Consider the following 72,089-nt stretch of genomic DNA (forward strand, 5'->3'; position numbering starts at 1 on the left):
AGATGGAAAGGCAAAAGGTTAATCCGAGATTGCAATCCTACCAAAACCTCTTTTTCCTTGATCTCTCAATGGCCTTCAGACCCATTTAGCTTGGTCATATCAGTTGTTGAAGAAAGAGAGGATTCATGAACATCCTGGGCAAACATCATTGATGGAGACTTTTGACCTGTCACTACCTCTTCTAAAGGAACCGGCAAAGCTTGGATCAAAGAAGTGGGATCAAACCCTTCTAAATCTTCTTCAAGGGCATTGATTGTCTGATTAATAGACTGTTGTTTTGCCCCTGGCTTGAACTTTCCTGCTTCCAGTAGGTCTTGCATAGCATGCCCAAGCGCAATGCATTCATCAGTGGGGTGCCCCTCTTGGGTGTGATAGTTACAGTATTGATCTGGGTCATACCAAGCTGGTGGAGGATCCCTGATCGATCGCAGAGGAACCGTGCCCAAAAGTCCCTGTTGTAATACCCTGAATTTTTGTTTTTTGGGATATTCTTATATATATAAATGCATTATATTAAATTTTCATAGTTATATATATATTTAATACATTCAAATAGGGTTTTCAACAAAAGGGGAGGATGGGTCACGTAGTTGAATAGTTGAATAGGTAGATATATTAATGAATATGGTTCAAAAGCCAAGATTGTCAACTTCTACATCCAAATCTAAATTCACTTCTCTTTATCTACACCTGTAGTTGTCACATGGGTGTGTCCCTTCATTGTTTTCTTCTTCTTTAAAACTTCAACAATATTTTTGTCGAGAAAATCTCGTAACTACGATCCTCTCCGTTGAGAGAACTTCTCCAACCATTGTGCATGATTATCTCTGCCATACTTGTCTATTCTTCGTAAATATACTCTTTATACAGTAAACCCCTATTTTGGAACCAATTCTCTGCATAACCAAAGTGATCCAGGATTCACGCGAGTTCTACACCTCATTTTTCCCGTTTGCGTCAAAAAAATGCTAGAGCCCGGCTGGTCCTCTCTGACAACTCAATGGGTGTAATGCTGGAAGGGGTTAAAAGCTTGCACCAGGGATACATGTATTGGAGATTGTAGTAGCACTAACCTGCCCTAGTTGTGATGTTAGGTGGCTAATAATAATTGGATTGCATTTTCATGTAGGATTCATATGAATGTGGTTGCATATGCATGCATGATGATATGTTTTACTCACGGACTCAGTGGGGCTCACACTCTATTATATATGTTTTTCTATTAGATGATTCTGCAGGTCGATGCCATTGTGGCGGGGAGGCTCATTACGCGAAGGAGAGCCATGGTGGTTTTGATGATATTGGTATGGACCCCAATGGAGGTCGTGCCGTTGATGCGAGTGTTCTCAGTGACTACTGAGGACTAACCCATGAAGGTTACTCTTGATGCCTTTTATCTTGGGGACTCCTTTTTGACTTTGTCAGGAGTTTATCCTCGTTCCTGCTTTTGGTCTTTCTTTTTCTTTTTGGGGCTTGAGTTGTCTCGCCCTGCATATATGTATTTTCCTTTTTATTTCAGCTTATGTATTTAGTATCTGTTGCTGTTCAGTTTGTGGGTGTGAGAGAGGGAATGATTCAGTTTATATATGTATATAACAATCATTTCCTGTACTGCTACGCTTCCTTTCCTTTTAATGTAATTATAGTTTCTGTAGCACTTTGAGTTTACATGTGGTAATACTGTGGATGTGTGTTTATGAATGTATTAACTGCTTCTAGATCCTTGAGATTTAGCAGATTGCCGTTACACAATTCGGGTCACCTACCTAATCCTCCCAGGGGTGGTTTGGGGTGTGACAGAGTGGTATCAGAGCGTGAAGCTCTTTCTACATTCACAGATGGTAGAATAGGAAATAATAAATTACCAATAATAAAACATGCTATAAATTAAAAGCTATAGAAGGGTACCTGTAAATAAAAAGATAGAATGTATATTTACATTAATAGAAAGGTTAATTGTGGCCGGAGCCACTACATAGAGTTTAAACTGGAAGTACTACTTCCAAAATACATAAGTTGACAAAAAAAAAGACTAGTACATAAACCATGATAAGAAAGAAAAAAAAAAGGGAAGTCAGAATTATAACAAAATAAGTCTGATTAAACATAGGAAGCTCGAGTTGGAATGCTACTCTGGTGGATGTAAGTCGCTTGGTTGAGGCTGAGTTTGTCGTGAGTCGACGCCATAGTAAGTATCCCAGAAGTCCAAACGTCGCTCTACGGAACCCACTCTCCCCTCCAGGGACGAGAAGCCTTGATCCATCCTAGTAGACATGTCCGAGAGCTAGGTGTGGAGGCCCTGGAACTGTGACATCATATTAGACCACCTGTAGGACTCTGACACCTATGAACAGGTGGCACCGATTGCCTCATATGAGGGCAAGTCAGTGAACTGTGCTCCAATCCCCTCTAAGTCGCCCTACTCCTCTAGGTCAACTCCCTGCTCCATTTGATCTCCCTCCTCTGGATCGCCTTCAGGTTCTCCTAGCACCTTCATCTTTAGGATTGAGGTCTTACTGATAGGTCTAGACCTTTCCCTATCCATGTACTCTCCATCTAGGGGAACATCAAAATGTCGAAACACCAAGGTTAAGAACTTCCCATACGGTAGGTTCCCATCAGAAGGGTTCTGGGCATGGTACAACATGGCTTGTAGCAGTACATATGGGAGGTTGATCACTGGACCCCCCTTGCCGGGTCCCACTAGGTAGTAGGTGATGTAGGCCCTCAACATAGAAATACTCCCCCTATTCCCACCCTTCAGGTAGATGTTGTATAAAATACATCTACTGATGATCCTCGCACTAGGCTTATAGTCAGCCTCGGACTTAGTAACCCTCTCCGAACCAGTCAAGGCCTTGAAGACCCTCCCCCTGGTCTCCAAGGAAAACATATCTGAGATATCTACCCTGGGCTTGTAGTAACATCTCTTGCCTGTGTCAAGCAGCCCAAGGATCTCTGCCAAGATGGTAGTGGTGAGTCTAATATCCACACCCTTTACTCTGCTCTCCAAACCAAACTCCCGTGGCCCAGATGGCACTAGATTATAGTAGAAATACCTAACCAAGTTTGGGTAACATGGCTCGATGGGCGACAACATGGATGCCCAACCTAGGGTGTTAAACCTAGAATACAAACTATATTGGTGGAAGTCATCGACCTATACCAATCTCCCGTTCACTATGCTTTTGGAATTGAACTTGACCTAGTCTTTGGAGTGCTCATACCTAGAAAACAAGAACTGGTCAAAATCTGGCTCCTCTGAGGAAGAATCCTCTCTCGGTGAGGACGGTGGCACAGAAGAGGACAAAGAAGGCTCAGGATTTGACTGCAGCCTCTTGCGTGCTACGAATTTCCTCGCCTTGCTATGCCTTGTAGACATAGTGCTGTAAAAAGGAAAGATAAAAAGAAGTTAAGGCAATAAAAATCTGCAAAAGCCAAGCCAAGAAAAGAAAATTGTGGATAGCAACCTAAAACAATAGAAAAATCTAAAGAAACTTACCCTAGGTTGCGTAGAATCGCAGGGGATCCGTGAAAATGGGTGGATTTGGTGTGGAAGAAGTCACACTAGGCTTTGGAGCACTGCTCTAGGTGTTTGGAAGGCTGTGGAGAGCAAATGGAGTGAAAAGGACCTCTCTCGGACTATTATAGTCTGGGCCCCAACTCGCTGCACGATTGCACTGGGCGATGTGCCTAACGCCCAGAGATATCGCCCAAAGAATGTTTTTCTATAGGTTTTTGCTGTAAAAGGGTATGGACATAAAGGTTTCACCTAAAAACAGTATAATGGACCTACAAATATTAATTAAACAAATATGTGAATATAAAAATAAATAATATATAATAATAATAAAATTTTAAATTAAATAATTAAATAATAACACGCTTTTGGCTAAACAAGACCAGACATGTGGGCTGTCAAAGTGAAATAAAAACGCATAGGGGTTTTAAGGTTTTCTCTCTTTTATTAGATGATTGAGAATAAATAAAAATGTATATATCTATAAGTAAATAGAGAGTGCCCTTAAAATTAAATATTATGTGCCTATTACCATGTGTGTATGAACCGTGGTAGAGTGATGCTCTGCAAACTCGAACTAGGTATGTAGGTATGTTGTATTATGTATTTATGGGATTTTAGGGAGCGTAGACCCCACCATACCCACAACTTAGTCCAACTAGGAACAGGAACCTATTAGGTTGCTGAGTCAAAATTGAACTCCGTAGATACTAAGATACCTCGAGCCAACCCATTTATTTCTCCTGCTCATGATTACTTAGTTTCCTATCGTGTTGTACTTAATTCTTCTAATTAAGTGACCATAGTGGCCTGATCCTTAGAAATTCTTCATGGCAGGACCCTATTGCATTGTTCGGGTTTGGAGACCCCAGCAACATGCGATACATTAGGCAACTAAGGAGGAGACTGATCAGGATATGTGAGATATAGGCCCGTGTTGAGAACCAGTTAGTAGTTTACTTAGCTCTTGCGGACACTAGTGGACCCGTGGATCGAAGTATTTACCTATCCCTAGTAGACGAGTTTAGAAGTGACATAGCCTATCTTTGCATGCAGACTGTTATCACCAGTTGGCAGTTACTGAGACTTGCCTGCTAGACACAGGTACATAATTAGGAAGATTATTATTTAAAAAAGAAAATTTTAAAATTCAAGATAACATCAAGCATAACATGGCATAAAACACCCTTTGACATAAAACAAAATAAAAAGAGAACAAGAATAGAATAATAAGAAAATAATACATCTTACCGGGATGACAACACAATGATTCACTGGAACTATGGAATAGGTAATGTACATATGATAACTAGGAACTGTTGATTGACAACGATAAGAAGTGATAGATTATTGAACGAGTACTATTTGACTCAGGTGCATCACATTCTTTCGTTTCTACAACCTTTACGAGTAGGATGATTGATCAACCGAGGGGCATCGAGCATGATTTAGTAGTCAGCAAGCCGACGGGTAGTGTCATGAGCTTCAAGGAAGTCTATGACCCCTGTTAGGTAGAAATTTATGGGAAGAACTTGACCGTATGGTCGCATTCATCAAGGTTCGATGGGGAAATAGTCCCATAGAGGAAGCATCGTGGGAACGTGAAGAGGAAATACAGGAAAAGTATCCCCAACTCTTCGAGCTACAAGGTAAGCAAATTTCGAGGATGAAATTTTTGTAAGGTGGGAAGAAATGTCAAACCCACCCCTGACTGGCTGGGGATGTGAATGAAGGACAGGAACCCTTGACATGGCATCTAAACACACTGTGGAGTATCACTCTAGTGATTGAATTTAATGGAGAACCCCCAACGATGTCCTCCTACATAGCTGTCAGAAGATGGATTCCCAACCCCTGCAGTTGTACAGCCCACAGCATAATGTACAACTTGAATTCCAGGTATTCTTTCCCCTCCTCATAAATGTGGGGCCCACACCTAAAAAGGGTGCAAATTACCCTGGGTGAGGTGTAGGTGTAAGGCCTAGACCTTGGGCTAAACCCCTGTGCAAGCCCCACTGAGATACAGCCTTGCTGTATTCTCTGGGTGATGCACTGGGCGATGCACACATCACCCAAAGTGGGAAAAATTGATTTTTTAATTCAGCAGATGTGTGGGGACCACCCATACTGGCCATGAACATCCTCCATAGGTTGATAAGAGCTTTGGGAACCATCACATACCCTTGGACCCCTATGGACCCCACCAAAGTGCCCAGAATGACTGGGATTCAGTCTAAAAATGTATTTTGAAAAGAGACCTAAGCAGCTAAACAGGCCTCAGTAGGGGGCTATCCTATAAATAGAGAACCCCAGCTCAGTTTTAGAGCTTTAGACACTACTGAAATCGTGGGAGAGAAAAGAAGAGAGAAAAGAGAGAAAAGAGAGAAAAGAGAAGGAGGGGAAGAAGAAAGGAAGGGAAAGAAGAAGGAGAGAAGGAAGGGAAGCTGCCTTGCCTCCAAGCTCAGCCCCAACAGCCATCTTAGATCAATTCAGGTATACAACTATACCTACATATGCTTTTGTACTGCTTTTACTATTATTCTCCATAGATCTCAGTGCTTTGATAGCATTTCTGGCCATTGGCAGCCCAGAACAGCTGGGGGCTGCCATAAGCTGCCTCAGATCCAACATGCAAACATGATGCATGAAGATCTAAGCTCCTAAATGATGTTTTTTCTGCTATTTTGTTACTGAGACCGAAATCCATGCCTGTGCCAGACTGCACTGCACTGTCGCACCAAGAACAGGCAATCTAGGCTTGGATCTGTGCCCACAGGGTGCTACCAGCCTAGCCATGGGTTGCTGCAGCCCTAGACCACCCTACTACACATGAGAACAGCCTTGCATGCAGCCCAAATCATGACCTGCAACTGGAACTCAGTTGGGTTACTATTCACTGAGCTGTCTGGGCAGCTCCTGGCAGCCAAGTGGTGGGCCCAAGTTAAGATCCCAGTGGACCGCTGCAAACCACACCCCATGAGGTCCACCATGACCTAACATGCATGTAGGGTCAATCAAGGCACTGCCTATGGTGCAAAACCCAAGAAAATGGGCTTGTTCACGTTCTAAACAGGCTCTGGGTGATGCACTGGGCGATGCACACATCACCTAGAGAATTAAAATGGCTGATACTGCAGATCTGACTTCCAAGTTTTCACCTATGGACTATAAACAGTGTAAGGAGGTGGAAAATAACCAAAATACCCCTCCTCACATCTATCCACAATTATGAACACCTTGGGTACCCAAGTGGGCCCCGTAGGGCTAAGAAACCAAGTCTATGTTGGTCCTATAGCACTGCTGACTTGGGGACTGTGTTGTAAGATTGTTGTGACCTAGAACCATGTACTGCAATAGTGAATTGTCATTCTGACCCTAGACCACATTCTTCAGATGATGCACCGGGACATAGGCCTAAAGCCCAATGCAAGGCCCAGAGAATTCCAAGTGATCTCAGACTAAGCACCGAGTCAGATCAGTGAGTCCAGATCAACACTAGGACATCCAAAAATAGTTTGGAATATTAAATGACATATTTCTGATCTATACTTTAGGGTTTGACCCTGCGCTCGAGGTACACTGCCAGACTACAACCGGAATTGAAACAGCATCTGATCTCATAGAGCCAGACCCAAGTGAGTGAAATGTCATCGTGTATGTACATGTAACATAAGTAATATGTTGAATCTAATTTTCATAACATTAATATTATAATTCGTGTTTAACTTCAAATCTTATAATTATTACAACACTGTGTTACTGTTGATCAATTCTGCTTGAATATTTCATGCTGATTGTGAATGCTAGACTAGATGCCATAGTCGGCTTGGAAATGAGGCCTATGGTAGCCCGTAGAATAGGATACGATTGACACCGCCTGACTCATACGATGTCATATAGACATGGGGTTAGAGTTTCATCACCCGTGCTACTCACCCTTGCCAACAGGGGTTAAGGTGTTGGATGCCTATGGGAGCTACCTTATAATCCTTGACCAATATGCCAAGTTTTATGCCACAATCCAATTATGAGCTATATGCTGGGCTAAAACTAGGAAAAAAAAAAAGAAAATGAAAAGAAAAGAATTGAACTAAATCCCAACGGTTACCTCATAGGATAATCACAGGGGGCTGGTCGGGCTGACCAAGGAAAAGAATGCTGGAGCCGGCTGGTCCTCTCCGACAACTCAATGGGTGTATCGCGGGAAAGGGGTTAAAAGTCCGCACTAAGGATACATGTATTGGGGAATATAGTAGCACTAACCTGCCCTAGTTGTGATGTTAGGTGGCTAATAATAACTGGACTGCATTTTCATGTAGGATTCTTATGAATGTGGTTGCATATGCATGCATGATGATATGTTTTACTCACGGGCTTAGTGGGGCTCACACTCTGCTATATATGTTTTTCTATTAGATGATTCTACAGGTCGATGCCACTGTGGTGGGGAGGCTCATTACACGGAGGAGAGCCATGGTGGTTTTGATGATATTGGTATGGACCCCAATGGAAGTCGTGCCGTTGATGCGAGTGTTCTTGGTGACTACTGAGGACTGACCCGTGAAGGGTGCTCTTGATGCTTTTTATCTTGGGGACTCCTTTTTGACTTTATCAGAAGCTTATCCCCATTCCTGCTTTTAGTCTTTCTCTTTCTTTTTAGGGCTCGAGTTGTCTCGGCGCTACATATATATATTTTCCTTTTTATTTCAGCTTATGTATTTAGTATCTATTGTTGTTCAGTTTGTGGGTGTGAGAGAGGGAATGATTCAACTTATATATGTATATAACAATCATTTCCTATACTGCTACGCTTCCTTTCCTTTTAGTGTAATTATAGTTTATTTGGCACTTTGAGTTTACATGTGGTAATACTGTGGATGTGTGTTTGTGAATGTATTAACTGCTTCTAGATCCGTGGGATTTGGCAGATTGTCGTTACGTAATTTGGGTCACCTATCTAATCCACCCTAGGGGTGGTTTGGGGTGTGATAGGAGGAGTCCTCGGACCGCTACGAGTATTTTGAGAGTATGATGGAGATTCTCGTCATGGGTAGGGGCCTCTCTACCGCCACTATGAGGAATTTCTGGCGGGATAAGGGGATGACGGATTAGTCACCCTCTGTGGAGCACGATCAGATGGCCCAGTGCTTCCTTCTCTACTTGTTGGATAAGGTCGTGTTCAGCGACATGATCGGGTCCGTAGTTTCCGATCTCGCCTTTTGCCGATTGTTCGAGGACTTCGATCTCGCGGCGGGGTATGACTGGGGAGGTTTGACTTACGCCTACCTTCTCTACATGATGGACATCCTAGTCCTGGGTTCCCCGAACCTCATCGGGTGCTCCTATGCCATCTGGGTGAGTTTACTATCCTTTTTTTGTTTATTTTTGAATTACTTATTCCTTTGCCTTATTACTATCTAACTTTATTTATTGGTTTCTTTTGTTCCCTACAGACATGGAGTTATGAGATTTTGCTCTTCTAGATTCCCTCCTTCAAGGTTGGAGAGGACCGGGGCGTTACTTTCCCTAGGGCCGAGCGATGGTCCAAAGGGGTTCTTCTGAAGAGCGGTCATCATAAGGACCTTCCCTCTGTTCGGGGTCTCCTGAATGAGTTACGGCTCGAGGATGTGAGTTCAAATTTCTCTCTTTCCCTCTTAGTCTTAATTTTGCAATTATTTTACTCATTTTTTGTTTGGCAGGTCTCCCTTCGCCCCTATCTTCTGGAGTACCTCCCTGAGTGGGACCTGTTTGCTTGGGCTTCTGCTCTCTGTTCCTGACGGATCCTCTTCGAGGGTCCATGGGGATTTTCCTTCAAATTGAGAGAGCAGGTGTCCTTGCAGTGGTCTGAGGAGAGGCTCATTCCTTGTCTCCCTCCAGCTCGCATGCACGCTCTATCTCTCTTGGAGCTAGAGGAGATCCAGCGTTGGAGGATCAGCCAGCCGGCGACGCAGTTGGTCTCTGCTACCATGGACTATCACGCCTTCCTCTTCAGGGAGACTGTCTTACAGGTAAAGACCTCCACCCAAGTACGGTAAATAAGCGCTTCTTTTATAGTGGTATGATTTCATCATCCATTGTCATTAGTTAACAAAAAAAAAAATTGTTGAAGCATCTTAACTTGATTTTGGTTCTTTTGCAGTACCCTGATCACCCTCTTTTCCCTGGGAGCTTCGGCTGAGGGCAGTCCTCTCACGCCTCCTGGACGGTAGGGGTAGACTCTGAGGCAGGGACTTTTGATGGAGTCCCTCCTTTGAGACTGGCTGACATGGACGATCACATCCCTTCCTATCATCCGTGGTTTGTCAGGCATACTGAGCCAGGTCGGCCCGAGATTGAGTTGGGACTTCCCAACTCTCCAGACTGGGACCTAGGCCTCCCTCTTCCATACGACGGGGTAAGCAAGCCTCATGATCTATTTTAATTTTATTTAAGTTTGAAAATTGAAAATCCTCACCCTCTCTCTCTCTCTTTTTTAGGTGACCGCTGCTCGGTATACTGACATGTGGCGAATGATGGCCAACATGGATGAGGTCATCATCTCCAGGGTGGACATAATGCATTATTGGGTGAGTTTCCCCTTATCTTTTTTTCTTTTTATATTATATATTTTTTATTTATGCTCATTGTTTGTTTTCTTTCTTTTTTAGAGGACCCAGGCTGCATTCCACCAGGGGGAATCCAAGAGGCATTGGCTTGATTCTGAGAGATATCAGACCGAGTTTAGAATGTGCTTGGACTGAGATTGAGGCTCTCCAGTTAGATAGGAATGGTGCCGAGGATAGTGGGGGGTGCGAGCCTCTCAGTGGACGACTACCACTCATGATGAATTTTTTATTGTATATATATATATATATTTTTTTTTTAAATTTCTTGGAGCAAATTATTGTGATTAATTGTACCATTTTGCACACATTTTTTTTTTTTTGATGTACATTCATTTGTATCATATTACAAAAATGATTTCTCTTTTCGTTAGAGGCACAAGATTTCATTGATAACTGATACAATTATATGGAAAATGAAAGGATAATCCAAACATCAACTTGATATCACTTGTTTACAATATTTTTCCACCACATTTTTGATAGTAGAATCACCACTTCTTGAGTCAAAGCCTCTGGAGCTTTAAAATTCTTTAACTTAAATTGTTCAAGTTTTGGAGACACCAAAGAGGGGACGTAAAAACTGGTGTGAGTCAAACCCATGAGTCTCACGTAGTTGCACCCTGGCGTCTCTAATACTTCCATCTTGGTCTTCATCCAATGGCAATCCCACTGGATTTCTTGAGCATTCCTTTTATCCAAGTATTCTTTCCAATCTTGGATCTTATGAAATTCTTGTGTTTCCCTTCTTGCTTGGTAGTGCATAGGCCAGAGGTGGGGACACAGGATTGGTTCTACTAATCTTAACTTTTCTATCAACCACATCTGGAAAACTGCTGGAGACCAATAAAAAAAATCTGTTCCATATTTCTGAGAATGGCACATGATATCAAATCCTTTGAAGGTCTTCACCAATACTATAGGAACGATGTCGCATCCTTTTTCCAGTTGCTTAACAACTTCTGCAATCATCGGAGATATGCCCTTTCCTGGAGTTATCAGGAGGTATTTTCCAATCATACAAAAAGGTATGCTTGCTTTCTGCATTGGATCTGATCTTTTTCTTCAGCTCTGTTGTTGCTAAAGATGCTCACCACCTTTAACGCAGCCACTTTCTCATAATTGAGAATCTGCTTTATCTCTCTTTTGTCCATGACGAAGAAATCTTCTAGACTTTTGAAAAGTTGCTCCTTCTGCATGACCGAGAGGAACAACTTTCCTTGAGGACATGCTAACATGCAAGCCCAAAATTCTTCAATAGTTGGGGCTATCCTGACTTTTTCAGAATGGAAGACATGCAATTGAGGATCCCAACATTTGATACTTCTCAGAGTAGATCATGATGAAGCTTGAAACATCTGATTCTCCTAAGTATTGGCAAATTGAGGTTGTCTAGCAATGTAGGACCATCCACATACATACGGAGGGTCCATTGACATAACTGTTCGTTTAGCCCTTCTTTCTTTGGTCTTCGCATAGTACCTGCATCAAGGATCCTGTTAGTACCCTGGACATTAGTAAGTCTTCAACTAATAGCCAGCCCCTAACAACCCTAGGTTCACTATAAGTCAAAAGAATAGATTTTGAAGGCCTACCATATTTAAAGGGGACGCCGGTTGGCAAGGTTACGGAATAGACTAACACAATGCCCTCTTTTTTTTGTTGTTTTTTTTTTTTTTTGAGACCGCACTCGAACATGCCGAGTTGCCTACGTATCCCTCAAGAGGAATCAGGTCGAACGTAGTTCTAGTTGATCAAATAGTTTATACAAAGTATTTCTTTAGTTGATCCATGTTGACCAATCCCCAAAGATCCTCTCCATCAAGGTCGGTGAGATGTACTGCTTTGCTTGGCAATATTGCTTTCACCCTGTAAGGACCACTCCAATTGGGTCGAAATTTTCCTCTTGGGTCATGTATCGTGGCTCTTTGCTATCTCAGAACCAAATCTCCTTCCTCGATATTCTAAGGGCGTACTCCTTTGTTGAATGCTCTCACGATCCTTTCCTGATATTTCTTGAGGTTATTCATGGCTTTCATTCTCTTTTTATCCAAGAGATTGAGTTCTTCATATCTAGACCTCATCCATTCTCCTTCTGGTAGCTGACTGTCAAACAGTACTCGAAGGGAAGGAACCTGAATTTCCACAGGTAAAATAGCCTCTACCGTATATACTAGAGAATACGGAGTTGCCCCAGTTGAGGCCCAAATTGGTGTCTGGTAAGCCCATAAAGCTAATGGGAGCTTCTCGACCCAGTCATTGTGTGCATCTACCATCTTTTGCAATATGACTTTTACATTTTTGTTAGCTGCTTCCACTGCTCCATTGGTTTGGGGCCTATAGGTAGTGGACTTATGCCTTTTTATGCTAAATTTGGTACAAAGCTCTTCCATCTTCCCTTGGAAATGTAAGCCTTGATCCGAGATCAGTTGTTGAAGTATACCATATCTGCAGATGATATTTTCTTTTATGAACTTTGCTACCTTAGCAGTGGTTAGGACCGCATAAGATTGAGCCTCCACCCACTCTGTAAAATAGTCGATGGCGACTAATACGAACTCATGACCATTAGAAACCTTTGGAGTTATCTTCCCAATCACATTGATTCCCCAAGTAGAAAACGGCCATGGGGCATTTAACGAATGCAACTCTGTAGGAGGAATGTGTATAATATTGGCAAATATTTGACATTGATGGAATCTTTTGACGAAAGTGGCACAGTTAGCTTCCATTGTTGCCTAATAATACCCCATCCTGAGGAACTTCTTGGCGAGCATTTTCACATTCATATGTGGTCCGCAGATCCCTTGGGGAATTTCTTCCATAATAATCTGTGCTTGTTCCTCATCTACGCATAGTAGTTGAATGCCATCATAAGACCTTTTATACAGCAGGCTTCCATGGAGAATGAATTGAGTGGCATGTTCGCATATGCCTTTTCTTTCCTTCTGTGAAGTATCTAGGGTACTTCCTTTCTTTGATATAATCAACTATCAGCGCATATCAGGGCCTTCCATCCTCGGTGAGTAGATTGACTGGCTCTCCGTATGCTGGGCCAGTTCTTTTTTCAACTAGAAAAGGTCGGATCTTGTCCTAAGGATCACATTCTACCATGGAGGGTAGAGTAGCCAAGGCGTCTGCAAACCGATTGCTATCTCTAGGTAAATATTCAAAAGAGATTTCTTTGAAATATTTAACCATTTGCTCCAGATGTACTTGATAAGGCTTTAACTTTTCATCTCTGATCTTCCATTTCCCTTAAGTCTGACAGATCACAACTGAGGAGTCTCCAAAGACTTTGATCTTTTCTACTCCCACAGATAATGCCATTTCTAGACCAATGGCGCAAGCTTCATATTCCACGATGTTATTGGTGCAACAAAACTCCAGGCGGAATGCCATTGGTAAGTAAAAGTCTTCTAGGGTTACGAGTAATACTCCTGCCCCAAATCCTTTTTGATTCGTAGCCCCATCACAACTGTCATTCTTCATTTTGGTCCTCTTCTACAAGACACAAGTCTTCATCTGGGAAGGAATCCTCTGTTGGTCGTGAATCTGACCCTACAGGATACGCCACCAAGTGATCTAGGATTGCTCGCCCCTTTATGGACTTTTGGTTGACATATGTTATGTCGAATTCTGACAATAAAAATAGCCACCTAGCCATCCTTCCAGTTAGCACTGGTTTCTCAAAGAGATATTTGATCGGGTCCATCCTTGAAACAAGTCTGACAGGGTGTGAGATCATGTAATGCCTCAATCTCTTAGTCACCCAGACTAGAGAGGTACATGTCTTCTCTATTGGAGTATAGCGAGTTTCGTACTCCAGCAATTTTCTATTTAAGTAGTAAATTGGATGTTCTTCTCCATCTCTTTGATTAATCTGTGCCATCATTGATCCTATCGACACTACCTCCCCTGATAGATATAGCAACAAGGGCTCACCTAATGCCGGAGGGATGAGTATAGGGGGACGAACCAAATACTCCTTGATTTTCATGAAAGCATCTTGGCAGTTATCATTCCATTCTTTTGGCTCTTTCTTTCTCAGAAGCTTGAAAATAGGTTCACATGTCGTAGTTAAGCGATATATGAATCTGCTGATGTCTTGGATACGGCCTAAGAATCCTTGTACTTCTTTCTCCATCCTTGGTGTCGGCATTTCAATGATGGTTTTTATTTTGTCTGGATCTACCTCTATTCCTCTTTCACTGACAAGGAATCCTAGCAGTTTGCCTGCCCTTGCTCCAAAGTCACCCTTTTGGGGGTTTAACCTCAATTTGTATTCCTTTATTCTTTCAAAGAATTTCCTTAATGTTGTAAAATGACCTTGTCAATCTGTTGATTTGACTATCATGTCATCGACATATACTTCCACTTCTTTGTGTATCATGCCGTGCAGTATAGCCGTAGTTGCTCTTTGATATGTTGCCCCAGCATTCTTTAACCCAAAAGGCATCACCTTGTAATAAAAATGTCACCCATGGGGTGGTGAAGGCTGTCTTTTCTCGATCCTTTAGACACATGCTGATTTGATTATAGCCGAAGAATCCATCTATGAATGACAGCAAAGCATGGCCTGTAGTGTTGTCGACCAGTATGTCGATATGGGGTAATGGAAAATCATCCTCGGGGCTGACCTTGTTTAGGTCACCAAAATTGACACACATTCTGACCTTCTCATCCTTCTTAGGAACTGAAACGATATTGGTCAACCAATGAGGGTATTGAGTGACTTGGAGGAATCCTGCATTCCACTGTTTGATGACCTCTTCCCTGATTTTCTCGCTCCATTCTGGCCGCATCCGTCTTGGCTTCTGCTTGATGGGGTGAGCGTCTGGATACGTAGGTAGCCTGTGTTGCATGATTTCTTGGTCAATGACAGGCATGTTCTTGTAAGACTAGGCAAAGACTTCCTCGAGTTCCTTGAGGAGAGAGGTCATTCGGGATATTTCTTCGTTATTGAGAGAAGAACCAATTTTGATCACTCGAGGGCATTGATCAGTTCCCAGATTTACAAGATGAGTGTCCTTCCGGACAGATTGAGCCTTTCTTTGCTCCAATTGTTCCAACAAGTAGTAATGTTCAAGGACATTGTCGTCCTCAGAAGAATAAGAAGAAGAAGAAGACAAATCATACTCAGAATCAGCAATTTCATTCATGATAAGAGGGGGAGTACAGACCGACTCGACAGACTGGAAATTTCTGACCTCCTTTGGGAAAGTAAATACAAACTCAAATGGGACTATATCAGAGCTGGCTACAACTTTAGACTCAATAATGTGGAAATTTTTTGTCACCCTCTCCCAGTTCGCTATGGATCCTTGAAGAGGTTGTATGAAAAGCTAAGGTGGTGGTCCTCCTTCTTCCTCAATGATTACTGCTATTTCGAACAGTCCACCAACTCCCTGATCCTCTTGGATTCCAGCCTCACTTGCTTAATCCAGTTCCATGGCCACCCAATCTACTTCATCTTTGAAGAATATCTCGAACCCTGGTTGAAGCCTAGCCTTCTCTTGATTGAACCATGGCTCATTGTTTTCACAGTAAGGAAAATTCTCTCCTTCCTTCACAAAGTAACCATTCAAGGTCTTGAAATAAGGAATGCTTTTGGTTGCATGGTTTCTTTGTTTCGAGACATTCTTCTTTGGGCTCTTTCTCAGATTGAAACCTAAACCGTGACGGTTAGTGTTGGCTTGCATCTTTGGGAAAGTTGGAATCCCTTGCTGGTTCTTTCCCAATCCTAACCTTGGAAAATATCTCATCCTCTTCATGATCTTCATGGAGGCCTTACTCCATGCCATTGGGAGTTTTGTTGGACCGGGTTCTTCTCCTTCCGTAGACATGGTGCAAATATTTCCAATTTTGAACCCTCCCAATTGCCACCTCTATGCTAGCTAATGTCTACATCATCTCTGGGTCTTAGAAAATGGTAATCACCTTTTGCTCATGTATAAATTTCAGCTTTTGGTGGAGAGTTGATGCCAAGACTCCTGTCGAGCGTAGCCATGGTCTTCCAAGCAGCATGTTGAAAGACGCTTGAATATCAATGACTTGGAAATCTATGGTAAACCAAGTAGACCCTACCTTGATATCAGTGGTAAGAATTTCAATTACTTCCCTCCTAGAATTGTCATATGCTCTAATGGTTTCACTTAACGACTTCATTTTGTCAAGAGCTAAACCCATACATTTCGCAGCTCTTAATGTCATGACATTGAGGGCTGATCCATTATCAATTAAGACTTAAGGGACTTGGTTTTTATTGCAATCTACCATGAAGTAGAGAGCCCTATTATGGTTCTTCCCTCTTGGTGGTAGGTCTTCTTCTGAGAAAAGCAATGACTGGATGGCATATGTGGCCCCTACTATGTGAGATAACTCTTCTGGCCTCATTTCTATGGACACTTGCACCCTGGTGAGAGCCTTCAAAACTATTTCTCGATGAGTTGGCAAAGCCATCAACAATCCCCAGATTGAGATGTTGGTTTGTGCTTTCTTTAATTGGTTCAGCACCTAATTCTCTGGATCAATATTTGGCCTTGGTTGATTAGGTTGATACTTTTCCACCATTAACCCTTTGTTTTTGAAATTCTTTCCACTTCTAGTCCCCATGACCTCTGGCTTCTTTTCCTTGATGATCAGCTCGACTGGACATAGACTATCTTCCTGTATATCACTATCTGTGATAATGATAGTACCTGTTGAGTAATTCCTCTTCTTTGATTCTTAACTTATAACTTTCCTATCTCCCATGACTGTGATGGATTTCTGGGCTTGGTCCAAGATCTCGGACAGAGATTCTTGCCTTTTGGTGATTTGCTGCATCAGAAGATGATGCTCAGGGCCTGTTGGATCCTCAGGGATCAGTTGATGTATTGCTTGGAAAGTTTTCAAACCTACTTGGTACATTCCTTATGCTTCGGCCAAAGACTTGTATAAGTTACAATTCTTCTCTTCTTCATGAGAATCAGAACTTTTAAGATTGGATTCTGTACTTTCCTCGAAACTTGAAATGACTGGATGGATGTTCCCTGTTGGATCATTGGGTAATCCTTCTTCATTAACATTGCAAAGGATGAAATCATCGTGTGCTCTTACCCACGCATAGTATTCCTTACTTCCATGGTTAGGAGAAGAAGGGGGGTTCCACATAGATCTTGTGCTAAGGCTAAAGTCAATTTCACGGAATTCTCCAAACGACATATTGCTTGGGGAAGGGACCACTGTTCTCTGACAGGTTCCAATTGCTGAAGCTCTTCTTGGTACTTGTCGTTCGAGACTACAATTCTTATGAGCATTTCGTAGATTTTATCAATATTTTTGTCGATTTTGTTTACCTGAAATGGTAAATCCCATGGTGTTAGCCCGTAGATGTTCTCATACTTGTCAAGGTCAGTCGTCGGCCGACAGGGCTCTTCTTCTTCTCCAGAATCCTCTTCTTCAGACTCTTCTTCTTATTTTGGTTCTTCATCATCTGATTCGCTAGGTTCAAATTCTTATTTACTCTCATCTTATTCGGATGAGCCTTCTTCACCCGAGTCCTCTTCATCATTAATTTCCATGGGGTGGATGTTATCAGTTGGGTCAATGTGGGGACCTCCCAAATTGATGTCATTGACCCATGCTTCCCATCCTCCGCTTCTCCTTGGGGGTTCTGGGTAAGACAGAGTATCTGAGAAGAGTACAAGATTTTCAGGGGGAGCTCCGAATAGATCCTATGCCAGGGCATTGGCCAGCCAAGCCATATTCTTTAATTCATGGAGAGTCCGAACAAGTATGTCATTTTCATCTGGCATTACTAGCTGCTCACACCGTGCTGCAAAATTACTGCATACCAAATTTGGGAATAGGGAAGTGGCCTTGTAAAGAATTTCTTGAGTATTAGTGGTGACATCTAGTATGTCTGCTGCTTGATAGAAATGCTCATGCTTCATCAATCAAAATCCTCTCCAAACATAGTCCACTCTTCTCTAGGGGCTCCAGGGGATGATATCTCCTCATCATCTCTGCTTTCATCATCGCTCAATAGAATTGGATAGATAAGGTTGGTTAGATCATCACCATCATCATCTCTGACATTGTTCACCCACCACATCATGGGGAATTCTTCTTCGACACATTTGGGGTATATTTTCTGTTCAAAAAACTCCATCCATTCTTCATGGATCTTCGTGTTACCCGCTTCTTCCTCGCTTTCCATACTATCGTCTATATCTCCTCCTATGTGGATAAGAGAGACTTCTTCCGATAGAGACTGTCCTATGGCCAATGCTGACACAACTTTGAGAAGCTTTGGTGTTACATGCTTGATGTCATTCACATTTTCCTTTTTCAGGAGCTCCTTGTTCTTGAATCTAGTGGCAAATTTTAAATGCTAAGAACCCATATTTCTGTAAGGGTGCCCCTAGATTGAGGCCTTCCAGACCATTCTCTAGAAAATCCAATTTTTGAAGGGTAACTATTGGATATCATTCCCCTGCCACGGTCACACAACTGTCCGCCGGTTCGGATATTCTGTTGCAGTTTGTCCTGGCACAATGGACGCAAACTTGCATCCTCTCAGCTCTTCTTGTCGGGCCTGCTCATTTTTCCCTAGATACCATAGGGTAGGCCGGATCAACGTCATTGGATCCATGATTCGTCCTTCCTCTTTCAACATATTTATTGATCCTGATGAGGAGTCCAGAGAGTAAGTCCCCTTTAGGAGAAGCTATGGCGCTTTCCATGATGGTGTCGGATATTCTACCCTCGTAGCACCTGGTGATCTAGGGAGATAAAAAGGGGAATCTAGACAATTCACTTCTTGAGAGACTTCTTCCTGAACCAAACATTTCTTCTTCCCTTTGTGCCTCTTTGCTGAAATTGCCCTGCAGACACGTGCATCCATCAACTTCTTCTTCCTCCCAATCGGCTTGATCAACAGAGTAGGATCCCCTTGTTTGGAATCCTCTTGTACTGTATTCACCTAGTGAGCTAGCAAAGGATTTGCAGTCACATTTGGTTGTTGCTTAGCTTGAAGTTCGATCTTGCCATCGTCGATCAAGTCCTGAATCGCGTGCTTGAGGAATATGCACCTTTCCGTGTGATACCCCTTCTGGTCATGATAATGACAATAGAGATTGGGTTTGTACCATGTGGGCAGATTATTCAGATCCACCTTTAGGGGGGACAGAGTCAATCATTCCTTCCTTTTTGAGCTTAATGAACAACAGTTTTGGCCCCATTCCTCCAAAATTGAAGACTCTTTTAGGAGGTTCTGGCTCGACCTGGATCACAAGAGGTGTGGTCCCTGTAGTCACCACCTGTACTTCCACCGTTTGGCGGCTTGTTTCTGCTGCATTCGCTCCTTTTACTTTTGAGTTATTCCTTCTAGAATAAGTTCCTGCAGCCTCTCGGGTTACACCTTGTGCTTGTTTCTCCTTGAAGATCTTATCTTCAATCTTCTTCCCGATGGTCATGAGTGCATCAAAGGTCTTGATGTGTTGGTAGTATATCTTTTCATGATACTCACTGTACAAGTTTTCAAGTAAGATCTCCACTTGTTCCTCTTCTGCAGGACCGTTCCACATCTTTACAGCCTTCTCCCTGAATCTCACGATGAAATTCAAAAATTCTTCATTTGACTTTTGTCTCAAAGTCTCCATCTCCCTTCTGGTGATGTCCATCTCAGTATTATACGAATACTGCTTTGTAAAGGCTTTTACCACAGATGCCCATGATTGGGTTTGGGTATGATCCAGTTGAGTCAACCATCTCAATGCAAATCCAGCCAGGGAATACAGAAGGGCATGTCCCATCTGGTTTTCCATAAGTCCCCAAGATCTAGCAATGGTGGCGAAGATCTTGAGGTGAGCTCTAGGGTTGCCCGACCTGTCGAACTTGTCCAGCTTCCATTTGAAATCTTCAAGGGTTTTTCCTTCAGGGAAGAATACTAATTCTTCTTCATCTTTTTCTTTACTCTTGTCTTTGACTGCCACCTCAAGTTCTTCAACCTTTTCTCTCATCTTCTTTTCACTTTCAGTTTCAGGGGGATCCAAAGATCGACTGTCATCTCCTTCTTCCACCAGTATGGTGATCAGAGTTTTGGGGGTTACAGAGGTAGTTCTTCTCACTTCTTGTTCTACGGATCTAGGTGCCCCTGGGTCCCCCTTTGGAAATTTCATGGACTGACTGCACCAATTGTGCCATGAGTTGTCGCATTTTTGTCATATCTGTTTGCAACCTCTCTACTTGGTGCTCCACGTGACTTTCAGTTAGGTAATCGTCCATTGGATCCATGTTGCTCTCAAGTGATATTTCAGCCGATGAATTAGAGGAATGGGAAGAAGATGGAGAGCTTGAGAAGAATGATGTATCGGCCCAGATCAGCCTTCCCTCCCGTTGGATCCAAACGGGTGAGAACGACCTTTTTGGGTATGGAATCGTGCCTCTACAAGAAAGAGAAATCCTAGTTTAGATACTAAGAGTGTACTTTATTTAGATAAAAAGTCAAATGTCAAACAAGCTAGGATAAATTTTTATTCTTTTCTTTTTATATATTTTTTACCTTATTATTTTTTGTATTTTATTCTGGCTCAAGTAATCGAAGTTGTTATCGGAATTTCCGATATTGTAAAAGTTCTTTCAAACCATACTTTGAATGCCATCGTCACCCAAACATTTCTTAAGAGGAACAACCAACGAAGAAGCCTAGTTTTTGGTTCCTGATGATTGTATCTTGAATCAATACGAGATGCCCCATTTTCGAGGGACATATAGGACTCCATTAGATGGGAGTGACTCCCATCTTTCTTCGAGGGACTATCGCGGAACTATGGAGTTCCCTACTTTGGGTGGCATCTCATACTTGAAGCCAGATTGATCATCAGGTGACCTTAAACTCAGGCTTTCTCCAAGCTAACAAGGGTTAGTTTGTGTCGTATCCTAATCATATATGGTATATTTTCCTACATGATGCATGCAATGGGTAGGCTAATAGGACAGAAATGGGTCACCCTTGACAGAACCGATATACCTGTCACTTATGCAAGTCATTGGTACATGGTTCTTTTAATATACCTGGAGAGTAAGTCACACAGTCCCAGAGTAACCGTGTTAGTGCCTTTTTTGAGTAGCTAAAGCACCCCATAGCACACTAGTGATTACCCTCGCTGGTGATCCTAAACTCGTATAGTAAATATCAAGGGTTGTGGTTTTGCTGCGAATTATCGATGACTACTCATGGGGTTCAATGGCTAACCACGGGGTAAATGTATTCCCATGTCGTGTATGTGTGCATGAAAGTGGTGCAGGAAGCGACTATCATCCGATCTCAGATTACTTAGTATGACGTACCTCACCTCCCAGAGGGTAAAGGTACGACAGAGAGTACCCTCGTCGTTTGATTTCACTTCGAGTACTTTGCATGATGTAGTTAGTATAAAGAAGAGTTAGCCACACAGGTTTTTACACAAAATTGAAGAGAATATTCTTGCATTTATTGGTAGCATCTATTTTAGAAAGCTCAACCTCAAGTGGGTGTTCACCCACTAAATCCCCAATGGATTCGCCACTGTAAGTACCACGGTCCCCGGTAACGTGGTTTCCTCAGCCTTATTGGCGACAAATTATTGGTCTATTGTTGTGGGGGTATCATTTTGACACATCATCATGGGGTTGGGGTCATGCTTCATAAAAATATCAGAAAAAATGAGGAGTCGCCACCTAGGGTTAGGTCCTAGGACCCAATGGGTGTAGCCCTATCCATTAAGAGTGAAAAAGGGCTACAAGATTCCACATGGCCTGGTCAGAGATTCGGGTAAGGGGTCAGATTACAAGCATGGGAAGGTGTTAGGCACCCATCTTGCTTTGCAAAAATCGATCTTTCCGTTATAGATGCTGGAATGACGAATATTCTCTCTCTATGACAATGGGGCTATATAATGTACATTATATTCATATTTACACTATGTACATCAAAACGAGAAAACATGAGAGACTACATTGTAACAATGAAAATGTAGTAATTATACCTCTATAGGAGTATTCCTCGGATCTTGGTGATCCCCTTGCTCAGGGGGAGACGGACGAATGGATCAACACCGACTCTTTTGAACAGAGTAACGACTCTTTGGATGTGTCTTTCATTATCTGTAAGTGTGGACAGAATAACTACTATAAAAGGAACTTTTGTTATCTGTATATAGACGGAATAATGACTTGGCGGGGACGGGATCACTCTTTTCTTAAGTGGGAAACTGATGGATCTACCCTTACCTCGGAATCGTGCTTAGACAGACACTCACAAGAGGGGGAATGGGGACAAAAGGGGTTGGAAACAGGCTAAGAGGGTCTCCCTACCCTTAACATTCATGAAAATGAGAGGAGGGGGACCCTCCTATTTATAGGGGGTGTCCCACCCTCACGGTGCCGGATAAGTCCTCCACATCATCGTGGATGATGTCAGCAGGCTGACGTTGTAGCCCCCCACGGAGGTGTGGTTTTTTGCCACGCTGTCGGGGGAGGCCTCCACGGGGCCGTGGGGGACTGACCACGGCGCCGTGGATAGTGTGGGCCATTCCTCCTACTTTTTAAGCCTCAAATGGGCTTTCTTGGTGTTCTTGGGTGTGTCTAGGCCTGTGGGCCTTGTTTTCTTAGGCTTTTCAAGGGGGAATGGTGCTATGTCCATCGTCCGTGTCCCGTTGTCATCATTGCCAGGGGTGGTGGCAAAATTTCAGTGTCTACATAATTATATATTTTTTTCTTTGGTGAAGAGAATGATAAATATTAGTGGACATAGAAAATATGGTATTACTAGATCCTCATTTATTGGAACAAGCAGGGGAAAAATTTAAAAGAGCATATATAGACACACTTTTTTTGCAACAAATATGATGACACTAGTGAAAAAGGTGTGTGCAGCAAGTACAACTCAGTTCTAGTTGATAGAATTTTCAGTGATGAATCTTTTGATGTCTTCCATCAACTTCTTTGATGCTTCACAATCGGGATTGACATAATGGAAACCATGATCCACTCCCTCGAATTCGACATACTCTATTTTCTTTCCCCACTCTTTCAATCTTCTTGCGTAATCTTCAATCCTGTCCTTTAGTATATCACAGTTACCAGATACTGCCAGGATAGGGTCAAGAGCCACAGTTTCAAGGCTTGGGCTAGCAGGTCCAAACGGGTTCACCAATGGATGATCTCTCGTCTCTCCAACTGGTATTGTCAGCCTCCACATCCTGTCCAATATCATCTCTTGTTACATGTATAGTTCCAACAATTTGGATCCTCTGCTGCCGCCTGCCCATCTGGCCAGCATGCAGTCTCACACAGGCAAGGTATGGACCCCACATGGACCCCACGGTAGCAGGTAGAGCGGTCATTTCGCCCCTACCTGTGTGAGGCTGCACACTAGCCTCACGAGCATACGACAACAGGGTCCCATTCCAAACCAAGGTTTTATCACGTCAAAACAGCAGGAGTACATATGATGCATCTACTATACATGTTGATATATAACCTCACTTTCTAAGAAATATATTGTGGTGTTTTATTCAAAATGTTTGTCTCAATGGTCACTGATTATTATGATCTTTGCTTAAAGGGTATTTAGAAAATACTAAAACTTAGAAGGGTATTTATTAACCAAAAGGAAAGTGAATTATTCTATTTCCTTGGCTACCAACAGGGTAGCAGGAACATTCTTACTACAAGTGTAGCAGCAAAATTTTTACCTATTGGATGTTCTAGTTGGCACCTTCTAGCATAACAATTATTTTGCTACGTTTATTATATTTAGTAATGAGTGCCTAATTATAAGTCACATGGAAGAATAATTTGGTAAATTAGAATTATTTGATTAACATTTTGTCGATATCATATTTTGTTATCTTAGAGATCCTCACGACAGTGATGGAAGGAGTTTCTTGAAATCTCATTTGATATCTTCCTCACAAATGTATTGGTTTTTTTTTTACCAAATTTCTGCTATGGTTGGATCTCTTGTATTTTTCAAAATTTGTTCCGGGCTTCGCTAGTAGGACTGTTTTATTATTAAAAACCTCGTGCTAGCAGATAGGCTGAAAAGACCGCTGGTTTGGCCATTTAGTTATGCAAAAACCCTTCAAGTGGATCCCACACTTGGGGAACTTTTTCCAAGTTATTCCCGTATGAATCGGCGCCTGATTCCTATACCATTGGATAATACTCACAATGACATTTCCGATGTTGATGCCTGGACTTGTAAAAGTTGGACCACCGGATCAAGAGTTATGGTTGTTCGAAGTTTTACGGCCAAAGATTCAATTTTAACTAACTTGAGAGGTCCACATGGAACCTTTTGACGGAGTTGCAGGGAGGTACCTGCAACCCTCCACATGGTGTAACTGCAGGACCGCAACGTGACCTTGAAAGGTACGGCAGACGTCCATTTGCGAGCCCATACAAAAAGAGTTTTATGAAATCTAGAGAAACAGTTTTCTGTGTGGGAGTGTGGCCTACGTCAGCACTCCCATGTATCTATTTCTTTTCTTTAAAAGATGGGGCTAGAGGTGTGTTTTCAAATGGGGAGGAGAGAGGGAGACTCATGGGAGTGTTGGCATAGGCCAAACTCCCAGACAGAGAACTTTCTCCCTAAAATCTAATACTAATGTTATAATATATTAATATCGAGGATAAATTACACATCATTTCTTGGTTTTTAAACGAAATTCAAATCACCTCCTGGTTTTTAAGGATACTCATCCGTCCTCCTCTGGAGTAATGGTGTTAATCTGTTGTTAGTTATTGGTGTGAAATGACTATTTTACTCGTCTACTAACATTAAAATTAAATTCACTATACTACCCTTCCTTCATCTTCAACCTAAAATACCCCACCCCTTCCCTCCATCTTTGCTGGAATTTCGAAAGAAAGAATGGTATAATGTAATCCAACTCAAAAAGGAGGAGCATAATTGTAATTAACTAAAGCTTAGGTATTTAGAAAGAAGAAGTCTTCTTCTTCCTCACAACGGAAGCAAGGACCAGTGGTAACTCCAGCTTAGAAACAACGATCGAGCTCTCCTTCCTTGAGCCCAAATCCAAGGACACTACAAAAATTAAGTTCATTATCAACCAACTCCTCAATCTCAACCCACGAAAGTTCCAAACCTGATCAATTGTTCTGCTAATAGTTTGTTGGAACCAGAAGACGTGGCGGACAAGAAATCAATCCAAGTTGCAGGTTTTCGATCTAACAACAGAGGATGACTTAGAAGATGAAAAGTTAGGTTTTGCCCTGAGGTCATGAATTAAAATCCTCAATGATCGGAGATGGAGAGTTCGAACATATTCTTCTCAACCCTTCAGTGATGTATGTAACAGGGAAATGAGGGAAACCAGAGTTCAACAAAAGAGAAAATACGAGACAGTGAAGGAAGAATATAAGAAGGAGATAAATAATAAAAGAAGTAAGAGAACTAAGAGAACTACCCGAAAAGAAAAGAGGGCAGGATCGATGGGTGAGTGTAAACGATAAGAATCTGGCTCTTCCTCCAATGGCCAAGCTACCAGAGTCCAACTCCATTTCTACTCTTCCTCCACCAGCCAAGCTACTAGAGTCCAACTCTACTTCAACATGTGATAACAGGATCAGCAACACTCATGTGATAACAGCTCATGTATCTATCGACAACTCAACACACTAATCGTCAATGGACTAATCCACACCAGTGGTTGAGTTATTCTCAAACTCCTCTAAGCAAACGGATTACAATCGGAAGCACCAGCAACTCTCTTGTAATTATCCATGTAATCCTAAACCAACTACCTCTCAACATCCATATAATGGGAGGATTAGTGGAGGTTAATACACAGTGAAATTAATCAGTTGAGTGGACGTAGGTTTCAAGTAAACCGAACCACGTTAAAATTCTAGTGTCATCTTCTTCCTTCTCTTTCTCTTTCATTCTTGTTTTCTTGAAACTTTAGACTCAAACATGGTATCAGTCGACCAGGGCTCTTTGGGATCAGCCAGTAATCTGCCCAGTCTTGGCTCCTCATCCTCATCCTCATCCCATTCTCTATTTCCATCGCTCAACCATGCCATCACCATTAAACTCAGTGACACTAATTACCTACTGTGGCGTTCCCAATTCGTTCCCATACTCCGTGGTTATGATCTTTACGACATAGTTACTGGAACTGCATCATGTCCTCCTGAGTTTCTGACTCCCACAGCCGATGCATCACCCACGGACACTCCGTTGATCAATCCTGCCTACCAGACATGGCAGCGCCAGGATCAACTCATGATGAGTTGGTTAATTTCTTCTCTCACTGAGCCAGTTCATGCCCAAATAGTTGGCTGCGCAACATCTCATGAAGTTTGGAGCACTCTAGAGCGCTCTTACAACAGCCTCTCCAATGCCTGTATCTTGCAACTTCGTTTCCATCTTCAAACTATTAAACGTGGGTCTTCTTCTATTCAGGAGTATCTCTTGAGAATAAAATCTATCACAGATCTTCTCGCTGCCACTGGGAAACCAGTAAATGATGAAGATCTTTGTCTGCACACACTCGGTGGATTGGGCTCTGAGTATTCAGCATTTGTAACCTCGGTTACTACTTGAACCGATGTCACAAAATATCCAAACCTGCGTGGAATGCTTCTCACGCATGAAATAAGACTGCTTAATGAACAGCCTCTATCTTCTATCTGATGCGAATATCACTGCGCATACTGCCACCACCACTACCGATGTTCGTGGTGGGCGCTCAAATCGGGGTAATTCTGGTTCGCACAATGGCCGTTCTTACTATCGTGGCGGCCGAAATGGACGTGGTACTTACTGACTTGGTTCTCAATGCTACTCATCACAGGGAGTGAACCATAAAACTGCTCAGCCGCACTCTCCTGCTCCGATTGTCTGCCACGTGTGCAATCGAATTGGTCACAAGGCTTTTGAATGTCGTAATCGCTTTAACCATGCATACCAGCAAACTTCGGACAAGGCACCGCTAGCAGCTAACTTGGTTGATTATTCGTGTTCTGCCGCAAATAATAATGTTTGGTTCCCTGATTCTGGCGCAACGAACCACATTATTGTAGATATGGATAATTTGAATAGATCCACTGACTATGCAGGAACAGATCAGGTTCAAGTAGGAAATGGTTCAGGTTTGCAAATTCTACACACTGGATCTTCTAAAATTTCTTCTTCATCTAAGAATTTAATTCTTCCAAGTATTTTGCATGTTCCTGCCATTACTCAAAATTTATTATATGTTTTTCAATTCACAAGAGATAATAATGTAATGTTTGAATTTCATCTTGACCGTTTCTATGTTAAGGATCATTGCACGGGGAGGTGTCTTCTCTAGGGAATCATTAAGGATGGACGGACCCTATCGGCTAGCTCTCAATAAAGGTGCTCCACCGGCTAATAAGTGTTCACCCCATGCTCTAGTTGGTGAACACACATCTCTGCATCAGTGGCACAATCAGCTTGGACATCCAGCCCTCCGTGTTGTTCGTCAAATTGCTACTAGATTTAATTTACCTTTGAGTAGTCAGAAGGATTTTAATATTTGTACTGCATGTCCACAGGGCAAGAGTCATAAATTACCTTTTTATTCTTCCCCAAATCACTCCAGTGGGCCCCTAGATCTTCTCTATTCTAATGTTTGGGGGCCTTCCCCAATCCCATCTTCCAACGGACATCGATATTATTTTCACTTTGTTGATGACTACAGTAAATTTATTTGGTTATTTCCGCTTATTCACAAGTCTGATGTACTGTTTGTCTTTATCAGATTCAAGGCTCTTGTTGAGAATTTGTTTGACAGGAAAATCAAGCGGCTCCATAGTGATTGGGGTGGGAATACCACTCTGTTTCTACATACTTGGAAGGTAATGGTATTGAACATAGAATTTCTTGTCCACACACTCATGAGCAAAATGGCTCTGCTGAAAGACGACACCGTCACATAGTTGAGACTGGCTTAGCATTGCTGTCCCATGCTAGTATTCCCAAATATTATTGGCACCATGCGTTTGCTACTGCGGTGTTCTTGATAAATCGGCTTCCTACACCTATGATTGGTAAGGATTGCCCTCTTTTTAAGTTGTTTGGGACTCAACCAGATTATATGACCCTAAAGGTCTTTGGCACAGCCTGCTACCCATTACTAAGGTCATTTAATAAGCATAAGCTTGATTACAGATCTGAACTACACGTCTTTCTTGGATACAGCTCCAAGCATAGAGGATATAATTGCTTAAATAGGAGCACTAAGGCTGTGCTTGTCTCCAGGCATGTTGTTTTTGATGAAGCCCGGTTCCCTTTTCATGAAGCTGCAACTCCACCTACCCCTAAAAACACTTCCACCACCGGCTCAATACTTGGCCCACCACCTATTCTTCGTTGGTTCCACTCACCATCACCCTCTATCTCACCATCATTTGCACCAACCGTCCCTCCATCACAACCAGTAGTGGCTATCTCCCCACAACCTAACGGTACTTCACCACCTACATCAAGTCCAACAAATCTGCACTCTCCAGCCCCCACTCCATCTCCACTTCCATCAAGCCCACCACCGCTACCACCACCACCACCACCTACCTTCCATCATCCAATGGTGACTCGTACCCATGATGGCACCCGCAAACCCAAGGTCCTATTTACAACCAAACACCCCCTACCACTCTCTCTCTTAACCGAAAGTGAGGCTCAAGCACTTGAACCAACATGTTACACAACTGCCTCCAAGAATCATCATTGGCGTCAGGCTATGGATGCCAAATTTAATGCCCTTCTTCGGAACGGCACCTGGACTCTAGTTCCTCCTAATCCCACGATGAATATCGTTGGGTGTAAATGGGTAAATCGCATCAAGTGCCAATCCCGCGATGAATATCGTTGGGTGTAAATGGGTATATCGCATCAAGTGCCTAGCCAATGGCTCGATAGAGCGCTATAAGGCCCGCCTTGTGGCAAAGAGCTTTCACCAACAGGAGGGCCTCGACTACACAGAGACTTTTAGTCCGGTAGTGAAACCAACTACTATTCGCCTTGTGTAGTCATTGGCGGTTTCAAAATGTTGGGTTATACGGCAACTAGGCGTCCAAAATGCTTTTCTCCCTGGAATTTTAAAGGAAGAGGTATACATGACCCAACCTCCTGGTTTCACTGATCAGTAGTTACCAAATCATGTTTGTCGCCTCCATAAGTCTCTTTATGGGCTTAAACAAGCCCCACGGGCCTGGTTTGATCGGTTAACTCAGTTTCTCTTAGAATTTGGATTTATTAGGTCTAAAATCGATACATCCATGTTTATATATAACACTGCCACAATCACTATGTACCTCTTGGTCTATGTTGACGATATAGTCCTAACCGGCAACAACGGTGCTTTCATCTCACAGTTCCTTGGCCGTCTGGCCCAAACCTTTGCAATCAAAGACCTGGGCAATCTTCATTATTTTTTGGGAATTAGTGTACATCACAGCCCGGCTGGACTTGTGCTCTCTCAACGGCAATACATCTTGGATCTGCTTGACCGAACGCATATGACTGGTTGTAAGCCAATTTCAATACCTCTTTCACCATCACAATCGTTGTCCAAATTGGGTGGTACAACAATGGATGATCAAACTTTGTATCGGAGTGTAGTTGGGGGTCTTCAATATGCCACGCTAACATGGTCGGATATTGCTTTTGCCGTCAACAAGGTGTGGCAATTTATGCACAGGCCTACCACAGATCATTGGTCTGTAGTGAAACGCATTTTGAGATATTTAAAGTCCACTATTAATCATGGGCTTTTTCTACAAAAGCAGCCCATATTACAGCTCTCTGCTTACTTTGACGCTAACTGGGCTGGATGCCCTAATGATAGACAATCTACAGGAGGTTTTGCTATTTATCATGACACTAACCTCATCTCTTGGAGCTCTTGTAAACAGGCTACAGTGGCCTGGTCTAGCACAGAATCAGAATACCGAGCCGTCGCTAATGCGGTAGCAGAACTTACCTGGTTTCAGTCCTATTACATGAACTCAAAGTTTACTTGGCCCATGCACCTGTTCTATGGTGTGACAATGTTGGAGCAACCTACTTAACTGCAAATCCAATATTTCACGCTCAAACGAAGCATGTGGAAATTGACTTCCACTTTGTTGGTGATAAGGTTCCAAAGGAAGATCTGGACGTCCGTTTTATATCCACAAAGGATCAAATTGCAGATATTTTTACAAAGGCATTATCAAGTCAACGGTTCTCTTGTCTATTATCCAAGCTCAAGGTTCAACCTACCTTGCACTTAAGGGGGCATGTAAACGATAAGAATCTGGCTCTCCCTCCAATGGCCAAGCTACTAGAGTCCAACTCCACTTCAACTCTTCCTCCAACAGCCAAGCTACTGGAGTCCAACTCTACTTCAACATGTGATAACAGGATCAGCAACACTCATGCGATAACAACTCATGTATCTATTGCCAACTCAACACACCAATCGTCAATGGACCAATCCACACCAGTGGTTGAGTTATTCTCAAACTCCTCTAAGAAAATGGATTACAATCGGAAGCACCAGCAACTCTCGTGTAATTATCCATGTAATCCTAAACCAACTACCTCTCAACATCTATATAATGGGAGGATTAGTGGAGGCTAATACACAGTGAAAATAATTAGTTGAGTAGACGTAGGTTTCAAGTAAACCGAACCACGTTAAAATTTTGGTGTCATCTTCTTCCTTCTCTTTCTCTTTCCTTCTTCTTTTCTTGAAACTTTAGACTCAAACATGGTACCAGTCGACCAGGGCCCTTTGGGATCAGCCAGTAATCTGCCTAGTCTTGGCTCCTCATCCCATTCTGTGTTTCCATCGCTCAACCATGCCATCTCCATTAAACTCAGTGACACTAATTACCTACTATGGCGTTCCCAATTCATTCCCATACTCCGTGGTTATGATCTTTACGACATGGTTACTGGAACTGCATCATGTCCTCCTGAGTTTCTGACTCCCACAGCCGATGCATCGCCCACGGACCCTCCGATGATCAATCCTGCCTACCAATAAAGATGGTATTGCAGACCTAAAAGCTCGTTTAGGAAGGGAATTTGATATGAAAGACCTAGGTGTCATAAATCATATTCTTGGGATGATTGTACTTAAAGATCGTGAAAATAGGAAGATCTAGATAACTCATAATAGTTATGTTGAAAAGGTTCTGCGTCGCTTCAATTTGCAGAATGCTAAACCAGTTAACACCCCACTTCCTACTGGCTGCAAACTATCTTCAGAACAGAGTCCTTGCACAGAAGCAGAGAAGACAAAGATGTCTCGAGTACCATATGCATTAGCAATGGGAAGTCTTATGTTTGCCATGGTGTGCACCAGACCAGACATTGCACAAGCAGTGGGAGCAGTTAGTAAATACACGGCAAAGCAGGGTCGAGATCATTGGACTGCTATGAAGTGGATCCTTCGTTACTTGAAGGGTACTTCTGACATGGCTATTTGTTATAGTGGCCAAGATTTACAGTTGGTTGGTTTTGTGGATGCAGATTTTGTGGGAGACCGTGATAGACGGAGATCTACCACTGGATTCTGTTTCTCTTTAGCCAGTGGTGTTGTTAGTTGGATGTCCAGGTTACAGTATGTGGTGGCATTATCTACTACAGAGGCAGAGTACATCGCAGCTACAAATGGATGTAAAGAAGGTATCTAGTTGAAGAGGTTGCTTGATGAACTAAGAATCAAGCAGAAGGTGATAATTGTTCATTGTGACAGTCAGAGTGCGTTACATTTGGCCGTAAATCCAATGTTTCATTCTCGGACTAAACACATTGATGTAAAATATCATTTTGTTCAAGATGTGGTGGAAGATGGTGTAATCTCTCTGTAGAAGATTCACACCAACGACAACGTTGCAGATATTCTGACGAAGTCTGTTTCGTGGGAGAAGTTCATTTGGTGCAAAACTTCTCTTGGGCTTGTGGTTACCTGATCAGAGGTGACGCTTGGGCAATTCGGAGTTGTGAAGACTATTTATAAAACTAGTCTTCAAGTGGGAGAATGTGATATATGATTCATGAATAGTAAAAATGATGATGTCATGAATAGTAACTATAATGAATGCAAATGTATACTCACCTCATTACTTATCCATCTCATGTGGTCGGCAACTTTGAATTCAAATTGTCATTAATGCATTGAATGGCAATGCAATTTATGAAGAAGAAAACATGTATGAATTGGAGAAGAGGAGGAAGGCACCTGCCATGATCAACACCGTCCTCCACTTGTTATGCTGGCTACATTTGAAAATGGAGGATTTGAAGTGGCTACGGCATTGACGCAAAAGCCGATTCGGACAGAGAGACCAAGGAGTTGGTTTTCTCTCCTCTATCTCCCTCTTATTCCATTCTCCTATAAATAGGAGTAGGAGGATGCGTTCAATATATAAGACAGGAACTGAGAACGGTAATCTTAGAGAGCTTTGAGAGGTGTTCTTGAGTTGGGTTTGGGTTTCACTTGTATGGAACTTTGGGTATTACTTTCTATATATAATTCCTTTGGGAATTAGTGAGAGTTATATTATAAGTGAGTTTCCTTGTTGAGTGGGTCCCACATACAATGTTGTGAGTGAGGGGTGTGTGTTGTAATTTTTTCTGTACTAGTGAAGTGAGCTCCGTGTTATTGCCCCGTGGACGTAGGCCACCATGCCGAACCACGCAAATCCTGTGTCTTTGCATCTTTTACTTTTCCGTGAATCTTTGTTACACGCTTTGGCTTCGTACGTATCAATCAATGCGGGACAAATTTTCGCCACACATTGTTGGTTCTGTTTTACCGCTAGTTCTAACTTCAGTAATTTTTTATTTTTTTAAAATCTGGTTGATGTTTTGGGTTGTGATCTGGTAGATTTCATAGATTCGTGAGGTGATTCCTTCCCTTTAAAATTTCAAGTCCATTAGAGATCATATGAGAGAGTTGGTTTTGTCAAAGTAATGGTAGTTCTTCTGCCTTTACTGTTTGTAGGTTCGGTGGTGGCTTTGGTGGTGGAGCTGGTGGATGATTTTGGAAAGGAGGTGGAGTTGGTGGTGGAATCAGAAAGAGTGGTAGTGCTGGAGGTGGGTTTGGAAAGGGTGGTGGAGCTAGGGGTGGATTTGGTAAGGGCGGCGGTGTTGGCGGAGGAATAGGCAAGGGAGGGGGACTCGGTGGTGGAATTGGTAAAGGTGGGGGAGTTTGGAGGTTGGAGAGGGGTTTTAGAAAGAAGGGGAAGGTGAAGTGACTAGTAGAGAAACAGAGACGAGAAGTGAAAGAGGTGATCGTCGTCGGAGCAAGAGGTGGGGTTAGTTTCTTAAGAACAGATAGGGCAGGGTAAAAAGTTTTTTTCAAATTACAGGGGTTGTTATAAGAAAGGATAGTTTGATCAATAAAAAAATTTAACGGCGAAGGCCTAATAGTAATAGCGTGGACTTAAATAGGATTAAGTTGAAAAGTAAAAAGTGCGCATGGAATTATCAAGGAGTGCGTATGGAATTGCCAAAATCTCAGGTGTCCCGTGGAATTTTTGAACGCTTTAGGGGTTGCAATGTTGCATGTGTATTTAACCCTTTATTATATGCCCAACACATGGGAACCAAGCACTTCTAATGCACAGTCCAGCTGAAACTTAGAACTTAGAATAGCATCAGTCTAGCATTTGCCCAGGACCCAGACCCATACCTGATAACCGCGTGGAGGGTGGGGGGTAGTGATAGTTGTTGGGGGTTATGAAAAATATACCTGTCAGAAATCTCCAAATTCCAAAAAGAGTCCTTCCGTCCTTCCAACTCTGACCTCACCCGTGTTATTCCGCCTAAGTAGACACCAAAAAACACATAACCTCGCACTCGAACAGGAGCTAAATCGGGCGACCCGGGTCCGAGTCCAACCGCAAGATGATGAGCGATGTTGGCCCCAGCCGAGTCTCCCACGATAAAAACTCGGTCGAAATCGGCAACATCAGTCAACCAAGTGTCAGGATTATCGGAAAGAGCCTGAGCTTGGAGCCATTTAACGGCCGTAAATCCATCTTCGATTGCATCTGGAAGACGATTCTCAGGTGCCAGACGATAATCAATTGAGACAATGATGGCTTGAAGCTCTGATGCAAGACTAAGACAGTAGCTTTGACAAATGGGCCAAGTGCGATAGACGAGGCAGAAGCCACCACCGTGGATGTAGTAGATGATTGGGAGCTTAGTGTTTGTGATAGCAGAAGAGGGCTTGTAGAGACGGAGTTGGATACCATGAATTGGGTCGAAAGTAACGTCTTTCCAAATCACAGAGCCATCGTCATGAACGGGCACGTTGAGGGTTGGACGATCAGAGCGGACTATTGAGCCGTCACTGTAGAATTGGAGGACTCCACGGCAATCCTCTACCACATAGGGAGTGGTGGTGGTGGTGCTCGACATCTCTCTCTCTCTCTGTGTGATGTGCCTGAATTTTAATGAGGAGAGCGTGAGAATATGTAGATGTAGATGGCAATATGATTCTTGCGTTTGGATTCTATACGGGTTTGCTATTTACCATAAACCAATAAATAGATTACTAACAAGGTTCTTTCATACAGATTACTTAAGCCCATTTGTGCTTAATTAATGCTTAATTACCTTTTGAGGCAGTTTTCCTGTGGTTTTTTTTTTTATTTGGATATCCTCAGCTGCCGGGCAGTCGGGCAGCCGGGCAGCCTAATACAGGCAGGGTGTGGACCCCATCCGGACAGGGTACTCGGGCAATGGGTGGGGCTAATCATTTTGCCCATGCCTATCTGAGGCCGCACGGCTGCCTGGCAGTGGAGGATCACGATCCCTTTTATTTTTGGTGCTTGATGGGTTGGTTTTTATTTTCTGCCTTCATTTCCCAGTTCGATTGTTACTTCTGTCAGGTCAGTTTAATCGGTCCATTAGGAGGCTTATAAGATCATTAATTGGTTCATGCAAAAATAAATGTTTGCCAAGAGTTATCTAGAGAGTATCATTTGGAAAAAATCTCATTGTAATCGGGCAGTGAATGTGGTATCAGATGCGTTAGCAAAGACAGATTTCTTGGTGCCGTTGGATGATCTCCACCGTCTTTCATTTTAGATGATGTTCAGTGGGATATGGAGGAGAGGTCATGTTATATCTTTGATTGAGATTAATTTTATACATTTTTTCTTTTATTAATCTTTTAATTCTGCTTTTACCAAAAAAAACAAAAAGTCTTTTAGTTCTGCTCATGGTCATGTCGAAGGTGGAATTATGGATTTATCATCATTATGTATCTTTTTATTCTTTTTCCATCATTAATCTAATACATTTTACTAAACTTTAACCCCAAAAAATAAAATCTATGGATGAATCTGTATCTATTATGTAAGCTTAAGCTGCGTTAAGCTTCATGATATGGTACATAAGATCTTACATCTCCATTCCCACCTTAATGACATATGTAAGAACATATTCTATTAGAAATGTCACTGTTCAATTTGTTCGTGAAGAAGGGCAGAAAAATTTTCTTCCCTTTAAAGACTTTCTAATCAATTTTGTGAGGTGAATAGAAATTAATTCTGATCATCGCATGGAAAGAAGCATGCTTTATTAATGGCATGGAAAGAAACTAATATTGTCTCCAGCTCGAAATTAAATGTAAATCTAGAACGAGGGTGTTCAGATCACCATGAAACATTTATTTTATCAATACTGGAGGAGGCAATATTAATGAAGGGGTGATGCATTTATCATAGAATCCAACTCTCTTGTTGTTATTAAAGCTTTACAGGATTATGATACGTGCATGAAGGGGGGATGAGAGAAAATAGGAACCAAAACAAGCAAGCCCATTGTTATAGGATTTGGACAAGGAAATTAGATGAGATAGTTAGCCTCATCGAGGAAACCATGACCTCTTTAATTACTCGATAAAGTACTTGGTTATGATTCAAAGATTGCCTTCTATACTATTCATTGAAACAAATTATAAATATTAAAAAGAAAAGGGGAAAGTTTTCATACACGGTTGTGTAAGCCGTGTATGTGAGAGGGTGGGAGTTTCAAGGCATTAATTAATGGGTGGGGGTTTATGGCTTTTCCAACTCTTTGTGAGAGGGGCCACGACTGTGCATGCTTACACGGTCGTGTATGAAAACTTTCCCCAAAAGAAAACTACAACTTAGTTATGAAACCACCGACTCTCCGCCTCTCTCTTGACTCCTCCAACTTCTCCCCAGATTCCCACGTACATATAACTACTTAACATTAAACAGCTCAGCTATCCAATTATAGAAATTACATTCCCTTCCCCTCAACCGATAATAACGACATATAAGTGGATATGCAGTGAAGCTCTAGGTATTATGTATGTAACATTCCATTCCCTTGGTATCATCCTTGTCTTCAATGACAATGAAATTAAGGAAAATAAGGGTCCACCAAGATTCTGGCCAGTTCTTAATAGAGCAAATCCCAATAAATGAAACAAGAAGAGAATGATTGTCGCAATGGCCATCTCAGGACTTGGAGAGCCATGTTAGAAATTTTCCAAATGCGACGTGTGGGCTTAATTAATTATCGGGTCGATCATTGATGGAGATCAAGAAATACAAGGGCTGACGTGGCTTGCTACTATTTATTGAGATGGACCGGACCGGCCTGGCCCATTGTGGAAGTAGGTTAGGGTTTGGGGAGTATTATAAATACTAATGATGAGGGGTCCCTGCAGTCACTATTCTATTCTCTTTCTCTTTTCTCCACAAGAAAGGGAACTCTGTGGGAGAGTCTAGGAGACTGTAGAAGATCCCCATCGCAGTTGTTTACAAACATCATCTGACGGATTGCTAGTGTTCGTGGGTGTATTCTTATCTCTTCTACATCAACATACGTGGGTGCTAGGTACGCCTTACTTTCCCTGCTCTTTTGATTCAATCGTGTTCTAGATCTCTGTATAGGGATGGATTCGAGTTTGACAAAACCCTTGATTGTTCTAACAAATGGTATCAGAGTCATCCATACAGACCTAGAATCGATTGATTGTTAGTTTAAGAACATGAATCGAGTTTTTTTACGGCAAAAAATGGATTTTTTGATCGGATTTTTGCCAAAATCGTACGTTTTGGCCGCTGCTGGATTTTTCCACCGGTGAAAATTAACAATTTTTATATGGATGCATAGTGCTCGTCTAGACGATCACGGCGATGTGTGGATCCGTCCGAAGGCGCCAGTGAGATCCACAGGCTGGCGACAGTTATTTAAAAAAAAAAAATTTATTCATAACGATTATGACATCATGATGACATCAGCGGATGCTTGCGGGTCACGTTTGACCCAATCTGATCTGGACCCGACCTAGGTCAACTGACGCAGACCCGGTCAACGTTGATCCGACCCGACCCGAGACCCGAGTTTTGACCCATTTTTCGACCCGAATCTTTGACTCGGGTGACCCGAACGGGTGGGCCGGCGGTCCGGTTCAGGTGTCTGGTTCGATCGTACTGGTTTGGATTGGTTCAAACCGGTTCAGTTTGGCTTTAAAACCAAGAAGAAAAAAAAAAAAAAAGGGAAAAATGACCAGAAAACTTCAAATGGACCGTGTGGGTTCGTTTGGATGAATTTTGAGACGCGGTTTTTTTTGGTGTGTCTGTTTTTTCGTGCTCTTCGTTTTGATATAAAATTTGGCATATTTTGTATAAACAAAGACCATGGTTTTGGCAGTTTTTGTGTTTTCTAATAATCTTGAATGTATGGTTTAATGGGCTTGGAGCATCGATTTGGGCTCCGGTTGGTCTTGTTTCGTTCGTAATTTCAAGACCTACCTACTGATACCTGATTTTGGGACGTTTAATACTACCAGGGACCTGTTTTGGACGATTATGCTACTTTAAGCATATTTGAACTAGTTTGGGTTGACCACTGCTGCTTGGACGATGAATGTGCATGTCACAACACATTATAGACGATCAATATGTTTACTTTCACATATATTTCTACATATCAGGTTGAGGAATTGTGAGAGGGTAAAATGGTGATCCATCAAAGTGGCCCATTGAATCCTTTTATGGTTCTATCAAGGCAGCGGAATAGGTGACATTAGCCCAAAGGCGATGTTGCCAAAGATTGACGAGGTGATATGCACATAGATTGGAAGGGATAGTAGTCTAAGGGTTCCAGATGCCCAAAGGTGCTGGGATTTCTGAAAACTACTAATCTTTTCACAGAAAAGGCAGTGTGTCCACCCAAAGATAGTATACTCAAAGAATTTGGGATGCGTGGCCTAGGGGTTTTCTTACCTCCCAAAGGTGGAGAAAAATTTTTGAAAGTCATTGACATCTCACAGTAATTGCAGTGCGATAAATTATTATGAAATTGATGTGCATAACCTAGGGGTTTCTCTATCACCCAAAGGTGGAGGAAGATTTTTGAAAGTTATTGCTATCTCGTGGTACTTGTGGTGTAATAAAGACGTGTGCATTTGACCCGAGGGGGCAAAAATACAATGTAATGATGATCATTATTTGTGTTTGCTAGTAGTTTGTATGAATTGTTTGCATTTGCTAGCTAATTTGTTATGATCATGTTATTGTTGGAATGTATATATATCCTTTGTTTATTTGCGTGAATGAATTTTCTCCCACAGGATGTCTCTCCCAAATAATCTTTTGGCATCTATTCCTATTCTTTCTGGGAACAATTACAAAAGGTGGGTAGAGGACTTAGAAATTAATCTGGCATTGCTTGATCTTGATATGATGGCTCTTTGAGAACCAAAACCTGCTGATCTGATGGATGCGAGTACGAATGCTGAGAGAGTTAAGAAGGAAAAGTGGGTGACAGCTAATTGGAAGTGCATACTGGTTATGAAGAAATCCATTCCTGAGTCGTTGCATGATAGTGTTGAAGTGAAAAGTACTGCCACAGAGTTTTTGAGAGAGATAAAGGCAGTTTTTGAGGTATCTCAGAAAGCTGATAAAGGGGATCTAATGAATCAGATTACATCGGCTGTATTCGATGGTACTGAGAGTATCAGAGAACATTTACTGAAGATGGCTTCCATTGTGAACAAGTTGAGGGATCTTGGGATGCCTATAGAAGAACTTTTGGTGCACCTTGCACTTAAATCTCTCCCAAATGTGTATGCAAATAAAAAGTTTGCAAATACTACTCAGAAGGACAAATGGACCATGAAAGAACTGATATCAATCTGTGCACAAGAAGAAGGAAACATGAAGAAGAAGACTATTGAGAGTGCGAACCTGACTAAGAACAAAGGAGCATCTGGAAGTGGAACAAAGAAAGGGAATTCGAGATTTTTCAAGAAAGGTAAATATCATCCATAGAATAAAGAAAGGAGGAGCATTGGTGAAATTTCATGCTACTGGTGTGATCAGAAGGGACACATGAAAAGAGACTGTAATGCACAGAAGGCCTGGCTGGAAAAGAAGGACGATGCAGAAGATGGAAAAAAGGGGGAATGAATTTTAGTTGAATTAAAATATTTCATACAAGCACTTTTAGTTGAATGTTTGTTTTCAGACTTTTGAGGATTTGTTTGTTTCTGCTTAATCAGTGGGAGTGTCATATTATTTTATTTGATATGCTTATTGAGTGGGAGTACTTGAAGGATATATGTTTCGTTTTGATTATAATGCTTCTGTTTGATGTGATGAATAGCACTTGCATGCATGCATATGTTGTTTGATGTGTTGAAGGCCATTTTGGTCTAAGGATGTTTGATTGGCGACGAGCCAAGTCATTCGGCTATTTCTAGCCATGGATGTTCGATTGGTGATAAACCAAGTCGATCGATTACCAACGAATATGACAATGTTCAAAGGTAATCTATGAGTTGTACGATCCTCAAAATACATTCGAGGACCCCCAAAGAATGATGACGATATTTATGTGACCACAGACGTGTACGACATTCCTTGTACAAAATTATCTCAAGGCGGTTCATGTTAGTAAGTAAATCTTTGTTGGTAGCTGACAGAAAGTGATATGCCGTATGTTGAGGTGTATTTTCTGTTGTTGCTCGACATCGATGTATTTGCTAACTGGATCAAGGTTTAGTAGCATTATTGTTGTATTGAGATTCCATAATCACATCTGATAATGATGACCTTATAATTAATCTAGCCCAAGTGGGAGATTGTTAGGAATTTTTCAAATGCGACGTGTGAGCTTAATTAATTATCAGGTCAATCATTGATGGGGATCAAGAAATACAAGGGCTAAAGTGGCTTGCTACTATTTATTGAGATGGACCGGACCGGCCTGGGCCATTGTGGAAGTGGGTTAGGGTTTGGGGAATATTATAAATGCTAATGATGAGGGGTCCTGCAGTTACTATTCTATTCTCTTTCTCTTTTCTCCACAAGAAAGAGAACTCTGTGGGAGAGTCTAGGAGACTGTAGAAGATCCCCATCGTGGTTGTTTGCAAACATCATCTGACGGATTGCTAATGTTCTTACTTTCCCTGCTCTTTTGATTCAATCGTGTTCTAGATCTCTCTATGGGGATGGATTCATGTTTGACAAAACCCTTGATTGTTCTAACAAGCCAGCCATAGGGCATAACATCACATTTTTTGCTAGTACCTTCTTCATAGACTTTCCATGGCCCTTTACAGATTTTGTGGCTTTAAAGTGTAAACTTTGAAGGGAGTGGTGTCCATTCTGCATTGCTTGGACTTCACTTTCTTCTTCTTCTTCTTCTTCTTCTTCTTCTTCTTTATCTGCTTTGAGTGCATTGTTGTTGTTGCTTCAATTGGTAGCAACTCAATTGAATTGGCTACCACCTCTTCCTTTAGTCTCTTTACCTCTCTTAAAGATTCTTCCATTGCATATTCGTTGGCTGACATACATGATCCAAGTTTGTCAAACAACTCGATAAACTTTTCTATGATTTCAGTAACCTTCTCCATGATCTGTTATTGCCCAACATGAAGTAAACTCACAGTGCCTTCCAATTACTCAACCTGCTTCGATACCATTTATCATGTGTACGAAGGGGAGATGAGAGAAAATAGGAATCAAAACAAGGAAGCCCGTTGTTATAGGATTTGAACAAGGGAATAGGATGAGATAATTGGCCTTATCGAGGATGGAGTACTTGGTTAGGATTCAAAGACTTCTATTCTATGGAGGAAAGAACGAAATTTGCTGCTACACTAGTAGTAGGAATGTTCCTGCTACAAGGCTGGCAGCCAAGAAAATGGGATCTAAAAGGGCATCTTAGAAAAGACAAAAACCTAGGAGGGTATTTGTGAACCCAAGGGAGAAGTGAATTATTCCATTTCCTTGACTGCTAGCCTTGTAGCAGGAACATTCCTGCTACATGTGTAGCAGCAAAATTTTTTCCCTATGGAACCGACTAGAAATATTACAAAGATAATTACTAATTAGTTACTTCTTACTTATGGAAACCACCCATTTTCCACCTTTCTCTAAACTCCTCCAACTTCTCTCCCTACGTTCCCACATATATATAACTACTTAAAATTTTAAAAACTTTACTATGCTATTACAGATATTACATTCCCTTCCCCTCAACTAACAATAATGCCTTACAAGTGGATATGCACAACTTAATAAGCATATCCACTAATAACTACCATGGAAGTACATGATAACTCTAATAGACTATCGACTAATATAGACCCAACTGAGATCGGTTAACCTTCAACACCGATTTTGATAGGGAAATAAAGTTTTAGAAAATCTGCATGATCAACCCAGAATCACTGCATACGGAAAGGCATATCGGAGGGGCAAGGAATATCGTCGCAAAAAACCAGCAGGGGGGAGTGATCTGACGTACCCCTCACTTGTACTCGCTGCATTATGTCTGCATATTTCTGCCACCAAAAATCATTGCAAAAACTGCGGTCCAGAACCGCTTGCACATTACCAACCCTTCGATTATTAGACCATGTAAATTTGCTGCCCGTCGAAGGGATTGGCGTGAGAGATGAGGATTCCACCATAGCTGCAAATTCCTCTGTCGATCCCATATTGAACCGCCCTGGGCCTCTCTTTTCATTCGCATATAAGTATGAATTAAAGTCTCCTATCACTAACCAGGGGTAAGCCATGCCTGCCAGAGAAGATAGGTCGCACCATAGCTGTCTCCTTGTCGTTCTCATATAGCTCGCATGCACCACCATAACGAAGCTTTTTATCCCATTCACCGCCACTTGTAAAGTGAGGTGCTGGTTGGACTCAAGAATCACAAATGGCTTGCTCAGACCAGCTTTCCATAAAACCCAGATGTTTGGAAGCCCCTCATCCTTATGGTTTGTAAAAACATCCGCGCACATCTCCATCGACGTGAAGTAGCTTCTTGGGCAATCTTCAGCCTTTATCTTAGGTTCTGCAAGACACAGAACGTCAGGGTTGCATTCCTTCACCAACAGTCGCAGGTGACCTTTAGCCTTAGGATTTCCTACCCCTCTTATATTCCAAAAGAAGCATCTCATGGTTAAAGAGAGGGTGATTCAGATTGGCGCCTATTCAAAATGCCCTCTTATGGCAGAGTCTACAAACTCGCAACCATGGCTTCAACCTCCTTGCTAAACTTCCCTCGTCGACGTGCACTGGTGATGATATTGGCTGACTAAAGATGCTTGTGTCGCCCCTGCTTACAGTGAGGTACTGTCATGAAAGGAACTTGCGTAGCACCTTGCTCCTCATGCCCCATGGCTAGGTGATTTACCACCACTGTTCTTCCTTCATTGCAGCTGTGCACCAAAATGGGCGATAAAACCACTTGTAATTCACCCTCTTTTGAGTAAGTGCGTCCATCCGAGTCAACCCGATTCACTTCAAGTAGCTCAGAACCTAGACCAGGCCGTTGCACCGACGCGTAGCCCTCCTCATTGTGAATGTGTGCATGGTTACCCGACCTATTTCCACTCTGATTCTTAGAGTTTGAATTAGATAGTGAGTTATCCACTCGAGAGGGACTACCAGATTGGGGGAGTTTGTTACACATGCAACCAGAATCCAATTCCTTGTGAAGTACTACTTGTGAGCTATCGCCTAATGAAGCTGCCACATATCCCTCCCCCTCCTGAGGAACCAGGGAATCATGCGTAATGTCCGACGATGCTACCTGGGCTGCCGGAGGCACCCTTGGATGCCAATCTTACCGCTGCCGCCTTGCCGGAGGATGATCGATATAGTGTGCCCCTGGGATCTCGACGACCATTGGACTGTCACTCACCTTGTTGGGGCAAGAATCTACCCTGTGACCAAAATGACGGCAACTGACGCAGCGAGAGGGAGGTTCTTCAAACACAACCTCCTGTTTGAACACGAACATCTCAAGAGAACCCTCTTATTCATGCTCCACGAAAACCTCATCCACCTGTGGTAGTGAATCATCGACGTCAACGCACACCCGTACGAAGTGGCCGTATTGGGAGTCTCTGGTCTTTCAATCAATAGCTATCGGCCTCCCCACGGCCTCAGCAATCGATAAGAGAATGTGCTCGTGCCAATACTCCTATGGTAGGTTAGGAAAGCGAATCCAATAGAGCCTGTGTGTGAGCATCTGTTCATCAACCTTAAAATATTTTCTCCATTGCTGGAAACGTATTGCTTGGCCATCAACACGGACCGGGCTTCGTCTCCACATGTGAGTCATGTCCTCTGAGTTCTTGAAGTTGAAGATTACAAATCCTTTGCCGAGGGATTTCATGAGGACTCCTTCCTTCAGGCCCCAGTCCTGAGAGGCTTCACGCAGCTTCGCCATGGTGGTAAACCTAAAATTTAGCCTCCCAAGCAGAGAGTGCTTAAGCTTATCGAGTTGTGCAATGTACGCTGCTTGGGGAATCTTAATTCTTGTTAGCATTCCATCCCTAATCGGCAATGGTAAACCAGCGATCTCCAGGAGAGAAGGCGGCTTGGCCACCGAAGCAGACGTCGGCGGTGGTGGCGCCGCTACCTCCTTGTTGATCAAGCCCAGAGCCGGAAAACCAAGGAAACCACCCAGGTCTTGCATATCTACTTCATTCATTTGATCTTCACGTTAGAGACATTTTCTTGAACACATCTCTTGCCATGTGTCCTAATCATCTTGGAATTGGTCATTGTGCCCTTGACTATCCCTTCAAACCGAAGTTTGAGTTCCTTCATGCACCAAGCAAAAGTGATCCTCATGCATTGGCAGTACTTGTCATGGCAACTACCATTCCAACAATATATCTTTATCTAGTTTGTTGGTGGTATCTCAAGAAAGTTTGTTTGATTAAAGATTTCAAGAATATCTCTTTCCATCATCCCATGAAAAAAGAAAACCATCCCATACCCGGATGCGCAACGGAAAGAATTGATTTGGGTTCTTTCACATCCTAAGTTTACCAAAAGTTTTCCATAACAAAATATATTTGCTAACCTGACGAGTTTCAAGTGTTGTTCCTCTTCCAGATAATGGTTCTTCCACCAATATGCACATATGGAAAAACGTTCTTGAACCTTCTTGGTGCAGTCAAGGTTTTCCAAGCCAATGCAACAATCTTCTCCAAGGATAAAAGATTCAAGCCTTAAAAATTATAGGGTTTCACCAAACCTTCGTTCTCAAACTCTAATACTTGAGCAACTCCCAGTGAGCCCCTCTCTCTCTCTCTCTCTTTCTCAACGTTGATTTGAATCCCAACGTCCAATCCTAGTGCACAACAAATAGCGAAGAAGCAGAATCTTAAAGGGAAAAATAAAATAGCAATTTATTTTTATTTTAATGGATAATTAAAATGTTGCACCATATCCATTAAATAAAACAAACTAATTATCTAATCAGCAAACTATTCTCAAAATGAATAATTAGATAATAACGCTTTATTATGTTTTAACCCGCCAATATTCAACATCATCATTATGGAATCTAGGGCATGTATGTAAATACCACCAAACCCCATTCCATAGAACATGTCCATATCAGAGCGTTTGTGTACGTGATCGAAATCGTAAAATTTGATTTAAACCCTTTAATTAAAATCATACATATAATAAAGGACTGTTTAAGGTGGGTAGTTATGATGTATGGGGTAGAATGTTGGGTAGTTAAGAAGTGTCATATTGAGAAGCTATGTGCAGTGGAGATGAGAATGTTAAGATGGATGTGTGGAAAAACTAGGAAGGATAAGGTAAAGAATGATCGTATTAGAGGAGACCTGGGAGTTGCCCCGATTAATGACAAACTAAGAGAGAGTCATTTGAGGTGGTATGGTCATGTTCAATGGAGGCTTAGGGATGCTCCAATAAGGAGGAGTGATATGTTCCCGATTGAAGGAGCTAAAAGAGCTAGGGGCAGACCTAAAATGATCATAGGAGAACTTCTGAGGAAGGACATGCATAGACTAGGTCTCGAACCAAGTATGTCATCGATAGAAACTACTGGAGGGCAAAGATACATGTAGCTGACCCCATTTAGCTGAGATTTTCCTGACTTGCTGGGTTGTGCCTCTTTCCTCTTACTTTCAGCTTTCATTTTTCAATTTCTTTCTATTTTTCATCTTTCATTTGTCATTTCTCATCTTATTTCAGTCCCTCTTTTCCCATCTCTTCATTCCTCCTTTTTGGCTAGACGTCACTTTTCCCTCCTTTCTTTTTTGCTTTGTTTGGATCCATGTAGCCGAACCCATTAAGTTGGGATAAGGCCGAGTTTATTGTTGTTGTTGTTGTTTACATATAATTAACATTTTATGTGAAAATAAATTTTGCAAACTATTTCTAAAACAGTACAGGATCCTGATTCTCATCCGACCATCCATAGACAATCTCTCTTTCTTGATGTTTTCCAATCAAAAAGTGGGAACTTTGTTGAACGACTCTTTCACATAAAATGCTTACAAGCAACCAACATATTGGCTTTGAACCATAGGACCTTAGTCATTTTTATTTTTTGTGGATAAGTAAGTGATATGTATTGGGAAAATAAAATAAAATAAAATATACAAAAGAATAGTTTGTCACTGGCACTCCTATTTAAACATGCCTAAAAAAAGTGAAGGCACCAAACAAGCAAGGACAAACCCCCTACCATCAAACAAAGAAAAAAGACAAATGTCTCCATTACAACTATAAAAGATAGTACGATCTCTATCTGCCTTACTCAGATTTAGAAGCTCTGTATTAAAGTCTGGTGGTTCTAACACAATGTCATTTGCACTAAAACCCAATCCAACCATGTAATCAGCCGGTTGATTAACTTCCCTCCAAACATTTTTAATATCCTTGAAATGAAGTTGCCTTAATAGATGAGGAATTCTACTTTTTACAGGTTGCACACTCTAAGGACCAGAAATCCTATCATTTAAAATATCGACGACTAGCATGGAATGGAATCCGATCTAATTGAAGCCTCCAATAAACTCTTTCAATACGAAGAGATACCCCTCCATATATAAATGACTTGAAGTTCCATAGTAAGGACAGAAAGCTCCTTTCCTGTTCCTGCAAAAGCCAAAATAATAGGCTCTCCATCTGCTTGCCAAATTAGACCACCATAGGATGCCCTACCATTATTCAAAGCAACATCACAATGAAGTGCAACCATCATATTGGGAGGGCCAAACCAAGTGCAGGCTTTAGGTACCTTATAATTACACCAAACTATATTAATTCCCCAATATCAACCAAGAATTGGTTCATTTATGAACAGGGAACCAACATGGGAAAAGCATTACATCTTGCAACCACATTAGCCTTGATGGCTTGTACAGTCTGATTATTTGTTCTATTCTTGTCTTGAAATAGTCTTCCTTTTCCACCATGAATTATGCACCGTAGCACAAAAATCAAGCTTTACCATAACACCAATTTGCACATCCCCTTTTGAAGTATAACTGACCCATGATACCTCATCAGATAAACTAGTAGACATCCTACCATTTTGTGAACATAGAGAGAAAATGTCACCCCAAATGGTTGAAGAAAATGGGCGATTAAAGAAAGCATTATTGATAATAATTGTCATCTTTGATTATCTCTCTACAAGGTGTAGAGTTATATACGTACAAGCAATATTCACATGTGAGTTCTTTACAACTTGTGAGATCCTTTAAGGATCCACTTAGAAATGAAAACTATCCTATGTGATCTTTGCTTAAGATGGAAGGTTACATCATATCACATGTGATGATAATCAAATTAGGAAATGGTTAAGCCATATCACATGTGATCATAACAGATTGGGAAATGGTTAGAATAGGTAACTGCAATGCAATCCTCAAGATCCTGTAGAGCACTGATATGGTAGATTTGATCTGTGATTCTTCATGATTGCATCTTGCTTGCATGGCCAACTCATACTTGGGAGAAAAGATATTATCTCTAATATTCTCTTGGTTGATACACCCCCTCAAGATGGGGATTTCGGCCTGCAAATCCGCATCTTGTCTCTAAGAAAGTTGAATCGAGTTGTGCTGAGACCTTTTGTGAGAATATCAGCAATCTGATCCTTGGTTGAAATAAATTGAACCTGGAGCTCGTGAGAGGCCACCTTATTACACACAAAGTGGAAGTCGATCTCTACAAGCTTTGTGCATGCATGGAAGACAGGATTAGCAGATAGATATGTAGCCCCAATATTGTCACACCATAGAACCGATGGTGCCTAAATTGGAATCTTGAGTTCACCAAACAGAGAACAAAGCCAGGTCAAGTCAGTACAGGCATCAACAACATCCTTATACTCAGACTCGATGGAGGATCTCACAACAGTTTTCTATTTCTTGGAGGCCCATAAGATAAGATTGGGATCCATATAAATCGCATAGCCCCCAGTAGATTTGCGATCAAGATTGCCTCTAGCCCAATCCGCATCTGAAAAGGCCTAAAGTTGAAGAGAGTTAGATTTGGAGAAAAAAAAAGGCCAAGATTGTTGGTGGCCTTCAGATAACGGAGAATGCGTTTGACTATAAACCAGTGATCTTCTGTTGGTACGTGCATAAATTAGCAGGCACAGTTGATTGAGTAAGCAACATCCGATCTGGTGAGAGTAATGTATTGCAAGGCACCAACAATCGAACGATACTTGGTGGGGTCAACGAGTTGCACACCCCCTACAGGTGATGATGATATCGTGGTGGCAATGGGTGTTGTAACTAGTTTGCAATCAGTCATGCTGGCCCGTTGCAGGAGATAGGAGATATATCTAGACTAAGAAAGAAGAATTCCCGTTGGCTTATATATGGCCTCAATCCCAAGAAAGAAACTGAGTGGGCTAAGATCCCTTATTGAAAATTCAGTTGCGAGCTGGTGAAGAAGAGTAGTAATGTGAGACCCTTGATTTCCTGTCACCAAAATATCATCAACATAGACCAGAACATAAGTAGTAATTGTGTCCTTGACAAAAATGAATAATGATGGGTCGGTTTGGGAGGACCGAAAACCGGAGTAAACCAATAATTCAGAGAGGCGATGAAACCAGGCCCGTGGGGCCTGCTTGTGGCCATAGAGGGAATTGTGAAGCCGACAAACATGATTTGGATACTATGGGTCAGTGAAACCCTGTGGTTGGGCCATATAAACCTCTTCATTTAGGATTCCATGAAGGAATGCATTGTGGACATCTAGTTGTTTGATGGACCAACCATTGGAGATGGCCATGGATAGTACGGTCCTGATTGTGGTTGGTTTAATGACGAGGCTGAAAGTTTCATTATAATCCAGGCCTTGTTGTTGATGAAAGTGTAGACACTGATTTTTTGTCACCCCCTAATTGGCGATGATGACAACGGGACATGGATGATGGATGACACACTCTCTCTCTTTTTAGACCCAAGATATCTGACCCATAAGACCAAGAACCATGTTGAACACAAAATGGCCCATTTTAAGCTCTAAAAAAAGGAAAAATGGCACTGCACTCCCACGGCGCCGTGGACTCTTCCCACGGCACCGTGGGGATGTGTACCGGATTTCCATGGCACCATGAGGGGGTGTGACATCAGCTTGCTAACGTCACCCACGGCACCGTGGAGGACTTATCCGGCTAGGAGAGAGAAGGGATCCCTCCCTATAAATAGGAGGGTCCCCTCCCACATTTCCCAAGGAATTTTGGGTGGAGAGACCCTCCCCAAGTGATTCCTAGCCTCTTTTCTTCCCTTTTCACCCTCATTTCTCCTCCTTCTCTCATAAGAGTGTGAGTGCTTGAAGTTTTCTTATGGCGGACAGATCCTTCGATTGTCCCTCTGAGTATAGAGCGCTTTTGCTCCTTGGCGTTGTTATCCCGTCCGTGCACGGATAACCATCAAAACTCCTTTATTACAGACATTATTTTGTCTGTTTACCTCTCTCCAAATCACTTGAAAGAGCCATTACTCTACCGAGAAAGAATCTACGTCAGTCCATTCGTCTATCTCCCTTGAGCCAAGGGAATACAACTATACAGGTATAATTACTGCATTTTTGTTGATTCAATGTAGTCCTTTCATATTTCATCATTTTAGTCTGTATTTTTCATATATGTAATGTAGATTATTATGCTTTAGTTCAATTCATAGCATCTGAATGTAGTTCAAAATATCCCCCATCCCCGTAATAAAAAAGAGAGAACATTCATCCTTATGAAGCATCTAACACAGAGAGACCGGCTTCGGCCGGGCGAGGTGGGTGCCTAACACCTTCGCACACTCATAACCTGACCCCTTACCTAAACCGTTGGTCGGACCATATGGAGTCACGTAGTCCGATTCCGCTCACAACGGGTAGGGCTACACTTAATGGGTCCTAGGCCCTAACCCTAGGTGGCTACTTCACATTATATTAGCATATTTTATGCATGATCCCAATCCCCTATTTATCAATATTATACATTGATAACATTATCCATATCCATATACACACATACATCTCACAAAACCCTATGTCGCCATATACCATAAGGGCTGACGAACCCTCATCCCGAGGACCACCGTACTTACAGTGGCGACTCCGCTGGGGGCATGTCAAGCTTTCAACACTAGATGCTCTCGTTAAATGCAAGAATATTCTCCCTTATGTATTGTTTGTATGATAACATGGCTAACCCTTTTGTTTGTATTAACGGAATCATGCATAGTGCTCGAAGTGAAATCAAACGACGAGGGTACCCCCTGTCGTACCTCTACCCCCAGGGAGGTGAGGTACGTCATACTAAGTACTCTGAGATCGGATGATAGCCACTTCCTGTACCACTTTTGTGCACACACGCACTGCATGGGAACACTCTTATCCCTGTAGTTAGTCGTTGGACCCCATGAGTAGTCATGGGTAATTCACGGTGAAGCTACAGCCCTTGATATTTACTATACGAGTTTAGAATCACCAGCGAGGGTATTCACTAGTGTGCTGTGGGGTGCTTTAGCCACCCAATAAAGGCACTAACTTGATTGCTCTGAGACTGTGCGACTTACTCTCTAGGTATATTAAAAGAACCACGTGCCTGCAATTCGCGACCACGAGCGATAGGTATATCAGTTCTATCAAGGGTGACCTTGTTCTGTCCTATTAAGCCTACCCATTACATACATCATGTAGGAAAATAGACCATATATGATTAGGGTGCGACACAAACTAACCCTTGTTAGCTATAAGAAAGACTGAGTTTAAGGTCGCTTGATGATTAATCTGGGCTCAATACGAGACGCCGCCCAAAGTAAGGAATCCCATAGTCCAGCGATAGTCCCTCGAAGAAAGATGGGAACCCACTCCCGTATGATGGATTCCCACATGGCCCTCGAAAATGGGGCACCTCGTATTGATTCAAGAAATAATCATCAGGAACTTGAAACTCGGCTTTCTTCTTTGTTTGTTTATTTTTCTTTTTTAAGAAATGTTTGGGCAACGATGGCATTTGAAGTATGGTCTGGGAGAACTTCTAAAATATCAGAAGCTCCAATGACGACTTCGATTACTTAAGCCAAATAAAATAAAATAAAATGATAAAAATAAAATACCAAAAAAATGATAAAAATAAAATACAAAAAAATGTTTTTAAAATAAAAAAAATAAATTTCATACTCAAGTAAATTCCTTGTGACCTGAAATAATTCTCTCTGACTTATGTAAAGCACAATTCACAACAAAAGACTTCGTGTTACCCGCGTGAGCCCGTTATGACAATAGGCTAACCCAAATTGGTCCGATCCAATTCAGAGGTGTTCAGGACTTCCCCTTCTCCACCCAACATCGTGAGGCAGAGTTCGATCAGACTTTTCCCAGATAGAATCACCATGGATTCATTAGGCAGTGATCCACCTGAAGTACGGTTAGGTCGACAAATGGACCAATTACAGGCTGAGGTGGCAAAGATGAAGCAATTTATGGTGTAAATCTTGCAAACAGTACGAGACATGTCCCAAGGAGGCACACTACCTACTTTCAGGGAGCCGAAGCATGCTTAGCCTATGACTGGCAGAGTAGTCCCGACAGTGTCTAGGTTACCCACCAGGATTATGATGGAGGAAGAAGATGCCGTGATCAACGTAACTCAGGAGTATCCCAAGACTGAAAGGGAGCGTATGATGAGGGAGAAAGTTGAAAAGCTTGAAATTGCTGTCAAGGACACGGTTCATGAGGAGCCTGAAGATAACTTGGTGTTCTTCCTTGAAGGAAAGATACCCGAAGACTTCAAATGGAAATTGGATAAATTTGATGGTTCAGGTGATCCTAAAGCTCACCTCAAAATCTTTGCTACAGTGGCTAAATCTTGGGGCCTCACGAAAAATCAAATGGGGCAGACTTTTCTCTACTTGCTTACTGGACCTGCTTTATGATGGTTGACACAGTTAGATCAGGCACAGACTCAGACTTGGTCAACAGTGGTGAGAGCCTTTACAAAGCAATTTTCATACAACACTGAAGTGGATGTCACACAGAGAGAGTTGGAGACACTAAAGCAAGGCCCTACTAAAGGGTTCTACAATTTCATTATGAGGTTTAGAGAGAAGACCGTAAAGATGTGGAATCGCCTGACAGAAGCAGAACAGGTGGAGATGATCCTGGAGAATCTGTACGAAGAATATCACAATTGCCTTTACTACCAGCACCTCAAGACTTTTGAAGAGCTAATGGCCGTAGGGAAGCGTATTGAAGACAAATTGTTCAGAAAGGCATATGGCCAGTATAGCCACACAATGCAATATCAGAGCCAAAATTCAGAGGTGAATATGGAAAATTCAAGAAAACATGAGTTTGCCAATTTGGGTGTGGCTAGGTCTCTTGCATATGCTGAATTGAAGAAACAGGGACTTCTGGGCATGGTTCCTCCGCGACCGCTTAAGGATCCTCCACCATTTTGGTATGACCCAGATCAATACTGTGACTATCACACCCAAGAGGGGCTCCCCACTGATGAATGCATTGCACTTGGGCATGCTATCCAAGACCTGCTGGAAGCAGAAAAATTTAAGCCAGGGGCAAAACAACAGTCTGTTAATCAGACAATCAATGCCCTCGAAGAAGATTTAGAAGGGTTTGATCCCACCTCCTTGATCCAAGCTTTGTCGGTTCCTTTAGAAGAGGTAGTGACAGGTCAAAAGTCTCCATCAATGATGTTCGCCCAGGATGTTCATGAATCCTCTCTTCCTTCAACAACTAATATGACCAAGCTAAATGGGTTTGAAGGCCATAAAGAGATCAAGGAAAAAGAGATTTTAGCAGGATTGCAGTATCGGATTGACCTTTTACCTCTCCATCTCCAAGAATAGATCATGCATCAGGTCTTCCAATCAAGGAGTGAAAATTGCTTGGATTTGTTTCATGAAATTACTCTCCTTAACCGTGGGATTGACGACCTCCGAGGACTTCCTGTCCATCTAGATTATCTTTTCTTCAATATCTTTGGGATAAGAGACCTCTACCAGTTGTCTACCGAAGCCCCTTGTTTCCTTTTGTACCTTTATGAAAGGTACGTGGTAGCATTCAACTTTCGTGTTCCAGAATTGTTGACTTATATGAGCCAGGACGAATTGCATCCAGAATTTGTTCCTCCTTGGTCAAACACAATGAAATTTCTTCTTCGATTTCAGACACAGACTCAATGGCTCGAGCAATTATTCAGCTGTGCAAAATGGAATGTCCTCTATATCCTCCATAACCCTTATTGGATACAGGAGTCGCGAGAAGAACCAAATGCGAATCTGATCATGCGTCAACCTCACTGCACCTTTCATTTTGGTACAACATTCAATTTGGTGGATTTCTTTAATAGAGGATACAGAAAGGATGATTGGGATAAGATAAGGAATCATTTGTGTGAGATTAACGGAGTCCCTAAAGAGCAGATTCCTCCAGGTTATGGAAAAATCCTTTTGATGCTACCACCAATTTTAAAAGAGAATACTTCTTTTACATTGCCAGCTTGCAAAGTGGTAGAATCGCCGAAGAAAGTTTTCCGTATTCCTCCAATGGAACAGGAGCAGACACTGATTGAGGACATCACTATCGCCCAAAGGCGTTAAACTACGATCATTAACTTGATGAGTATCATTTTTGCTGGTCGACTTAAAATGGATCCAACACTTAGCTCTAGTTAGAAGGGCATTTTTCATGGTACAAACTGCATAGTCCCATGACAAAGCAGTAACAGTACTTCACTCTTGTGTAGACTAGATCGCACTGAAGGCATCATTGGGTCTACATCCCTTAGTTCTTTAGGTCTTTTCATTCAATCAAATTTTCTTCTGTAAACTCATCCACCGTGTATTTTCCATTAGCCGTCAATGAATATGTTCTCTCGTCCATGTACTCGTTCTCTTTCTTTTCTCTTTCATCCAAATAATAGTTTATGATGATCTCATGACTGCTAGTAAAAATAAAATAAAATAAAATACTACCCTTCTTTTCAATGTCTAAGTCTTGATGGTCAAAGATCTGGAGCTTTCTATACATCTGATCCCCTTCCAACGAGTTGGGAAGCCTGGATGAAGATTTCATCTCACAAAGCTTGTTAAGGGAGGCCCCCTTTGGGCGCTAGTCATCTCAAATAAACCCTGAGACAATAAAATCTGCTAGTCCCCCAATTGTGCCTTAGCCGTTCCCTTTTAAAACAAAAAAAAAAAAAAAAAACTCACTTTGGCCCACCCACACCTCATTATCCTTATGTCCTCTTACTCATCAAAATGTCCCATTGGCTTCTAGGGTCTGACCGGAAGAGGTCTCTCGGTGAAGCAAGATGTCACAAGGGCAATACGTTTCCGAAGGATGCAAAAAAATAAATAAACAAATAAAAGAAGAGAGTAGCTCCGTCTACACAATCAAAATTGGGCCAATCTCAAAAAGAAAAAAATGAGAGTTCAAAATAAAAGAACAAAAAAAAAAAGAGAGAAAAGGGTTCAAAAAAAAAAAAAATGAACGAAAAAAAAAAAAAAAAAAAGAAAAAAAAAAAAGATAAAAGAGGAGGCATTGGCTCAAGGCATTGCAAATAATTGGGAGCACTTAGACCATGGGGCAAAAATAGCCACTTTTCCTTCGGAGACAATATTGTCAAAATTATCAGGGTTAAAATTACTAAAGTCTTCAATTGAGACACGAGAGGGATTGCCAAACTTCTTGATTACATTATTAAAAAAGAAGAAATTCCCCAACAAGTTCAGTTACCAGAATCTTGGTAAAGTTTTGGGAGCAGAAGTGTCGAGTCATGGTTAGACCCTAGGGGCACATTTGAGCCTTTACCATCCTTTGGAACCCAGTCCTAAGCCCCATTACAACCTAGTAAAGCCCTCCTGGGCCAAATGGTGATGAGACTCTCGTCCACAGCTTCGAGCTCACCCGGCTATGATGGAACTTAATCATCAAGGCTTTGACATTAAGGCATCTTTGTCCTGAACTACGTTCGACCTTATCCCTATTTAGGGTACGTAGGAAACTTGATGAAGTAATAATCAAGTTCGGTCCTCCCACATGTATAGTTTTCCATTCGTCCATGTACAACTTTTCATTTTTGCTCACTTGCGTCATATCTATCATATTTCTACTTTTTTCCCTTTCCCACTAGTATCCCTCTCTCTTTGATGCGATCCGATGATGTGAAGAAAAAGAAGCACGTCTACCAAGATCATGAAGATTTTTGAAGAAATGATTAGGGGATTAAATGCCAGCAGCATTGTACTCACCCTCTCAACCAGTAAGACGACCAGAAGAATTAACTTGTCACTAAGGCAATCTCTATCCAAGATAAGAAGGACAAAGGAGCATAAGGAAAAATGATTTGTTTCCTTGGGGCAATCCACCAGGCAAGAGCATGTGAAATTAAAGGGGCATGTTGTCCATGAGGATCGACTCTCAATCATGAAGAGTCTCAGCCTAAAAGATAAAATGACCGTACAAGCCGAGAAGGATGATACTGTCTGGGATAAACTTCCATGACTCTCCATGAAGGAAGGGAAGAATGACATATCCACCCATCTTGTTCATACACATTCTCTCAATTTACCCTTTTGACTCGCTTTGTCAAAAATTCACCCCACACCAGTTCAATGTTGGACAAGCGATGTTTGACGAGTCTACGTGTGTAACGGGATGAGAATAATATGTCTATGTGGAATTGTGCATTACTAAGTCAAAATGTGAATAACCATAAGTTTTAAAAATAAATTTCTCTCATAAATAAGATTAAAAAAAAAAAAGGGTTTGAGTGAATCTCAGATTTCTCTGCCAAAGTATATTTTTGGTAACGTATAATTCTGCACTAAGCTTTTGTGAAGGACAAGTGTTGTGCAACACAAAAATGGAGAATATCTGGTAAGTGTCTATGTTTGTATGTGATTACTTTTCACTTGCTTGTATTGATTACTTGCATAGGGTTGTGTTTTTCTTTTTGCATGGCATAATTTGCATTAGGACTGTGATTCTCTTTGCATGCCAAAAAAAAAAAAAAAGAAAAAAGAAAAAAGAAAAAGGATTACTTGCATAAGATTTTTTTGTTGCATTTTGGATCATAATGCAAACTACCTGAGTTTTAATGATAGACTTCTTTGCCATTGTCATCATGGATCCGTGTGCATAAGATTGCATTTTCCTTTAAGCATTCCAGTAATCCGATCATGACAGCACTCATGTGCTATCCTATTTTCATCATCATAATGCCCATACACTACTTGGCATCTAATGGTATACATTTTGGATTGCTTTTCCATTTTCATCATGGCTACACATGCATAGGATTGCATTTTCCTGACCAATGTCTTGATCATATGCCATATGAATTTTCATTTCCGTTGCACTCGCGTGCAACCTACTCAGCCGATCATGGCAGAATTCATATACAGTCTAGGCTCTGATCATTTAGTTCCATCGGACCCTCGTACTTCTTGCACTCACGTGCAGTTGGACTATGTAATCACTGTTGAATTCATGTACAACTCGATCTCCAATGATTTGGCCCCATGTATAGTTTGATCAAGTCCTTAACCACTTCTGCACTCATGTGCATTTGGTTTTTTGGATCACTATTAGTTTGATCTTTCGGTTATACCAGATTCACGTATGGTTCCACACTCTCATGCAATTTGATCATTTTGATCCCTGCTATACTCGTGTATAGTTCGATTACCATTTGAATCTTCTGGTCCCAGCTGTACTCGCATACAAATTGATTGAACCTTTGATCCTATTGAATCCTGCTACGCTTGTGTATATCTTGATCATTCATTGATTTTTTTGAGCCCACTATACTCACGTATAGTTTGATCACTCTGTGACCTTTCTGATCCTTGCTATATTCGTGTATAGTTTGATCATCTCATTAACCTTTTGATCTCTGTTGTACTCATGTACAGATTGATCCATCATTTGATCCTTCTCGCACTCACGTACAAGTTAATTATTGAACTTTCTGACCTTCACTCTACTTGCATGTATAGTTCAATCATACCATGAATCTTTAGTCTCTATTGTACTCGTGTGCAAATTGACCCGTCATTCGATCCTCATTGTACTCGTGCACAAGATTGATCCAGTATCTGATCCCCCTTGCACTCGTGTGCAAGTTAATCTTTGACATTTCTAATCCTCACTATACTTATGTATAGTTCAATCATCCCATAAATCTTCGATCTCATTGTACTCGTGTACAAGATTGATCCTTTATATGATCCTCCTTGTACTCGTGTACAAATTAATCATTCAACTTTCTGATCCTCACTATACTTGTGTGTAGTTCGATCATCTCATGAATCTTCAGTCTCTATTGTTCTCGTGTGCAAATTGACCCATCATTTGATCCTCATTGTACTCATGTACAAGATTGATCCATTATCTGATCCTCTTTGTACTCATGTACAAGATTGATCCATTATCTGATTTTCCTTGTACTCGTGTGCAAGTTAATCATTAACATTTTTTAACTTCACTATACCTGTGTGTAGTTTGATCATCCAGTGAATCTTTGGTCTCCATTGTACTCATGTACAGATTGACCCGTCATCCTGATCCTCTTTGTACTCGTGTATAAGATTGATCCATTATCTGATTTTCCTTGTATTCGTGTATAAGTTAATCATTAACATTTTTTTTATCTTCACTATACTCGTGTGTAGATCGATCATCCCATGAATCTTTAGTCTCCATTGTACTCATGTACAGATTGATCCATCATTTGATCCTCATTGTACTTGTGTACAAGATTGATCCATTAGCTGATCCTCCTTGTACTCATGTACAAACTAATCATTGAACTTTTTGATCCTCTCTATACTCATGTGTAGTTCGATCATCCCATGAATCTTTTGGGCTCCATTGTACTCATGTACAAATCGATCCTTTTTAGTCTAAACCCATGGACAATTTATCATCCAAATCATTATTTCATCTGGCCAGTACCGGACTCATGTATGGTCTGATCGTCGTGATCTCTTGACCACTTCTGCACTTGCGCATAATTTTATCGTCCAACCATTGTCAAAACTCATGAATGGCTCATTCCCCGGTAAGCATTTCAGATGAGACCCGTCCCTCGTTGAAACCATATCTTTCCCTAGGAACGACTGGAGTGTGTCGTTCCACAGGTCAGCCAGATCAGCTATAAGTACATCATACCATTGTCTTAGATTGACTGAAGAGTGGCTTTCCACGTGCCATCATCGACAGAATGATGTCTATACCATGTGAGCACCTTCTCTGCACCACAATACTTCTTCGGCATCAAGAGGGTCTTACCTCGTAGAACAAAAAAAAAAAAAAAAAAAAAAAAAAAAAAACCTAAAAGAAAAATATTTTCAAGAAAGGCCCTGAAAAGGAGAAAAACCCTAAATGTTGAGGAAAAGTCCTCATACATAAACTCCAATCATCTATCATGAGTCATACTAACTCTTGTTCAAGATGTTAGCACCAAGATCAATCGAGTCCTCTTGCTCCTAACAAAGATCAATCGAGTTATCTTGCTTCCAATCAAGATCAATCGAGTCCTCTTGCTCCCAACTAAGATCAATTGAGTCCTCTTGCTCTCAATCAAGATCAATCGAGTCCTCTGGCTCTCAACCAAGATCAATCGAGTCCTCTTGCTCCCAATCAAGATCAATCGAGTCCTCTTGCTCCCAATCAAGATCAATCGAGTCCTCTTGCTCCCAATCAAGATCAATCGAGTCCTCTTACTCCCAATCAAGATCAATCGAGTCCTCTCAATTAAGATCAGTCAAGTCCTCTTGCTCCCAATCAAGATCAATTGGTTTATCAAAAGATTTCATTGCGGTTAACTGCCTGTTTGGCAACTCTGGTCGAGTGGTGCCTTATCTAGATCTTAGGTCAAGTAGTGCCTTATCACCCTCAAATTTGATCTTTGGGCCGAGTGGTGCTTTATCTAGATCTTCGGTCGAGTGGTGCCTTATCACCCTCAAAATTCTATCCCCAGTGAAATCCCTCAATACTGAATGCTTCGGTCAAGTGGTGCCTTATCACCCTCCAAACTTGATGGTTTCGGTCAAGTGGCACCTTATAACCATCCAAGTTGGACTTTCGGTCGAGTGGTGCCTTATCGCCCTCCAAACTTGATGGTTTTGGTCGAGTGGCACATTATAAGCATCCAAGTTTGACTTTCGATCGAGTGGTGCCATATCACCCTCCAAACTTGATGGTTTCGATCGAGTGGCACCTTATAACCATCCAAGTTTGACTTTTGGTTAAGTGGTGCCTTATCACCCTCAAATTTGATCTTCTGGCTGAGTGGTGCCTTATCTAGATCTTCGGTCGAGTGGTGCCTTATCACCCTCAAATTTGATCTTCGGGCAGAGTGGTGCCTTATTTAGATCTTCGGTTAAGTGGTGCCTTATCACCCTCAAAATTCTATCTAAGTGGAGTCCCTCATATTCGATCTTGTGGGCCGAGTGGTGCTTTATCTAGATCTTTGGTTGAGCGGTACCTTATCACCCTTAAAAATTGTTTGAGCAATGCTCACAAGATAAAGATTTGGTTCTTCTGAGTTTTTCTTTTGAGGATTATCGAAAGATTTCATCGCGATCAACCGCCTATTTTTAGCAACTCTGCCGCCTTTGAGCAAAGAGTCAGCAGTACATGCTCTTGGTGTTAAAATTAGTCGGTCTTTTATCTTTACCCTTCGGCTATTGGCACAGGCCTCGGCCAAAGAGGGGCAAACTATAGACATTGATTTTTTGTCACCCCCTAATTGGCGATGATGACAACGGGACATTGATGATGGACGACGTACTTTCCCTCTTTTTAGACCCAAGATATCTGACCCATAAGACCAAGAACCATGCTGAACACAAAATGGCCCATTTTAAGCCCAAAAATAAGGAAAAATGACACTACGCTCCCACGGTGCCGTGGACTCTTCCCACGGCACCGTGGGGATGTATACCGGATTTCCACGGTGCCATGAGGGGGTGTGCCATCAGCCTGCTGATGTCACCCACGACGCCGTGGAAAAGTCCCCCACGGCGCAGTGGACATCTCCACGGCGCCGTGGAGGACTTATCTGGCTAAGAGAGAGAAGGGGTCCCTCCCTATAAATAGGAGGGTCCCCTCCCACATTTTCCAAGGAATTTTGGGTGGAGAGACCCTCCCCAAGTGATTCCTAGCCTCTTTTCTTCCCTTTTCACCCTCATTTCTCCTCCTTCTCTCATGAGAGTGTGAGTGCTTGAAGTTTTCTTGTGGCGGACAGATCCTTTGATTGTCCCTCTGAGTATAGAGCGCTTTTGCTCCTTGGCGTTGTTATCCCGTCTGTGCACGGATAACCATCAAAACTCCTCTATTACAGACATTATTCTGTCTGTTTACCTCTCTCCAAATCACTTGAAAGAGTCGTTACTCTGCCGAGAAAGAATCGGCGTCAGTCCATTCGTCTATCTCCCCTAAGCCAGGGGAATACAACCATACAGGTATAATTACTGCATTTTTGTTGATTCAATGTAGTCCTTTCATATTTCCTCGTTTTAGTCCTTATTTTTCATATATGTAATGTAGTTTATTATGCTTTAGTTCAATTCATAGCATCTGAATGTAGTTCATAATATCCCCCATCCCCGTAATAAAAAAGAGAGAACATTCATCCTTATGAAGCATCTAACACAGAGAGACTGGCTTCGGCCGGGCGAGGTGGGTGCCTAACACCTTCCCACACTTGTAACCTGACCCCTTACCCGAACCTTTGGTCGAACCATATGGAGTCACGTAGCCCGATTCCGCTCACAACGGGTAGGGCTACACTTAATGGGTCCTAGGCCCTAACCCTAGGTAGCGACTTCACATTATATTAGCATATTTTAATGAATGATCTCAATCCCCTATTTATCAATATTATCCATATCCATATACACATACATCTCACAAAACCCTATGTCGCCATATACCATAAGGGCTGAGGAACCCTCGTCTCGAGGGACCACGGTACTTACAGAAAGCTTTTTGCAACAAGGCGAGCTTTGTACCGCTTAATAGAGCCATCTGCCTTTCTCTTAATTCTATACACCCATTTACAACCCACAATATTTATAGCAGCATTGTGGGGAACAAAGGACCAAGTCCCATTGCGCAGCAAGGCATTAAATTCATTGGCCATGGCAGAACGCCCCAGGACATCCTTATTAGCCTGAGAGAAGCAAGTGGGTTCATCAGGGAGATGGGTGGGTATGGGGGTAGGCTGAATGGTGTGGGCTTGGGGAAGGGAGTTAGGGTCAGCATAGATGGCGGTGATGGATTTGGTTTGAGGTGGTGGAGATGGGGAAGATGGTGGTGTTGGCAAGGCAAAATGGGTGGGTGAAAGCATGGGTGAGGGAGGTGGGGTTTCCACAAGGGGTTGAGGTTGGGGTGTATTTGGAACGGCCATGGGTGGTGGAGGTGGTGGGTTTGGAGGTGGCAAGAGGAGTGGTAGAAGTGTCAATGGTGGCACAACGAGACTGCATAAGAGATTCATGGCTCATCAAAAGGCCATGGAGTTCAGTGTAAGAGAGAGAGTTCTTGCGGCCCAATAGGGTAGAGACCATTGGCTGAAAATCTTCACAGAGAGATCTGAATATATGTATGTTAAAGTCCTCAGATGGGAGAGGTTTCTCGGCAGCAGCAAGTTTGTCTGCAAGAGACTTGGAATGATGGAGGAATTGTGTGACCATCTCATCATGCTTATGAACATTATTCTGAAGCACAACATTGAGAGGGAGAATGCGCGTAGTATTGGGAGAGCTATACGCAGCATGGATAGCATCCCAGATTTCTTTGCTGGTTTCACGACCAACGACGATCATAAGAGTATCATCGGAGAGAGAAGCAATCAATTAGCTCATAATAAATGCATCATGTTCACGCCAACTAACAGAGGCAAGTGGATCTTGAGGGCGAGGTTTGTCTCCAGTGACGTAGTCGTAAAGGCAATGACCAATGAGATACGGCTGAATCTGAGCTTTCCAATACACAAAGTTCGTTGAAGAAAGCTTGATGAAAAGAAAGTGGTGAGCTCTACTAGGGAGGGATGGGATGGTAGTGGTGATGGTGGATCCCACGGCTGAGTTTGTTCCAGCCATAATGGAGGAGAGAGACCCTCACGGTGGAGAGAAGAAGCAAAAGAGAAAAAAAAAAGGAATAATGCTCATTGGAGCTATGGGCTCTCTGATACCATATTGATAATAATTGTCATCCTTGATTATCTCTCTACAAGGTGTAGAGCTATATACGTACAAGCAATATCATATGTGAGATCTTTACAACTTGTGAGATCCTTTAAGGATCCACTTAGAAATGGAAACTATCCTATGTGATCTTTGGTTAAGATGGAAGGTTACATCATATCACATGTGATGATAATCAAATTAGGAAATGGTTAAGCCATATCACATGTGATCATAATAGATTGGGAAATGGTTAGAATAGGTAACTGCAATGCAATCCTCAAGATCCTGTAGAGCACTGATATGGTAGATTTGATCTATGATCCTTCACGATTCCATCTTGGTTGCATGGCCAGCTCATACTTGGGAGAAAAGATATTATCTCTAATATTCTCTTGGTTGATAAGTATGGTCACGATTCTCTACACCAGCCCAGCAATACACACAGTTTGTCTCACCTGAATATACCTTCTATTTAATCGATCCTTAGTTGTAAGGACCTTAGTCATTGATATACTAAAATACAGGTTCACATTTTATAATGAAAAGGCCCTCTCAAGTATAGGATCTTGGTGACCTGTATCTATCCCTTACCTACAATTGAAAGTAATACATGCGGAAATCGACACGTATGTGTACATGCTCGCATTCGTACCCTAACATCAACATGCCTAGGCATGCCCAATGCGACGACCATATGATAAGCGTGCCTAGCAAACCCTAGTGGTGACTCCAATTTAAAGTGTAAACTTTAGGACACAAACAACTCAAAAAGCTTATACCACCTGTGATAATATTAATCCAAAACGAATAAACGGATCAATTTTAACTAGACCGGGTTTGATGGACACATAGATCCAACATAGTCACCCACAGCTAATGGATCCTTTACTGTGTCTTTGGCTTACCAATTATTGTTACACCTAAACAACACTTTGGACAAACTCGTGTGGCAAAAGCTGTGACATTTTCAAGCTGCTCCAAAGTTTAAATTCTTATTATGGAAGATCCCGTTGGATTGAGTTCCTCATGCTGGGCTGCTCAATCAATGGGTATTTAATCTTCCCCCGAATTGCCCACTTTGTCACCTGCATAAAATGAACTTTGATAATTTATTTCTTTCCAACTACTTATCTTCTCCAATTTGGATTTTTAGAACCCTGTTTCTCAAGAATTTCTGCTAAATCTATCACCCAATGGATACGTTTCATACTTGCCTTACAGATTACTCAGGAAATCAAACTTTAGTTGTCCCCTCTTATAGGTAACACCATTTGATGTTAGAGATAATAACATCCTATTATCGCATGCACCTAAAAATCAGCGAGAATTGTCGACCTTGGAGCAACACACCCTTGGTGCATCATTATAACATGTACGAATGCATCAAGATGGTAAACCATCCATAGAAATTACACAACTAAGGGATGAGTTAACCATAGCTATTTGAATGGGTCCCCGACTAACAATACCTATCTAATTAAGAAATCCATTTAGAATACATTACCTGTTACCGTGATTAGTAAAAACAGATTCGTCCTTAAATAGGTATTGTACACAAATAGGAACAAAGTGGAAATTAGCTCTTGTCCTGGACGTAGGCTAATCATAACTGAATCACGTAAAATCCCTAAGTCATTCTTCCTCTCTTCTCTCACTCTTAACATGGTATTAGACGATCAAGTTTCTACAGGGTCTTTACCCATCACTACAATCTCCCCACCATCGGTAACCTCTCCTCTGCTAAACTCTTCTCCCCAATTGAATGGTGTTTTCCTCTCTTGCAACCATCTCATATCAATTAAATTATCTGACTCTAATTATCCCCTATGGAGATCGCAACTGGTCCCTTTCATGTTAGCCTTCTTGAGAAGATCGATAAGGTATTGGCATTGTGAGAGAACAAGTCCTTTAGAGCCTCAAAGAACACTGATCTCAAGGAAGTAATGAAGTGGTCCAAGGTCCTTGACCGCAAAAATAGAGGACATGGTTGCAATCGTTACTAAGGAGTGGCATATGTTTCTTCCCTCCACTCCTACTCTATAGTGTGACAACGTTGGAGCTAAATGTCTCACAACAAACCATCTCTTTCATGTCCGAACCAAACACGTCCAGATTGACTTTCACTGTAAGGGATAATGTTGCCAAAGGGAATCTTGAAGTTCAATTTTTCTCGACCAAAGATCAAGTGATCAATATCTTTACAAAGACACTCTCTCATCTCTAGTTCCTAACTCTTGCTTCTAATCTGAAGGTGACTCCATCCCCGTTTTGATTGAGGGGGAGTGTTAGATATAATATTGCCCTATTATTGAATGCACGTAAAAATCAGCATGTATTGTCGATCTTGGAGTAGAACACCCTTGGTGCATCATTATCACAAGCGCAGATGAATCAAGATGACTTACCATCCATAGCAGATTGCACACCTAAGGGACGTGTTAGCAATAGCTATCCCAATGGGTCTACAACTAATAATAGCTATCTAATTAAGAAATTCATTCAGAATACATCACCTGTTACCGTGATTAGAAAAACAGATTCATCCTTAAATAAGGGTTCTACACAAAGAGGAACATATTGGAAATTATCTCTTACTGTGGACATAGGTTAATCATATCCGAACCACGTAAAATCCTTGAGTCATTCTTCTTATTTTTCTCTCAATTTTAGCATTTGGCAACTTTGGCTTAACCACAATTCGGCTATCTTTCATAACAGACTTCAATCAGTATATTCCTTTTCCTTGTTGCTAAGAATTTAACTCTTGATTATGTTGATTAGTCTCAAGATCAACCTAAAACCTTTTTTCTTCGTATTGCTTAGACTCATCCCTCTTTACCTTTTTTAAATTTAATGTTGATGGAGATTGTGTATGGGAGGTAAGTTCTAAATAAATACTTTTTAAACTCGGACTCTTGTAGTAAACAAGCCAATGAATGGGCCAAGCGGGTTTTTCCCAACATTGATCATGAGGTTGCTCACACACAGGCGCTCTTGGACACCATACAGAAAACCGTGGACACCAATGGGTTTACAGAAGAATTATTTGAGGCAGAACTGCAAGCTAGAAGGGACTTTGACATGGCGGTCGGACTGCAAGAACGGTTGTGGTGCGAAAGAGCAAGGGATAAATGGGTGAAATTCGGGGATAGGTGCACCAAATATTTCCACCTAGCTACTAGACTCCGGCGGGCCAGAAACACCATCCGGGAGATCAAAAAGGAGGATGGAACAGTGGTGACTGATATGCATGATATTGGTGTTTGTATGGCTTCACACTTCGAGAATTTCTTCAAGCAAGGTGCCTCCATTGATAGTCTCTTGGCAGCGATTCCCTCTCTGGTATCGATGGAGGATAATGAAATGTTGGCTAAAATCCCTTCTCATGAGGAAATCAAAGGTGCGGTGTTCGATCTTGACCCCACCAGCGCCCCGGGACCTGATGGTTTCCCTGGGACTTTTTACAGAGTTTGCTGGGATGTTATAGGCAGAGATGTATGTAGAGGTATTCAGAACTTCTTTCAGAAAGGGGTAGTCATAAAGGGGGTAAATTGTAATTTCCTGAGCCTGATTCCAAAGGTTGACAATGCCAATTTGGTGGGGCAGTTCAGGCCAATCTGCTTAGGGAATTTTTTCTTTAAAATAATCCCTAAGATCATGGCATCAAGGTTATCTACCATCCTGCACAAGCTTATTTCTGTAGAGCAAGGAGCATTTCAAAGAGGCAAGGTTATTTTTGAAAATATAGAGGTTGCTTCGGAACTAACAAACTTGATGGAAGCTAAATGCAGGGGAGGTGCTCTGGGATTGAAGCTGGACATTCAAAAAGCCTTTGATACTCTTGAGTGGAGTTTCCTTTTCGACGTCCTCAGTGCTTTTGGTTTCTCCCCTCTCTGGATTTCCTGGATACATCAAATCCTCCTATCAACAAGGTTATCTGTGCTAATTAATGGAGGTACAGTGGGTTTTTTAGGCATGGAGCGTGGTTTGTGACAGGGGGATCCTCTCTCCCCTCTGCTATTTATCTTAGCAGAAGAAGTGCTGTGTAGAGGACTAGGGGCCCTTCGAGATCAGGGAGGCATTTGCGCTCTGCCAGGTCCCCTCCAGGTAACCACGCCCTCTCATCTCCTTTATGCTGATGATCTCCTTATTTTTATGAAGGCTGATCTGCGCAATGTCAAGCATGTCATGCGTTTTCTTGAGTCCTATGGAGCTTTCTCGGGCCAAGTTATTAACCTGGCCAAAAGCAAGGTGTTCTTAGGTCGAGTTTCAGCAGCTCGAAGACAACGCCTGGCATCGGTCCTCAACATTCCAATATGTGCCTTCCCTACTAAATACTTAGGCGTGATGTTAATGAAAGGGAGGGTGAAACGGGACCTCATTCAGCCCTTGGTGGACTAGTTTAAAAAGCGACTAGCAGCCTGGAAGGGGCTGCTTCTCTCAATGGCAGGGCGTATCGAGCTGGTTCGATCGGTAATGGGAAGCATACCTGTTCACAACTTCTCCGTGTATCTCTGGCCAGCAGCGACAATTGAGGTGATGGAAAGATGGACCCAAAACTTCATATGGTCAGGGGAAGCAGACACATCCAAGGCAATAACAGTGCGCTGGGATTACCTGTGCAAGCCAAAAAAGGAGGGGGGACTTGGAATTAGGCGGTTGAGGGACCTTAATCTGGGGCTGATCGCCAAATTAGCCTGGAACATCAAGAATGATGAATCAGTCTTCGCCTCATTTCTGCGTGGGAGGTTTCTAAAACCAGACAGGTCACTCTGAATCGCAGCTGGATTGTCCACCCTCCTCCCTGGTCTCAGAAGAGTGTGGGACTTCATCCAGTCTTCAGAGCGTTGGGTGGTTGGTAATGGGCACTTGATCAGGTTCTGGTACGGCAGATGGATTGGGAACAACAGTATTGAGGAGCTACTTCTCCCTGCACAAGTGCCTCGAAATTTATTGGCCACGGTCTCGGATTTCCTAGAGGAGGGAACTTGCATTCAGCCAATGGTTCATGCACCAGCTCTACAAGATATTGTCACTAAAATACATGAAATGGGGGCATTGGGCTCTGACAATAAAGATAGGCGAGTATGGGCTCACTCCCTTTCAGGCACTTTCTCGGTCAGGACTGCCTTGGATTCCATTCGAGTAAAGTCGCCCACACCCCCCTGGTATTGGGCGGTTTGGCATCAAGATCTTCTTCCCCGATCTTCTATATTTGGTTGGCGAATGGTGCATGGTGCGCTGCCTACAGATGACAATGTGCGCAAAAAGAGGATACCTTTGGCCTCTAGATGTGTTCTATGCATGGCAGCTAGTGAATCAGCCGCCCATCTCTTTTTGAACTGCGCTTTCTGTTGCACTATTTGGAGAGAAGCTCTCGGCCTATTTGGACAAAATTGGGGTGGTTTCCCATCCATCGAACTGCTCTTCTCCTGGTGGCGTAGAAAATCCAAGGTGGTCCCACTCCCCAAATGTTGGGGGGTCTTACTGATTATTATCTGCCAGTAGATATGGTTGGAGCGTAATAGGTGAAAATACGATACCTTGAAGAGATCTCCAACGCAAGTTATGAATCTGTGCATCATATCAGTTACAGACTGCTCTCATATTAGAGAAGTCCCAGTTAAGACGGTTCATGACCTGATGTTAGCCAGAAGATTGCAAATCAACATCTACAAACCCCCAGTGAGAAATATAATGGAGGTAATATGGAAACAGCCCCCTCTAGGATGGTGGAAATTAAATATTGATGGCTCATCAATAGGTAACCTCGGCGCGTCAGGGGCGGGTGGTCTCATTAGGGACAGCATGGGTGCAGTAGTCAGAAGCTTCACATCTTACCAGGGTGTGGGTACTAACTACATGGCGGAGATGGCTGCTTTCTTCGATGGTGTAACTCAAGCGCAAACCTTAAATATTACCAAACTTTGGATTGAGAGCGACTCGAGTGCAGTGGTTACATCCATCCTTGCTCGCAACATTCCATGGGCCTTCATTCAGAGATGGTGGGCAGCAACCACTTACCTAGACACCATTGAATGGCGAATTACCCACTGTTACCGGGAGGTAAACACAGTAGCAGACGCATTGGCTAACCACGCAGCAAAGGCGAAAACTTCTTGTGCATGGAATGTCACTCCAATCTTCATTGCACAAAAAGTCTCTTGGGACGCCCTTGGCCGCCCCTGTTATAGATTCACCTAGTCCCATGTGATAGGGATCGGTTCTGGACCCAGCCTTAGCCACTGGGTTTCTTTCTTTTGCTTGGTATGACTGTATTTTTTTTGTAATTTACCTTTCTCTTAATATACACATTGCTGATCTTTAGTAAAAAAAAGGACACATTGCAAGAGGGTAGTTCTCATAAGCAAATTGAACTGTGGTAACTTGAGAAGAACCTAGAAGAATTGTGATTGTGGAAACAAGTTCAGGGGACATAGGGATAACCATCCAACCTATTGGAGGATTAGAGGAGCTTGCAGATTGGATAGGGCATTCGATATCAAGCCACACACTAATATTAGAAAAAATTGATGCCAAGATATCGTAGTCGTTAAACATCCAATTAATGGAGTTTTTGAAGGTGAATAGAGATGATAGCATGAGTGAATAGAGTTAGGTTTGAGGGAACTTCAACGTTCTAAGGCTTAAGAATAACCAAATGGTGACCGCGAATTGCACTACACAGGGTGACCTAACTGACAACAGTATCAGAGTGGCCAGGGTGGTATCACTACTAGACCTGCCAGGACTACCCGGCCCACCAGGATCAGTAGCTCTCTCAAGACAGCCAGGCCTATCAGGAGTGACAGCCACAAGGACAGCAGTCCCAACATATAGCCCAGGGCGCATAGAAGCATCTTTGCTATGATCGACTGCAAAGGATGCAAACGCTTCACCATCTGTGGTGACATGTACATCTACATTGTTAAATATTGACTTTGCACTTGTCTTATGTGAATAAATTAGATCATGTTTAGTGAACTTTCATACATGGGCTGTAGAGTAAAAGTATATCTAAAGTATACATTATGGTGTGTGGCAGGTATGTTAAGCATTTCGGGACAAATTAGCATTAATTTAGGAGTAGCTCTGATACATGATAAGTTGCAAGAAAGTCGTTTGAGGTGACATAAACATGTGCAACAGAAGCCTTTGAATGCTCCAATACGGAGTGGTGATTCCTTACCAAAAAAAAAAAAAAACGGGGAGTGGTGATTTAATTCAGATTGATCGAAGAAGTTAAAAGAGCCAAGAGATGGGCCTAAATTGACTCCAGGAGAAGTGGTGAAGAAAGACATGCACAACTTAAGACTAATAACAAGTATGACTTTGACTAGAGCTGATTATAGAAAAATGATCCATATAGCCGACCCCATTTAGTTCAAATAAGGCTGAGTTGAGTGAGTTTCGTTGTCTATCAAACAAAATGTACAGCAGCAGCAGCAGCAGCCTACAACTCTATTCTTTCTCCAATTTTCTGTTGTATTTGCTAGTGATCTATGCAGTTACATCTCGTTAAGTTCTTCCCTACATTGAGATAGAACAAAATTCAGTATGAATGGATAATTCCAAAATGTTCTTTTCTATCATTCATTTAGGTGGTCAAGAAATGTTTTAGATATGGTTTCAAAATGTCCTATTTAAAGAGTAAACTTAGGTCACATGGCTGAGACCATTTCGATGTGTAATATTATTGGCATATTATCAAGTGCTTCAGACCTGAGTACAGATCTTGCAACCCCAGAGCTGAGACTTTTCCTGGTTTTAAGATACAGCAAAAACCCAACAGCAGCGACTGCTCTGTTTTTTGGGGTTTTTGAGCAGTATCAAGATTCCCCATTACAGGGATTTTAGCCATCGGACTGAAATGAGGTTTTAGGGCTTAAAAGGACTGCCCTAAGGAGTCCTTTGACCAGAGTGTTGAGGGGGTTAGATCTGAAGATATTTATAACCTCCCAAATCGGGTTCTTTAGAGACCAGATTCTGAATATTTAATTTCTATTACAAATCCAGCCGTTGGATCTTCATAATATCTTGGGGGATTATTATACTGTTATACTGCTACACTAGAGCAGATTTGGAACTCCATCCTGAAACTTTGACTTTGACTTTTATACATCATTCAAATTTTGTTTTAAGGTTACTTGTGATTCTATTATCAGGTACAGTTCATATATATAGGAAGACTCGACTTTCCAATTGTTCGGTTAACCTTTTGGGATTGGTGTGTGGTTTGTGTGATTACACTTTCATCAAAAAAATAAAAAAAATCCAATTGCTAATCAAACTCTAAAGAGAAATTTAGTGTATCCACCAAACTACGTACTTTGCCCTAATTAAACTTTCATCCCCTTGACTTTCAATTATAACCCTTGAACCCCTCTGGCTGACGATGTTAGTCTACTCTTAGTTATAGTTTGGAAAATACTATTTTACTCGGTTACTAAAACATCACAACTAGATAGAATTACAATGCTACCCTTTACTTCATCTTCAACCTAAAACACCCAAAATCAATTGTTGGGAGGAAACATTGTGCATACCCAACAAGCTCTAAGGTCTCTCTTGCAAACTCCGACGGAAACGAAAGTCTTCATCTCCGACGAGTGTGACCTATGCCAGCACTCCCATCAGTCTATCTCTCTCCTCCCCATTTGAAAAGACACCTCTGCTCCCTAGTTTTAAGGAGGAGAGAGATAGACACATGGGAGTGCTTGCGTAGGCCACACTCCTGGACAGAAAACTACTTTCCTAAAATAAAATATGAGTAAAGGGGAAAAGAGTTGCCAAATCACAGGAATTGGTGATCCGCTAAACTAAGCTCCACAGGTCGAAAACAGTGTCCGTCGGTGATGATGATGATGACTGGAGTTGAATCGCAAATCATGACAATCTCCATCTATTGCGTCAGTAAATCGTTCGGTGGTCCCATGAGTGTCGTCACCTGCAAAAAGGACCAAGAGTGACAAAGGAGAACCGGTGTGGTTCCAGCCTAGGACTCTCCGATGCCAAAGTCAGATCTCACTGCGCAAACAGATGAGTATATAAAACTCAAGCTGGGTGGAGGAATAGAGTACCTTCCCTTTTATAGTAGTGTGTGGTTGCATGGAGAGTCAAAGTAGATGTGGAGTGATCTCCGTAGTGGATAGAGTCCTTGATAGGTTGTCTTCCGTGAGAGACCTAGTGTCGTGACAAACTTGGGAGTTGCCTTCCCTAGAGACATGATGTCTTGGGAGGTTGCCTTCTTGTGAGATGTAGTGTCCTGTTGGACTTGGTGTCCTTGGTTGATAGCCCTCCTCTACCTGGTAAAGGGGATTTCTTGTGCATGAGTCCGTTCAAACTACGTGACTTGATAGGCTGTGGCCTAGAGTCCTTGGTGATGTAAACTGTACCCTAGTGATGGTGGTGGTGTCCACCATGTTTGGGGATGGCGTGCTTGGAGAAGGGGTCCGTGCCCCAAGGGAGGTTGGCGCCCAAGAGTGGTTGGTTCCCCCAAGGGGGGTTGGCACCCAAGGGTGGTTGGCGCCCAGGTCCGTGCCCCAAGGGTGGATGATGCTTCCTAGGCTCTGTGTTGGCCCTCTCTTGTGGGTCATATCATGCCACATGATGGTCTTTGGCTGGTTGGTGTGAACTTGGGTTCATCATTTGCCCCCCACTCTCTTGGAACAGAGTGCCCAAGGGAGTAGACTTCCCTTGCCTTGTATCACCCAGGGGGCTCTCTGTGAATAATTTCTTCTTTAAGGATGTGCTTGTGAATAACTTGGTGAGGGAGAGGTCATAGGTTCAAACCCCTCCTTCCCCATCTTTTTGTCCCTTTCTTCTTTTTACCTTTCTTTTATAGATATATGTACTTTTGTCCTCTTTCTACTTTTCACTTTTTGCTTTCCACCTTTTCTCTCTCTTTCTAACTTTTTC

The 72,089-nt window shown here is 42.1% G+C and overlaps 2 protein-coding genes across 2 annotated transcripts; both read right to left on the reverse strand.

Moving 5' to 3' along the window:
* Nucleotides 1–23,037: 23,037 nt before the first annotated feature.
* On the reverse strand, nt 23,038–34,575 carry LOC122652456 (probable carboxylesterase 15). The gene is made up of 2 exons (XM_043846198.1): nt 33,894–34,575; nt 23,038–23,351 (listed from the first exon to the last, which is right to left on the reverse strand). The coding sequence occupies exons 1-2, from the start codon at nt 34,565–34,567 to the stop codon at nt 23,042–23,044; spliced, it is 984 nt and encodes a 327-aa protein (XP_043702133.1). The 5' UTR covers nt 34,568–34,575; the 3' UTR covers nt 23,038–23,041.
* Nucleotides 34,576–40,751: 6,176 nt separating this feature from the next.
* LOC122650822 lies at nt 40,752–42,605 on the reverse strand. The gene is made up of 2 exons (XM_043844198.1): nt 41,955–42,605; nt 40,752–41,054 (listed from the first exon to the last, which is right to left on the reverse strand). The coding sequence occupies exons 1-2, from the start codon at nt 42,603–42,605 to the stop codon at nt 40,752–40,754; spliced, it is 954 nt and encodes a 317-aa protein (XP_043700133.1).
* Nucleotides 42,606–72,089: the final 29,484 nt, after the last annotated feature.

This window comes from Telopea speciosissima, chromosome 2 (genome assembly GCF_018873765.1).
Source record: "Telopea speciosissima isolate NSW1024214 ecotype Mountain lineage chromosome 2, Tspe_v1, whole genome shotgun sequence".
Classification (NCBI taxonomy): domain Eukaryota; kingdom Viridiplantae; phylum Streptophyta; class Magnoliopsida; order Proteales; family Proteaceae; genus Telopea; species Telopea speciosissima.

Coding starts and splice junctions, on each gene's coding strand:
- LOC122652456 (XM_043846198.1), bottom strand. CDS start 34,567: ATGTCGAGCACCACCACCACCACTCCCTATGTGGTAGAGGATTGCCGT. Junction 23,352..33,893: donor AATTTGGAGATTTCTGACAG/GTATATTTTTCA, acceptor GATATTGGACAG/GATGTGGAGGCTGACAATAC.
- LOC122650822 (XM_043844198.1), bottom strand. CDS start 42,605: ATGAGATGCTTCTTTTGGAATATAAGAGGGGTAGGAAATCCTAAGGCT. Junction 41,055..41,954: donor ACATAATGCAGCGAGTACAA/GTGAGGGGTACG, acceptor GGGCAATAACAG/ATCATGGAGAAGGTTACTGA.